The sequence below is a fragment of the Camellia sinensis genome, chromosome 4, assembly GCF_055761805.1.
Source record: "Camellia sinensis isolate YWXY chromosome 4, ASM5576180v1, whole genome shotgun sequence".
Taxonomy (NCBI): domain Eukaryota; kingdom Viridiplantae; phylum Streptophyta; class Magnoliopsida; order Ericales; family Theaceae; genus Camellia; species Camellia sinensis.
Window position 1 is genome coordinate 191623539 of NC_138964.1, and position 72089 is coordinate 191695627.

Consider the following 72089-nt stretch of genomic DNA (forward strand, 5'->3'; position numbering starts at 1 on the left):
CCTATGTCAATAGTGTCAGATCGGGACCCTCGTTTTGTGTCTAAGTTTTGGGGTGCATTACAGTAAGCTATGGGTACTCGGTTAAATTTTAGTTCAACTTATCACCCTCAGACAGATGGGCAATTGGAGAGGACTATTCAAACCCTTGAGGATATGTTGAGGGCATGTGCTTTGGAGTGGAGAGGTAATTGGGATGATTATTTGCCGCTCATGGAGTTTGCGTATAATAATAGTTATCGTTCTAGTTTGGGAGTAGCTCCTTATGAGGCTTTGTATGGGAGGAAGTGTAGGTCTCCTTTGTGTTGGTATGAGGTTGGTGAGAGGCAAATGTTGGGACCTAATTTGGTGGAGGATGCTACATTGAAAATTATCACCATCAGAGACAGATTATTGACTACTCAGAGTAGACAAAAAAGTTATGTTGATCGTGGTATGAGAGACTTAGAGTTTCATGTGGGGGATATGGTATTCTTGAAAGTATCACCATGGAAAGGAGTCATCAGGTTCGGAAAGAAAGGAAAGATGAATCCTAGATACATTGGTCCATTTGAGGTATTGGAGAAGGCTGGTGAGGTTGCGTACCGTGTTGCTTTACCCCCTAGGTTGGCAGGAGTGCATAGTGTGTTTCATGTGTCTATGATGAGGAAAAATGTGCACAGTCCGTCACATGGGTTAGATTTTGAGCTGCTTCAAATTAGAGAGGATTTTTGTATGAGGAGATGCCTGTTCAGATTTTGGATTCAAAAGAGAAAATGTTACGTATGAAGGCCATTAAATTGGTTAAGGTACTGTGACGTAATCATCTAGTTGAAGAGGCGACTTGGGAACGCGAGGATGAGATGCACGAGAAGTACCCACATCTATTCTCATGATTTACTCAGGTTAGTTTCGAGGACGAAACTTTTCTTTTAGAGGGGGATAATGTAAGAACCCGAATATAAAAATCAAGTAAATAATTAAATAATAATAATATTATAATCTCAAATATTTTGGTTGTGAATCCTAAAGTGCAAATTAAATGTTCGGAAGGTCTTTTAATTAATTTTAAATCTAAAATAAAATTATGGTGAAAGTCCTTAATTTAGAGGCAAGATTTATAAATATATATATAGAGAAGAGGGTGTGACTTGAACTGTAGACCACAAAATTAATAAATAAGGCGCTTACCATTTGAGTTGCATAGAACTTATACATATATTTTGTATATTTATCTATTTATTTGACCTACACATGCTATTGGTGTACCCAACCTCTAGTATAAAATAAAATAAACACAAACCCTAATTCTTATGATATTGTTTTCCCACAACTTTCTGAGTAGCCGTGAGAGGTAAAGAGAGGGAGAGAGACGTCTAGGTCATTGGGTGAAAAGTGTTGAAAATTGTTGAGTTTTGTGGTGGCTATTGGCAAGGTAAATCCCTTATTATTTTTATTCCTTCACTACCTTTTTCTTCTTGTGAGTTACTGTGTAGTTGATGGATCAAATCGGTGAAGTAGGTACATGTGTTGGGCATGGCTATGAAATATTTGGCTGATTGGGATAGTGTTTTATGTATAAAGAATGGTGTAATTCTTAGTCCAAAAATTCTGCACAGAATCACAAACTTTAAAAGTCAAGAAACCATATCAAACGGTGAATTTTAATCTGAAATTTTTAAAGTAGATTAATTACATATTGAATTGCATATCTGAATTTTTTCATAATTTTTGGGAGTCAAAATCCATATAAACTGATGTGTTCAAATCTGTCTAGAAAACTGGTTTTAAATAGTAAATTCAGGAGTGTTGTTCTCTTTGGGTATAAATACAAAAATTATCAAATCAGCATCATTAGAACCGGTTACAAGTCTAGTTTCTTATATTTTTGGCCTTGCATTGATTGCTCGTGTATACTAAGAGAATCATTAATTTCTTTAAAGTGTTGCAAAAAACAACCTGTTTGGATATATTAAATTGTAGATAATTATTTTGATAAGCAAATCAAGTGAAACCAATTGGGTTTGGAACTTAGGATATATTAGTTGATATCTGGAGGGTTTTAGAATTTTTTGAATAGCGTGGAGTGTGTTTTGTAATTTTAAAAGTTAGCGAATAGATTGGGAAAACTTGTTTAAAACTTTGTTTTATCTTAAAGTCACTTTTAGTTAAGTTTCAATCGGAACCTATGTCTTGGGTGATTTTAGACCTTGAAGAACATGAACTTAGGTAATATGTAAGAGTAACGGTGAGTTGGGTTGAGCCGTGTTAGTGCGCTTTAGTTTGGAGTTACTTAGTTCTTATTCTTTAGTATTTTTAAATTAGTAGTGACGTGTAATTTTCATATTGGTTCAGGGCACTAGTTGGACTTTCATACTTTATTCGAGGATTATATTATATCATTTTCGGGTGAGTAGTTTCATGCTACGTATTTTTATAAATGTTCCCCTACCCTGAACTGTTGGAAAATTAAATTGTTGTTTTAACACTAAACTGTTTTGATAAATTATTATATTATTAATGGAATCAAATTATTTCTGAAACATGTGTGAACTTGGCATACTATAAACTATTTGTTTTGGTCTCATGTTTATAATGATGAACTACCATGTTTTGCGAAACTGATGTGTATTGATTATTGGGACCATGTGTGTATTTAGTCTAGGGAAATTATTCCACTGTGTGTGGTGACTCTAGCCACTAGGGAACATATTCGGGTTAGGCTGTGATGACTCTAGTGCTCAACGATTGTAAGGAAAAGACCTTAAAAAAAAGCTAGGTGACCTTCAATCGGATCGTCTTTGAGAAAAGGCCCAGGTGCCACCCTGAGGATGACTCTTAGTTCGGTATTGAATCCAACGGGGCTTATAGCCTTGAGAATTGTGTGGCATATTATTTGGCTTTTTATTGGTACCCAGAAAATTATTGGTGTTCATGTTATAATCTGTTTTATGTGGAAAATGTCGTTTATCATGTTCTTGCGAAACATGAGTATTTTAAGTGTTGAACTGTGGAACCTTCTTTTTGAAACAAATTGTATTTACCAAACTGTATGTCAATCTAGTTTCTGTGATATATATCTTATTTTGGAATTGAGCCATATTTTCAAAACTGTATTTACTATCCATGTTGCTACTCACTGAGCTATCAGCTGACTTAGTTGTTTACCATTTCCAGGTGTTAGAAGGACTTAGAGTGGACTCATGGTGTAGCGAGGACTCAATTGCATGAACCTCTAGGGCATTTATTTAATTTGTTTCAGGTTTCTTTGTCGAGTTTTGTGCATACATTGTGGTTGGGTTTTATTTAGAATTATTTATTTTGTGGGTGGTTTGTGTCCCATTTAGTATATATATATTTTTAGGAAGTTGGTTATGTCTTGTTTTTCACTTGTGGTATGTCACTGGATTGAGTGTTGATTTATTTATTTCTGGGCTATCATCACATTTATTCTTTATGGTTTTGGGGTTCGTTTAGGATTATTTTGATATGTGGGCTGTTTATATCCCATAAGTTTGGATGGTATTGATTACGGTTGGTTTTGCCGTTTATACTTGTGGAATGTCACTGGATTGAGTTTGGTTATTTATTACTGGACTTTTGTATAGTTGCTCAATGTGATTATGGATTAGTGGTTAGGCTTACGTGTGCCTTGGGCTGAGTCCCTGTGGGCCACGGCCGGTCATACCCGGATTTGGGGTGTGACAACTATCATTTTTTGTAGCAGTCTTGGTTGCAGATTACGGATGACCATTCTTATATGGTCCTTTTCAGCTAGTTGGGTGGTCTTCATGGAGGCCTTGGCCCTCCACCGAGTGACAAAATCGGAGAAGCCCTCATTCAGCTCTTGACGAGTTACTTCGAGATCACGAGTTGTGACCTCGATTTGAGTGTTATAGGAATATTGAGCAATAAAGGCCTCAACCATCTCTTCCCAACTCCTCTTTACAGAGTCTTCCAGCTTAGCATACCAAACATCCGCAATACCCAACAGGGTTCGGCCGAAGAGGGATAACTTTTGCAGTCTAGACAGGCCCATCGACTGTAGAATATCAGAAAATAGCCGCAAGTGGACCATGGGATCACCCGAGCCATCAAAGCGGTCTATATGCGACATTTTAAACCTATCTGGCAATGTCACCGCTGCATCAGTATAGCCGTCCTCTATATCCGGGATCGAATTAACACCCTGAGCTCGTTTAAAAAGCTTCTCAAGGTTGCTTACTTTCAGCACAGTAGGGTCAACCTCAAACTCAAAGGGTGCCTCTGTTGGGTAAATCTGTGCTTTGGAAGTCTGGGGTGGAATCGGATCCACTAGGATGCCCGCATTTTCCTGGACATTAGCTATGGGAGCAGGAGCTCGGGTTACTGGAATGTTTGCCGAAGGTGGATGGGATGCAGAAGCTGTTGCCTATTGTGGCTATTGTTGCTGTAGCCTAACAATCAACTTAGCCTGCAAGGCTGCAATCTCCACTTGGCGGGCAACGTCGAACTACATATTCTTGATAGTCTGTTGAAGTTGGCGTAGCATTTTTTCCATGCTATTTAAGGGGTGCTGATCTATCAAAACTGGTATGTACTCTCTTTCCGAGGTGGAAGCAGAAAACTGGGCTTCACTGAAGAAAGATAACTGCCGAATCAGTGAGTTATGCCTGACTCTCCTCTATCTTGTAACCGAGGGTAGCAAAACAATTGTCCTCCTACAAGATCCCCAGATCGGTAAAGTCGCCTTACTCGAGTCCACTGTGCTTGAGGGGGTAACTACCTCGTCTAACACAATTGTGAAACACTACCTTGCAAAAAGGAAATAAAGCAAAAGAAACAAAAATCAAAAAACACACAGCACCTCGGCTTAGATAGAAACAACACACAATTGTAATCTTAACCTGGATGACCGTACTCAAACACTGATTTCTGCCTCAAAACTGATACCCTTAAACTGATACCCAGACTTGCAACTGATACATACATTCCTGCAGAGTTTCACTCTGAAAGCACGTATCAAGCAGGTTAGAGCCAAAACTCCCCTATGGTGGGGTAGAGTTACCCTGTCCTGATTTCATCAGGAGCTAGGGGTTCTGTCACGATCCGAACCCGCCCCTATGGGTTAAGGACATAACCGGCCAGTAATCCTGAAATTACCTACGGCCTCAAACCAAAACAGACATAACTCATCAGAGTAAAGGGGCCAAACGGAAGCAAAAATTTAAAACTTTGTCCATAGAGCCGTGCTTATATGCACATCAACCAAACTATACACATATGTTAATAACCCACGACAAATACAGTACCATAAAATCCTTTACAGACAGGATCGTCCAAACTGAGTCAACCCATCTCAAAACTATATATAGATATCCATAAAGTCCTAGCCAACAAGACAAAATATAAATACATAGCAAAATGGCAATGATGGGTCTCGTGCGTGAGACACAAGGCTGACTCTCCAAAACTCATGTTGTTCCTGCAGACTTCACTGGGGCTGGGTTTGGACTTCTCTTGGCTCACCTACAAACACATGAATGAGCGTGAGCAACAGCCCAGTGAATAATATCAAATACAAAAATTACATGACAATGTAGAACAACATGTTCCAAACGGCCGTGAGCAATATATATATATATATATATATATATATATATCTACACAAAATTTAGATCAAGTGACCGTAGTCCCAACATACTGGCCTTTGGCCCGTTCAGGTTTCCATTCCTGTCAAAACGGCCTTCGGCCCACTCATTATGTCAAAACGGCCTTCGGTCCATTCATTTTTGTCAAAATGGCCTTTGGCCCATTCATTTTTGTCAAAATGGCCATTGGCCCATACATTCGTGTCAAAATGGCCTTCGGCCCGCTCATTCATGTCAGAACGACCTTCGGTCCGTTCATTTATATCAAAACGGCCTTTGGCCCATTCATTTGTGTCAAAACGGCCTTCGGCCCGCTCATTCATGTCAGAACGACCTTCGGTCCATCCATATAGGTCAAAATGACCTTCGGTCCGTTCATTTATATCAAAACGGCCTTTGGCCCATTCATTTGTGTCAAAACGGCCTTCGGCCCACTCATTCATGTCAAAACGACCTTTGGTCCATTATCTCTATCAAAACGACCTCTGGTCCATTCGTTTATTCTTAGACTTTTGTCCACAGTCCCAATTAGCAAATTCATAAGGCTTATAAGGGAATAACAATTGGACATTCACAAGCTTTCAAATATTGATATTACTCACAGTGATCGGCTTATGGATTTGCCCTGGAGCTTGACCCTACACATTTCATGAACACAAAAGGGTCATTAACAGTTCAATCCGTTCCTTGCTTCACATGTTCCACATTAGGCTTTATTCATATCTCATTAATTCATTTACAATGCTTAACATATGCCTAAGAGTTCTTACAAGTGAAAGAGAACGGAAAACAGAACTCAGAATGCAAAAACAGAATCAAAGAAAACAGGGTCCCCGCTCGAGCGTCAACTTCCCCGCTTGAGCGGACCCTTAAGGCTTGCAAAAGTACTGGTTGTATGAAAAATGCGCTCGAGCGTGAAATGGGCGCTCGAGTGGAAGGCCTGTCCACAAAAGCTCCCCGCTCGAGCGTGGAATATCCCGCTCGAGCGGAAACCAACTCTGCAAAGAGTGCTGGGGGCACGATTTTACCGCTCGAGCGTCTATTCCTCCGCTCGAGCGGACATAAAAAATCTGGCTTTTCCAAATTGAGTTCTTGAGCTCCAATTCGAAATCTCAGCCTCAATACTTGCATGCAATGGCTCAAATCTCAAATATAATCACACTAACATGGTACCAATGCAAGATTATAACATTATGGAGTTCAATTTCTTGATTTATCCACAAGCATGTCCCAAAATATGTCAAACTCAACATCAACATAACAAACTCATGCATTCAAACTCATATCTTCTCAAATTGTACATGCATGTGATGAATTAGCCACATTCTCTACTTACATAACACAAAGGGTGATCAAGACATGAGTTTCTTTAACATTTCACATGGATTATACACATTTGTGCTCAAACATGCAATATCAAGGTGATTTCCTACATGCATGCACACATTAAGCTTCAATTCAACAAATACAACCCAATTTCATTTCAATCTTACTCTTGATCACCAAATTAGTTTGAGCCACAAAAATTACAAACTATAATCCAAGAATTACTCACCTAGGAGCTTGATTCTCACAATCTATGATTAAATCTTGAATTAGACTTCCAACCTCCAAGTTTCAAGACCACAATTGCACAATCCCTCTTTCTCCCTCTCTATAGTCGGCTCCCTCTCTCAAATTGAGTCCAAGAATCAGTCAAAATGAGCTAAAGGAGAGAAATGAGGTGTAGTGCTCAAATACATCAAGTCCCACTAAGTTAATATAACAATAATAATAATAAGGCAATTGGGCACTAATCCACCAATTTAATCTGACCCGAATCAATTTTTCAATTAAATCTCACCGCAGGCTCTAAAATTATGCCAACCACAATGGCGTAATCAATTTTGGGTTCTGTGGCCGACATGGCCCTCAATTTAATTTCCAAAACAGATTATTCAGACAGGTATTCCTACGGTGAACAGATAAGACTTCAAAATCATAAACATTCACATAATGGCACATAAAATCATGCTAAACACATAATCATACTCAAATTAAGGACCAGTTAGCATATTACGGGACAGGGGTATCACAGTCTTCCCCCCTTTAGGAAGTTTGGTCCTCCAAACTTAATTTACCTTCGTCCGGAAACAAATGTGGATAGCGTAGACGCATTTCCTCCTCTTTTTCCCACGTAACATCTGTCCCATAGTGTTTCTTCCATTCCACTTTCACCATTGGAATGGATTTGTTTCTCAATTCCTTCACTTGTCGGTCAACAATTCTTTCCGGCCATTCAGCATATTCCATATTTTCATCAATAGCAACCCGATGATAATCAATCACATGCAACGGGTCTCGGAGGTAACCCCTCAACATCGACACATGAAACACATTATGGATTTGCTCGAATCTCGGTGGTAAGGCCACTCTATAAGCAACTGGACCAAGCCTTTCCAAAATCTGAAACGGCCCAATGTAGCGGGGCGACAACTTGCCCTTTTTCCCAAATCTGACTTGGCCCTTCATCGGAGAAACACGGATGAACACATGGTCACCAACCTCATACTCAAGAGGTCTTCTTCGAACGTCTGCATAATTCTTTTGTCGGTCCTGAGCTGTTTTGAGCCTTTGGCGAATAGTCTTGATTTTCTTAGATGTATCTTGCACAATTTCTGGCCCAAGCAAAGCTCTATCCCCGACCTCTGTCCAACAGATAGGTGATCTACACCTCCTACCATACAAAGCCTCATATGGTGCCGTACCGATGCTGGAGTGGAAGCTGTTATTATAAGCAAATTCTGCGAGTGGCAAATAATCTTCCCAACTCCTCTGAAAATCCAAAGCACACATGCGAAGCATATCTTCCAAAGTTTGAATCGTTCGTGCTGATTGCCCGTCTGTCTGTGGGTGAAATGTAGTACTGAACCTTAGTTCTGTTCCCATAGCTTCCTGCAACCTCTTCCACAATCTAAACACAAATTTCGGATCTCTATCCGATACAATAGATACTGGAACTCCGTGTAAACGGACAATCTCATCAACATAAATGGTAGCCAATCTATAAGCGGTAAATGTAGTTTTGACAGGCAGAAAATGTGCAGACTTACTCAGTCTATCAACTACAACCCAAACAGAATCCATACCTCGAGAAGTCCGAGGTAGGCCAACAACGAAATCCATAGTCACATGTTCCCACTTCCATTCAGGAATAGGGAGAGGTTGAAGTAGGCCGCCTAGTTTCTGGTGTTCAGCCTTGACTTGCTGACACTGAAGGCACTTGGACACATATTCTGCAATCTCTTTCTTCATTTTAGGCCACCAATAGGTTTGTTTCAAATCCTGATACATTTTATTGTTACCCGGATGCATAGCAAATATGGACCTGTGGGCTTCATCTAAAACCCTCTTCTTTAGTTTTGGAATATTTGGAACACATATCCGGTTTCGAAATTTCAACATTTCATTCTCAATACTGAATTCTGCTTTCGGGCTTGCCTCGAATTCGTCAATCACTTTCTTGAGGTACTCATCCTCTTTCTATTTCCGTTGGATTTCATCAATGATCGCCGGCTCGGCTGTAATAGCGGCTATCAATCCGCCCCGTTCACACATTACCACTTCAATTTCAGACTTCTCAAAATCTTGCAAGATCTCTCTTTGTTCGGTGAGCAAACAGGCCATACTCCCCATTGATTTTCTGCTCAAGGCATCAGCAACTGTATTAGCTTTCCCGGGGTGGTACTGAATTTCTAGGTCGTAATCTTTTATTAGTTCCAGCCACCTTCTCTGACGCATATTTAACTCTTTCTGCATGAAGAAGTATTTCAGGCTCTTATAATCCGTGTAGACTTCACACTTTGCCCCATACAAATAATGCCGCCAGATTTTCAAAGCAAAAACGACTGCGGCCAATTCAAGGTCATGTGTTGGGTAGTTCTTCTCGTGTGGCCTCAACTGTCGGGAGGCGTAAGCGATAACCTTTCCGTTCTGCATTAACACACAACCCAAACCCTTATAAGATGCATCACTAAAGATTACGAAACTTTCCGTACCTGAAGGTAGTGTTAAAATTGGTGCAGTAGTCAATCTTGTCTTTAATTCATGAAAGGCTGATTCCCTTTCTTCGTTCCACTCAAAAGGTTGCCCCTTACGGGTCAGTTGGGTAAGGGGCACCGCTAATTTCGAAAAGTCCTTCACAAACCTCCTGTAGTACCCAGCCAAGCCCATGAAGCTGAGAACTTCTGTCACATTGGTCGGTGTAGGCCAATTCAAAATTGCCTCTATCTTCTGCGGGTCCACTGAAATTCCTTCCTTGTTGATCACGTGCCCTAAGAAAATAACCTTATCCAACCAAAAATCACATTTCTTTAATTTAGCAAATAGTTTTCTTTCCCGAAGTATTTGTAAAACAGTCCTCAAATGATGTTCATGTTCAAGTCTATCTTTAGAGTATATTAAAATATCATCGATGAAGACTACAACAAACTCATCAAGGTAGGTTTTAAAAATTCTATTCATTAAGTCCATAAATGCTGCCGGAGCATTAGTCACTCCAAACGGCATAACAATAAACTCAAAATGACCATACCTCGTTCTGAATGCGGTTTTCTCAACATCCTCTGCCTTAACTTTCAGCTGATGATACCCGGATCTCAAATCAATCTTAGAAAACACCTGTGATCCCTGCAACTGGTCAAATAAGTCGTCAATATGGGGTAAGGGATATTTGTTCTTTATCGTTACCTTATTCAATTCCCGATAGTCGATGCACAGGCGCAAGGTACCATCTTTCTTTTTCACAAACAGCACTGGTGCACCCCAAGGCGAAGTGCTAGGTCGGATAAACCCCTTATCAAGCAGGTCTTGCAACTGTTCTTTCAATTCCTTCATCTCGGCAGTAGCCATTCTATAGGGAGTTTTAGAAATAGGCTGAGTGCCTGGCACAGTTTCAATGGTAAACTCGATCTCCCTGTCTACCAATTCCCCTGGTAATTCATTTGGAAACACGTCCAGAAATTCTCTAACAATAGGAATATTATTCAATTCAACATTCTCATATTGTTCAGACAACACATAGCACAAATAACCCCGGCACCCTTTCCTAATCAGTTTACATGCTTTCATTGCGGATATCAAATAAGGTGGAGGCACTACCCCATTACCCACAAACACAATCTCTTTCTGTTCTGGTAGGTTAAATACAACCCTTTTTGTCACACAGTCTATGGTGGCACAGTACTTGGTCAACCAATCCATGCCCAAAATTACATCGAAATGTCTAAAGTTCAAGGGCAACAAATCTACATATAGGGTAGCATCCTCAATATGCATGTCACAAAACCGATATATATAATCACATAACACAGATTCCCCCGATGGAGCAGACACGCATAACAAATATGGCAATAGCTCTAGGGGTCTATTCAATCTAGATGCAAACGTATATGTCACAAATGAGTGCGTTCATCTAGAATCAATTAATACAAAGGCATCCTGATTACATATTGAAATAGTACCTGAGACAACGGCATTGGCATTCCGTGTATTGCCCGGAACAAGTGCAAAGATTCTCTCCTGTCTTACTGTATCCCCAGTAGTAATAGATTTGAAAGTGTTCCCCGGCTTTGGGATCGATGCGGTGGAACTAGCTGCTAGTTTCCCACTGTTCTGATTACACTCTCGGGCTATGTGCCCTTGCTTCCCACATTTAAAACAGGCTCCCGATGCACGGTAACAGACTCCACGGTGCCTTTTGCTACAAATATTGCACATGGGAGCTGTGTCTCGGGAAGAACTCGAAGTATTTGAGGAGCCCGTGTTTTGCTTTTTCAGAAATTTCTTATTCGAAAATAAGCCTTGTCTTTTGTTGCCTTTCCATTCTGTTACTGGCTTAGCTTGTCTGGCTATGTTAGCCTCTGATATGATGGCTCTGTCAAGCACCCCGATGTAGGTTTCCAATTTTAGGACATTCACCCTCTCTAGGATGTCATTGTGGAGTCCACCTTCAAAATGTCTTGCCTTGTTATAGTCCGTGTCAATTACATGTGGTGCAAACCTGGCCAATTCAATGAATTTGGCCTCATACTCAGCTACAGTCATGCTATCTTGCTTGAGTTCCATGAATTCTGCCACTTTCCTATCCCGGACACACTGCGGGAAGTACTTGTCATAGAATATTTCTAGAAACTTCACCCAGTCGACATCCCTATGATTTTCTCGCATCAACATCTACCACCTTCTTGCTTCGTCTTCTAGCATAAAAGTGGCTAGAAGCACTTTCTGAGTCTCTGAACAGGGAAACACTTCAAATAATTTCTCAATGCCGAGGACCCACGCTTCGGCTTTCAACGGATCTAATCCCCCGTGAAATTGTGGTGGTTTCATTTTCTTGAATTCCTTAGTGAGAGCTATAATCCGGTCATCATTCTGGTGATCTGGCACAGGTGGTGCCGGAGGTGGAGGTGGTGGTGTGGCTGCTGCCACTGTTGTTGCCACTCCTGTTGCTCTCTCAAAGCTTTTGCCATTTCTTGGATCAGTCTTTCCATTCTGTCCAGTCTGACAGTAGAAGATTCCTCTATCTCATCACCTCTGGTTCTCATCATCTGATTAAACTTGCATTATATTTTACACAAAAGATACACAAGTGTGCATATACTATGAAACACATATTCTCAGATAATTTGTAATGCAAGTAGTTCACAACTTACACATATAATTGTTCATATCAAAACATTTAAGCATATAATCAATGCTTCTAAATTCGTGTTTATGAATGCATCCTAGATCTTGTCTAGACGCTTATTGCTCTTTTGGACAAGTGTGTGGGTTATTAACTCGTGCTCTGATACCACTCTGTCACGACCCGAACCCGCCCCTATGGGTTAAGGACATAACCGGCCAGTAATCCTGAAATTACCTACGGCGGAAACCAACTCTGCAAAAAGTTTGGCTGAGTGTCAGATAGCTGAGGCAGATTGGTAGCAAAGCAGGTTTGAAGAACTCATGCTCTTTGATGAAAAAAGGCTAAAAGAAAGGGTTATCAACGAAGAATTGCCAGGGCTTTCAACAAGAAGGTTAAGTCCAGGAATTTAAAAGAGAGGGATCTAGTGCTCAAAGACAACCGAGTTCCCATCCACGACCCTAGGGGCAAGTTGAGACCCAATTAGACTGGTCCCCACATTATCAAGTCTATTTGGTCGGGTGGAGCTGTCGTTCTGATAGATCTAGATGGCCTTGAGTTCTCCCAGCCGATCAACATGGACAAGTTGAAAAAATACCATCCCTAAGTGGCTCGCTAGGCCGAAAATTTGAAAGGGCAACCTAGGCAAAAGTTAGAGCATGAAAAATTTGAAATAATAAAAACTGAGCTCGCAAGGTTAAAAACCTAGAAAGGGCGACCTTGGCAAAAGTTAGAGCGCAAAACGAGAGTGTTAATACACGAGTGAACCTGAACCAAACTATGTAAGGCTTGATTCCCATCTTCGAGATATGTAGGCAACTTCATTCTGAAGTCCAGCCATAAACACTTCCAAATCAACTTTGTCCAGGTGATCATGTTGGTCATCTTTGTCTATTCTACATTCAAGAGCTCGGTTGTGATCTCCAGTGCAGTGCTATTCAGACTAAGGGAAACTTTCCAGTTTGTGGGATCCGGGGTTGTGCATCTCAATGACAGATCTCAAGCGTGTCCAGTTTTGATCCATATCGAAAATGGTTTTGAAAAGTTTTAATAAAAGTTGATTTTGGTCAAATTAATCTTTTTACGACTTAGACCATTTTTGGACCAAATGGAAAATTTTCAGTACCCACAACCTTCAATTACATTGATTTCAATACAGAGTTCTCCTACTCTTGAATACAAATTGAAGTTGCTTTTTATTACATTCATAAAGAAAACTTAAAAGTACTGATAACGTAAATAAATTCGAGGCACAATCAGGTGTTCCTGCGCCCCCTCCCAGAGCTTGAGAAAACCTCTGATGCCAAAGTAGGCCCAACCTCTGCCTCTTTATCAAGCCAAGCTATGCACTCATCAGAGAGGGTGCAACTGAAAGTGGGAGCGGGGGCCAGAAGCTCTCTCGTCCTCCATGCTATGGCATACCGAGCTAGCTGTGCGCCTCGGACTAAAAATGCAGCAGGGTACTCTATCCCTCATTCCGAATAAGTTTTATCATGCCCAAATTGGCGTCAGATTCGAAATGGGAAGTAAAAGACACAGTGTGTCAAGCCGATCACCTGAATCCTGGGCTGGCGAGACATGTTGTAACTCATCACCGGCAGATTAAGCCAAGGGCAGCGCCAAGCAATATTGGCAGCAGACAAACTACACATCCATTCGCACCACCATCCCTTATCAGGGGCATCGACTAGACGTCGCCGGAAGAAATAGCCATGAGCTGAACATGCTGGGCATAAGTCCCAACCTTCAACTTATCCATCAACCATATCTGGGGAGGGATGAAAAATGAGAGATTAAAGAATAGAGAGGTGTACGTGGAGAGAAAAGTGAGAAAAGGGTTTTAAGAGAAAAATCGAGCCTGAGGGCCGAGTGATGTGAGAAATGTATGTGAGATAGGGTGGGAAACATTAACTGCGGCAGTAGTGGACTCCCCACGAATCTAGTCGTCTCTTGGCGATGGAAGGCATCCAAACCCATCAATGTCTCAGCTAGCGTCATAGCAATACAGCTCTTACCCTCTCTTAAACCTTGGGCAACCTCAATCAAATGGATGATAGACCCACCAAAGCCTGGGACAAGCAAGAAATGAGACAACATGCATAAGCAGAGGGCGTGTCACCGAAAGCCCTACCAGTGATGATCGACACAGTCACCGGCATTAGAAAATCGACGAATCAGGCCCGGGATGTCCAGTTTTCCATCGCGAATCAAAGACCGAGTGTCATGCAAAGTGAGCCCCCACATTCGTCCTAAGGCTTGGATGTGGCCAAAACGGAGTTGGGGCAAGATCTCTTCATCGCGCTGAGATTCCATCAAAGCTTGGAAGTTTTCGAAAGAGAGACACATCTCTTGTCCACCAAACCTAAAAACATGGGTTACCGGATTCCAACACCTTGCCGCGGCATGAAGGAACGGAAAACGCAGTAGGGTGAGGCTCAGTGTGAATAGTGCATTTATTCCGATGCCCCGAAAATCCAGCTTTTCCGAGCCATCCAAGTTAGCAATCCAATTTGTGAGATTTTTTACAAGAAATGCTTCCATTTGGGGCAAAAACAGAGTTGAAATGGAGAAACTACGAAGCTGGGGCTTTTGTAGAAGATAAGGTGTTGAGTGGAAGATAGGTGTCAACAATCTGGGCACTTTCTGCATTAATGGCTGACCGACCAATTTGATGGTCGATCGACCATCTTTTTAGCCGATCGGCTAGTTCTTGTTGCCGATGGCTCTTTATGGTGGCCGATGGTCTCCCACCTTGGCCGATGGCCTCTCCTTTTGTTCTCTAAGTTGTCCATGTGTTGGAGGTGTTGAGAACTTGTGACTTGTTCCACTTTGAATGCCTTTGGTGACGATTTTGCGAAGTCACGCCTGTGTTACTTTGATTTGTTTATCGAGTTGTTGCATTTGTTTATCGAGTTGTATTTTGCATTGTTTGTTAAGTTCTTGTCTTACTTATCGAGTTGTATTCACATTTGGTTAGCATGTCAAGTCTTTGTTTTGCTTATCGAGTTGTTTTGTTCTTTCGGTTGTCAGTTGGTTCACTACCTGACTTAGGTAATGCAATTCAAGTGCGCAATTTTCAAACAAAGTTCAATCTCATTTACATGCTGTGTGATGTAATGCGATGCAATGCGATGCTTAGAATACAAATGTAACACTTTTTCAATCAAAAGGTTGTTTTCATTCCATCATGTTTTCTTTTGCAAAGGGTACAAAGTTTTAAAGAAAATAAACCTACCTGAGGCAGTACAATGTGCAAAAACTACAGGCAAAAAAAGAAATAAAGCAAAAACAAAACATCTGAAATTGGCGTCAGTCGCCTCAAGAGCGGGAATCCCTCATCGTCCTCTTTCTCGATAAAGGCCCGGAGCTACCGTCGTTAGCTCCACTACCAGAGTTTGAACCCAAGCCATCTCCAGCCTCATCTCCATCCTGAGACGACTCTGACTGTGGACTCACTACTTCCTCATCAGACTCATTATCATCTGGGGCAAGCACCCGCGAACTACTCTCGGTATGAGCACGTCCAGCTCTGCTTCGGCTGCGTGCGAGAGTCCCTCGTCCCGCTCCCCCTGCTGCCTAGGGAGGCACTAAAGGTCCCACTGAGGCACCCGCTGTGGCTGGTATCTGGAATGGGGCTTGAAAAGAACAATTTGGCAAATGCATCAGTTATGCTGTGCAAAGCTGAGTATGGTATCAAATGCGGTATATGATTACAGTGTATGAATACTGTGAGCAGTATATGAACACCATGAGCGGGAAATGATTGCAGAGTATGAGGGCCGTGGCCAGTATATGAGATGTAGTGTATCGGTGCCGTGAGTGGTATGTGAGTGTGGTGTATCAAATGCAATATTAATAATGTGATGCATCAGATCAGTATGGAGTAGATTATAGAGGGTTTTGGGATGGAGCTTAAAAGTACTTACCGGAATACCGTAAATATTCAGCAGGTCCATGCTCCTCTGCAGCATCCCCATCACCGAAGCCGACAACTCCAGAGCCTGCCCAGTGTACTCTATGGAAGCCTGCAAAAGTGTTGAGGTAATTGGTAATCTGCGGGATATCAACTGAAATGAAATGAATGTACAAAATGTAAAGTATAGCATATACCGGGATCAAGCCTCGAACTCTGACAAGCTCATGATCAGTCAGGGGAGGAGCGATGGGAATCTGATAAATCTCTCCAGCCCGTCCTTGGCATGTCATGAAAGTGGGCAGGTCTGGCCACTCCGCCCTCTGTCCCCTCCGGGAACCCCTCCTACCATGGACTTGGGTCGCCCTCGATCCTCCCACTCCTCCTACTGGGGCTGCAAGTCTCTCTCTCTCACCTCGGTGAACACTGGCCAGAGGCGGCATAAGGTATGACTGGATGAAGACGGTGTAGTCCTCGTCGTCTCTGAAGAAGTCGACATCCCAACCGATCATGAAATCGGTCATCTCCTGCGAAGTGTACATCACTGTACGCCTCATGTGCGAAAGAGGCAACATCGGGACTATCTGCTTAGGCAAACCGAGGCTATGTCGCAAGAAGCGCTCTCCCAAGTACCATGCCCGACAGACCGGACCCTCAAGCAAAACCCAGAATCTAGCAGTCTCCCGAGCGCCCATATATTGGTCTCTAACTGCGTCAGGCAGCACTGCCTAGGGCTGCCAAGTGATCTGCAAATGATGGACATACGGGTTGTTATCTGCTATTGAAAGTGCAATATAAAGCAAAGCTCAAATGAACTGTAAGGTTTGAAATACCTCCGCTACAGCTACAGTGTCAAAATATCGGCGAAAGAATGAGAAAGACTCTCACGGCCTCCGCTCGCATCTCCTATCGAACCGATGTGAATATGGAACCATGGGGGGGATCTCCACCGCCGGCTCTAGAGCAAGCGTCGGGAAGTAGGCATATACCCACAACTACAGAATGCGAAAGGGCAATGATGAGTATGTTTATCATTAAAGCAGTATACAGATGAAGCAGAAATCAGAGAATGATGTGCAGTGTCTTGTGTACAACCAGTGTAAAGTAGATTGCGTGTTATGTAGTGTGTGTGGTGTACAAATAATGTAAAGTAGGACTGTAAACCAGAAGGGAAAGATGTACCTCCCAGGTTCTCCAGTAGCCTCCTAACAGGTGCCCGCTCTGCACAAGATGAGGAACTCATATATCCATATAGTGTGGCCAACCCTGCGTCGCCCCAGTCATAGCGCCGAATGCGAGTCACGTCCACCAGTGCGCTCAAGAGGTAGAGGCCAACGGTGTTTGCCTGGTCGGCGAATAAAGTGGTGCCAAGCAAGAACATGAGGAACCCCTAGGCGTAGTGCTCGACCTCCTCGCGGGTCGTCAACATCTGTCCCCTGAACTGGTCGGCGAACCATGAATATCTCACGAACCCTGGTCGGGAGAGAGGTGGGCGAATGCCGAGCAAAAAGATCTAGGCAGCATCCCACTCGCCCATATCAGTGTAAAAAGGGATCAGATCACCCCCTACTCCGATGCCAATGAGCATGGAGAAGTCGAAGGGAGTCATCGTCATCTCTCCTATTGTAGAAAGGTGGAAGGAATCGGTGGTGTCCCACCACCTCTCCACTAAGGCGCCTAGAAGAGGCCGACTCGCAGTGAGGTGCGAGAGTGCCATGCAGAATATGCCAAAACCGGCCCCATCGACGATGTGGCGAACAGTGTCGAGTAGCTCCATATACTAATCTCGTGCAATCGTGTTCCCATAACCTCGAAAGGCGTGAGAATCTCCCTGTGTTCAAGACAAACAGATGCGGAGCAGTGTCAGGAATACAGTGTATGCATGTGTTCAGAATTGATATAAGTACAATGTGTACATATGCTCGAGTTGATAGAAGTATCATGTATGAATGTGCTCAAAATGAACTAGGCATGCAATATAGTTTGGGTTAATCAGATGAAGAGTAATATTGGCTATCCAAGACATATGACCTACAATGCAGAAGGTAAAGAGGAAGGATATACCTCAGCGGCGCCATAGGACAAGTGTGACTCCGGCTCGCGTAACAGGAGGTCCTTCGAAGCACCTCGTGCAAAGCTCCTGAACTGGTGAATACTATCATGAGGCAATACGTGTATGTCAGCGTGATAAGATGCTGGGTCGAAAGCCCGAATGCCGAGCGGCAAAGGCTCGAACTCGGGATCCATCTCCATCCCTGGAGGAACCCCATCCTGTGGAATATCATCCGCCATCTCGAGAAGAGTGAGAAAATGGTCGAAGGTATGGAAAATGGGCAAGAATACCAAAAGTCAACTCCGAGGAGTGAAAAATAGAAGAAAATGTCAAGGCTCGGAAGAGGGCACGAAAACCAAGGGTAACTCGGGGGAAACAAACCCCAAGTGGTGGAAATCAAGAAAGAGGCGCCAAAGGCACTTTCAATCGGTTCAAAGTGTGTAAAACAACGAGGGTTTCGTGAATCAAATGTTTTTAGGACGTTGGAAAATGCATTTGAAGCACGAATCTAAGGGGGAAAGTGATCTCGAGCAAGAGAAGAAAGGTTTTCGGCCTTGGAGAAGTGAAAGAATAGGGTTTGGAACCCTATACTTAAAGACCCGAGGCAAATGGACAAAATTGCCCCGAATCTGCCACTTTTGGCCGATCGGCCAAATTATTGGCCGGCCGGCCACATTGTTGGCCAATTAGCTTGTTTGATGGCCAATGGCTCCCTATTGTGGCCGATAAACCTCCATTGCCCTTGTTTGGGGTTGTTCTATTGATTTGTGCCCTCATATCTCAAGAAAGTGCAAGAAAATGTACCTTTTGAAGCTCAAGCGGTCTCTGTGGTGACCTCAAACTGTGTTTTTCCGTGTGCGACACTCGATATACACAAAATGTATCTTTTTTTGTATCCTTTTGCATATTGCTAGATTCGAAAATTATCTTTGAATGCGTGGCTTTACAGTGTTCTTATCATGTTCATGGGGTTTGCATTTGTTATATGCCTTTCTCATTTTTGCATCGGACATGCATCCTCGCGTTTGCACAACATGCATGTTGTCTCAAATAGGTATTCGTGTTTACATTGCATAGAGTATATACATTGCATAGAACACGTTTTAGCCTTGCTTGCATAGAATGTGCACTTCTCACCTGGGCATGAAATGCGCGTCTTAATGTTGCATGGAGCATACATTTCTCGCACTTGCATTGTTATGCACCTATTCACTCGCGTTGTCACGCACGTTCCAATTGCATTGTTATGCACCACTTCACTTGCGTTGTCACGCACGTTCCAGTTGCATTGTTTTGCACACTTCAATTGCATTGTTATGCACCACTTCTCTTGCGTTGTCACGCACATTCCACCTGCATTGTTTTGCACACTTCAGCTGCATTGTTATGCACTCTTCACTTGCGTTGTCACGCACATTCCAGTTGCATTGTTATGCACTTTTTTCACTTGCATTGTTATGCACGTTTCACTTGCATTGTTATGCACACTTTACTTGCGTTGTCATGCACGTTCTACTTACATTGTTATGCACACTTCATTTGCATGGTTATGCATGTCTTACTTGCGTTGTCACACACATTTCAGTTGCATTGTTATGCACGTCTTACTTGCATTGTCACGCACATTTCAGTTGCATTGTTATGCACACTCTACTTGCATTGTCATGCATTCGTTCTACTTGCATTGTTATGCACCTTTTCACTTGCCTTGTTATGCATACTTCACTTGCATTGTTATGCATGTTCCATTTGTATTGTTATGCACCCTTTCGCTTGCATTGTTATGCACGTCTCCCATGCATTGTTATGCATCTTTCCATTTGCATTGTATATACACGCGTTTATCTTGTATTGAAATTGTATCATGATATAGCGTTGATCATGTGTTTCTACTATAGTGCACTTGTTGAGTTTCTTTCTTGTGCAGGCATGATATTGTATGTACGGTTCATTTGAAGTTGGTGAAACCAGATGATATTATATGTACGGTTCATTCAAGAGAAGTTCCAGTTTAGTTTGACTGCTACCCTTCTCCTCTCGCGTTTGACACGCGTTTCGATGCCTTTCTACTTTTGCATTTGATACGTTAGGAGGTGTTTCGTTTGAGACTTTGGGTGTTCCTAATAGTCGCTTTTAATCTTTCCTGCGTGAGCCGTAGTTAAGATCACATAATTTTTTTACATCCTTTCTGCATGAAATGTAGTTGGGTCTGTAATTCCCACGCGTGGCGTGTTTACTTGTTTTGCTTGTATACGAGTTTGCTGTCGCATTTCTTTGCATAACATCCGCTTAAACTGTTGTATTTGTTTTGCATAAATGCTTCATTATAGCCCTCTTTGCATAATCATAAGTTATGTCCTGCATCGTGCATATCATTTGCATTTTGCCCTAGCCCACGGGCGCATCTCTGCATTGTCATTTCGTATGTTTGTCTAAGTCTTCGGCCTTGTCAAAAATGGGCCGTCTCTGGGCTTTGACATTCACTCCTGTCATCTTATAACTTTCGAGTTCTATCAAAGAGGGGGAACTGCAGACACCCCATTTTTTACCGTCCTCAAGACTTGGATATCATCGTTTGAACACTAGATGATCATCCATGCTCGTGTTCGTTTTGAGTTCCTGAAGGTCTCGGTTGTGCGCCTTGCCTTGGAGTCTCTCAATTTGTCTGTTTTGTACTTGGTTGTGAACCAAAGCTGGTGGCTTTGTTTCTGAGGGAAATGGGGGGTGGCCTACTGGCCAGCCCTACAACCCATCGGCCAGGCCCTGTGCCCATCGGCCATGCCCTCCTTTTATCGGCCATCAGTGTTGGCCGATCGGCATCACTGATGGCCGGTCAGCACCTTTAATGGCCGGTCAGCCATTTTTTTGGCCGAGACCCCTTTTTCTGCTTTTGCAGATATTTTTCTTCCAGCTGGTGCCAGCTGTTGATCACTTTGTGTATCCTTCATACACATGTATAGATGGATTCATACAAGCTTTAGCTTGTCAAGGAAGCTTTAGCTTGTGTTTTTCTATATAAGGGGAGGCCCTCCCCCATCTCCAAGGTTTTGAAAAATTACAGAGGACTATACATATGTCTTTATCTCTATATTGCTCCCTCTTTCTCTCTATTTGCACTTGTTTGTGCTCAAAAGTGCCTTTTCTTCACACTTTTGCACACAAACACCTAGTGAAACACCTTCACTATTGAGCTGAGGTACTTGGAGGTTGCGTTTGAGTGGTTTTGGGATGGTTTTTGCCTCTGAAGTTGCTATTCTAAAGTTGTTCTTCAAGGGTGAGTCTTTAGCCCCTTCAAAGCTTTGTCTTCATTGTTTATTTGGCCCTATTTGCATGATGTTTTAGGCCAAGCTTTCAACTGAAAAAAAGTTCTGTATTTAAGTACTTAAAATGTTTGTTTGAGGCTTTGTTTGAGTTAGGAGTGGTTTACCCCCTTTGGTGGCTTGTTTGGCTTTATTTTGTGCCATCTCTTTAGGCCTTTGAGGCCATCTCCTTTTGGCCTTCCTACCACTGAATTCCAAGGGAATTTCAGTGGTGGAAATGTGGTTTCGAGGTCTCAAATGTGTTAGGTTTTATTTCTTGGCAATCCCATTTGACAAAACTCCTTTGAGTTGTAATTTTATTCTCCTTTTTATTTCAGTGAGGCTATGAGTTGTTAGATGCGAATCCAACCCGAATCAAGCCTTTCAGAGAAGTTTGTGATGATAAAGCTTTAAAGATTGCCACTTCGCTGATTATGACATTCCAAGTTGCCTGTCTGCTCGAGCGGACATTCCCCCGCTCGAGCGGAGAATCCCTGGTTCCAGAAGTTTTGGTCGCCTGTAAAAGTACTGAGCTGTGTGGTTTCGTGCTCGAGCGGGTTCTCTAGCGCTCGAACGGACCTCTGTTATATCACACGCATATTTTGCTGAAGCCACTCGAACGGGCTGTTGGGCGCTCGAGCGGAGATCGCGGGACAGATTCTATAAATTCGCGTGTTGGGTCAGATTTTAGTATTGCTACTCCAGATCATCTTTTTGGGTTCTAGGGTTTATATCTGGGGATACTTTGTGAGTTTTCTTTGATGTTTTATTGAGTATTCAACTCATGGTTTAAAGAGAGTATATCAAAGGTTTTGTTTGCTATACAAAAGAGAGAGTTGTTCTTCGGTGGATTCTGAAGAATTCGAGCTTGAAGCTTTGGTGGATTCTGGGGTGGCTCATTGTAAAGATAATTCCGAGGTAAAGACGGGTTGGAAGAGGCACATAGAGGTTGGTTTAATTAGGCGTGGATTCGCTAGGTAATTGAGAGTATACTTGTGTAATTCCTTTAAATCTTCTTAGTGGATTGTTTTGTAGCTGTTGCCCGTGGTTTTTTTAATCACAGTTGGAGGTGTCCAATTGTGGTTTTTTCACGTTAAAATCGTTGTGTTGATTTGTTTTGATTGTTTGATTGGGATTGTTATATACTGCTTAAAATTGTTACATAATCACAAATCAATATCTAGGGGATTTCTAAATTTTTCAAAATGGGTGGGGGTTGTCCCCCCTCCTCTACTCTTGTGTGCTTGTGTTGATGGCTCATCAAAGTAGCATGTCCTTCTAGCATGTTTTGGCTCCATCTCAACATGCCTTAGGCCTTTATTTTAACATGATATAGCTCTGTTTTGGCTTGGTTTGATTACCTCTTGCATGCTTCATACACTAGTAGTATAATCCTCCCTATAGCTTTAACATGCATCATGCTTTAGACCATCATTCTAGCATATTTTTGGCTCCACTCCAGCAAGCTTTTATTCATGTTTTTCCATGTTTAAGCTCTGTTTCATGTGCTTTGGGTCATGCATGCCTTGCTTTGTATAGCCATAGTGCATTTTTGCCCACTAGCCTTATGTTTTGAGTCCACTAACATGCATTACTTGGGCTATTTGTATGATTTAGCATCATTTGATATATGATTTCAGTGCATGAAATGTGGTTATACTCTCCTATGCTTCACTCTTTCAATGCTTTTGGAAGGTCATGCTTTATGCCTTAAACATGAGCCAATGTGTATGCCATCTTGCCTAAGCTTTTGGGCTACCATTTCAATGTGTTTTGGGCCTTATTTTTCCATGATACAACTCTGTTTTTGATTGGTTAGAGCATCCCTCATTTTCTTCTTGCACATGTAGTGTAACCATGCTCATTGGCCTTGCATGCTTGGTGTTTTGGCTGACCATGCTAGCTTGTTTTGGCTTCATTCCATGCATGTTTTGGCATTGTTTTGACCTGGATTGGGACTGTTTTGAGTCGCCTTGGCCCTTTGGGGCTTGCTTGATAGGGCTATGGCACAAGTGCCTTTACTAGCCTTAAGCTTTGTGACTCCTAGCATGCTTTATTTGTGATATGTGCATGATTTGGCCTCATTTCTTACATGATTTCAGAGCATATTTCATAGCTACACTCTCACATTTGTCACTTCTTAATTGTGTTTGAGAGTTGACCCTTATGCCTAGTTCATGGGCCAATGCATGATCATACATTTTCTTGCTTTTTAATGCTAGCATTTCAGAGCATCTCAGCCACTGTTTTGGCATGCATGAGGTCAATTTGGGGCTGGTTTTGTCCATTGGGCATTGCATTACATAGCTCTTGTGTTGTGTCCTTCAATGCTTAAGGACTCTAACTTGCCATGCTCATGTTGTTGCATTGCATGTTGTTTGCATGTTGTTACATTGCATTATGTTTGTATGTTGTTGCATTACATTATTGTTTGCATGTGTGTTGCATTGCATTGTGTTTGGATCGAATGTTGATCCAAACACGAGAAACGAGGGGCATTTTATACTTGAAGTGATGAAACGCACCTCATTTCTTGGTCACCGACACCTTTGATCATACATGATAAGGTGGAGGTTCATCAAGTCTTTATGTGTTATTTTTGTGCATTCATTGACATTGAATTGTGCAAACTTGGCTTCTTTGGCCATCAGGTATTGAGATGCGTGATTGATGGCCCGAGAGTCGAGTACCGCACTCCCTTGAGCTTGAGAAACGATAGGGAGGATGGTTGTGCACACATACCTGGAAAATACACTGCCATGCCTCTATTTGTGCTCTGTTGTAGCAAAAGGAGAAATTGCAGGAAACAGTGGCCGACTAGCCATCAAAGCTGCCGACCGGCCACCAAGTCTGCCGATCGGCTATCAAAATTGGCCAATAGCAATAAACTCGCCAATGGCCATTCCTCTTGGTCAACTATCCCTCAGCATGTTCTTAAGGTGGATCAGAAGTATCTTGGAGGTTGGCACAATTTTCAAAAGTCCAAAAGAGTGCAAACAGAGGCATCACGAGGCACAGTAGTGGATTTCCGAGCGAAGCCAACCGAGCATGCATACACCCCTCGCCCCAAGGCTCCTTTTAACTGCTTTGCTTAGCTAGTTAACTATTTGGTTCTGTACTTAAGTAGTTAATGCATTTAGCTATTCATTTGCGTTTGTAATTAGTTAACTTGTTAGTTAATTGGTTTCGGTTTGTAATTAATTAGCTTAGAGTAGCTAGTTAGTTGATTCATTCGATGGAGGGAAAATGTTGTAATAAGTATATGTGTGTGTGATGCATGTCTTCTAACCCCATTTCTTTCTCCCTTTTACTTATCAGTTTTCAATGGTTAGTTTAGGACATGTTTCAATTAGCATACTTATGCTTTGCATGCGTGCATCATTCATTCGTATTGCATGCTCCCGGCTCAGCGCATCATTTAAATTGCATTGTATTTCAATACCTATTTGAGTACGTGTATCAAGTGTTGAAAATCATATGCCATCTTAGATAGCTGAGCCTACTTAGTTGCATTTTTGCATGTATTGCATTAGGCATCTTGTATAATTAGGATCATGCATTGATTTCTAATTGGTTTCTGCTTTAGCTCGGAGTACACTGTAAGTGTTTATGTTTTAGCATCTTTGCATGTGTGTAAGTGACTGCCATGATAGCATGCTTGCCATGAGGCTATGTGCTTAAGTGATTAACTATTTGAATGCTTGTGGGTGGAGGTTTGATTGCCTAAATTCGAACAATTCATCGAAATGTGAGTTTTAAGCCTACTTGAGAGTGGGAAATCATGTTTTCTAAGCCCACTTGAGGGTGGCAAATCCGCGACTTAGCCTACTTGCGAGTAGCAACTCCAAACCATTTTAAAAAACAAACATGAGATGTTTTGTTCCAATTCTTGCGATTGAGTCTATACTTGTATGTTGTGCGCATCACATAGTAAGTTAGCCAATAAACCGGAATAAGAACGCATGTGTTTTCAAAAACAACATATCATGTTAGTAGAGGCCGATCTTTGATCGGGCGAGCGGGGGTGCTCATTTCAGGACCTTCCCCTCTCGTACCCAAGTTCCCGAGCCGAGGCAACTTTGGTGATGACGGACACGTGGCCTTTGGCACGAGTCAGGATTTCCTAAATTTTCCAAAACAAAACATTTAGGTGGCGACTCTGTAATCTGGCAAAGCAATCCATGTTTGGCACTTCTTGATTAAAATCGATTTTCCAAAACGATTTGCCGAATTTGGACTCTTTGGTGATTTATCAGTCTTACATTGCACTTTGTGAGATTTGATTCAGAACCGTGACAGGAGTTAGAACTGTAGTAGCTAAGAACAACAATTTGCGCCCTCGCGCGCAGAGCGGAGTTCGGGACAATCTACAATAAGAGGTGATGGTAGTGGTGGTGGTGGTGGTAATGGCGAAGGATATTAGTGATGAAGTTATGGTAGTGATAGAGGAGATGGAGTAGCGGTGGCAGATGAGAGGTAATGGTAGTAGTAGTGGTGGTGGTGGTGGTGGTAGTGGAGTGGTGGCGATGGTGGTAGTAATGGTAGTTATAGAGGTGGAATGACAACAGTGGTAGCAGTGGTGGTAGTGGAATGACATTTGCAGTAGTGGTGAAGGTGGTAGAAGAGATGGGTAGTGAGAGAGATAGAGATGAGTGAGAGACAGATAGAGAAGAGAAATAGAGAGACAGAGACAGAGTGATGAGTGAGTGAGAGAGAGAGACAAAGTCGTAAAAGTATATTTTCTTGTAGTGGATCGATAAATCGAGAGGGAGCTTGGTAAATAGAGAAGAGGAGAGAGAGAAAGTGAGCAAGGCGAACACAGTGGAGGAGAGAGACAAACAGACAGACAGACAAACAGGTAGACAGAGATAGAATAGTGATGAATGAGAGAGAAAGAGATAGAGAGAGAGGGGGACAAAAAAGAGAGAAACAAAAGATGAGCGAGAGATAGACAAAGAGAAAGGGAAAGAGAGCAAAAAGAGATAAACAAGAAAAAGACATAGAAAAAGAAAGAGACAGAGAGAGATAAGCGAGAGAGATAGAGAGAAGAGAGATGAGCGAAACAGACAGAGAGAGAAGAGAAACAGAGAGAGAAGAGAGATGAGAGAGATAGAGAGAAGAGAGATGAGCAAGAGACACAAAGAGAAAGAGAGAGAGACAGACAAGCAGAGAAGAGTGATGAGTGAGAGAAAGAAAGAGAAGAGAGATAGAGAGAAAGAAAGATAAAAAAATGGGTAAAAAGAGAAATGTTATATCAAAAGATAAGACGACGTCGTTTTTTTTTTATTTTTTTTTTGTGACAGAAAAATATCGTTGGATTTATTTAAACCATTTTGTGACTATATATATATGAAGCCGTCTTAAAGCCACAATATTTTATTTTTTATTTTTTTTGCAATGGTCCTATTACAGTCGCAAAAAACTTACTCTTTTTTTTTTGCGATTGTAGCTAGTGCCGTCGCAAAAACTCTATTTTTTTGCGACAGCAATCTCTGCCGTCGCAAATACTCTCATTTTTTTTGCGACAACAATTTCTACCTTCGCAAATACGTACTCGCCTTTTTTCGCGACAGCATTTTCTACCGTCACAAATACTCTCCTTTTTCGCGTCGGCAAGTGTGCCGTCTCAAATGCTTCCGTCTTTTAAGTCCACTTTTCTTGTAGTGATGGAAAGTAAATATATATAAAAAATATTTTTTTGTCGCATTCCTGTTGAGTCCGTATCGTAATTTTTTCAAAATCACTATGTTCTATATCCATACCAGAGTCACGTTTTAGCTTGCAAATATTAGGAAACATATAAATATCATTAGATTAAAGACATAACTACAATTTCATCCAGTCAACATATGGCTCGTAATGTCCTCAAAACATGGAAATGCAAAGTACCAGAGACTAGTAGCTGTTAATCCTTCGAAATATGCCAGATGTCCACCGTGCTTTGTTGTAGCCAGGACAATATTTTTATTTGCTCTATGAAGGAAGAAAAATATTAGCTCAGGTAAACATTGGCAGAGAAAATAGGATTGTCAAAAAGGAAGTATTTGTTCAGTGACATAAGAGAAGCATCACCACCTGCACTCATTCCAAGGAATGGCCTCCTTGGTACAAACTGGGTCATCCAAAGCACTAATACAGAGTAGCGGCACTGACACATGTCCCACAAAACTAGAGCTGCTGCAACGTCTGTAGTATGTACCTACAGTCCTGATGAAACAAAATGTTATTGTCAATAACTACAAGAGAAAAGGTATTGAGATAGATAGAGAGAGAGGGATCAAATATAATGACCTCAAACTTTCCAACAAGGCATGTGGCATAATTGTCAAAATCTCGAATAGAACGTGACTATGCAAGCACAAGAAATAACCATAAGAAGGACATTAGTTGAAAGGAAGCATGATGAAAGAGTATTTATAGTTTTAATGCAGAAGGCAGATGTGAGAGATTTTGTTTTTCTTTTTAATCTTTTTTCTCTCACAACATTATGTGAACTACTAAAATAATATCAAACCATGAAAAGCCAACATAATGGCAGAAGAAATGTATCTTAAAATGTGAAATGATAGTGAACATAGCATGAGGCAACGAAACAAAACATGAGGAGGGGCTTCATCGAAGTGAGGGGAATGCTAAGGATATTTTTTTTTGAAACAAAAAGCATAGAAAAAACTTCAATATGATTTATTTCTAGAGAGGAACAAAACCTTTTTAATGCCATCCCAATCAGCTAGGCGAGTATACTGAGGTCGATGTCTGCAATAGACATTTATATACTGTTACGATAAGCCAAGAAACAGCATACATAAAAATTCAGTTAATAATTCATAACACATACAAGTGAAAAGCAGAAATATAGTCTGTTTTAGTTCCAAAGAGTTAAGTGAACATAACCAGAATTCAAGTTCAAAGCCTCAACTAAGAATGTAATGAAGGCATAAAATCGTGCGTAACCTTGAAGACCAATGGTAAGAGCTCTGTCATGTAACTTCTGTACAAGCCTGCGAGATATGAACCTGTCACCGATCTGGGAGGGAGAGGAAAGACGATATAAATTCTATTTATGTAACAAGTGATAAGAACTAATACCAAAAGCATGATTATAATTATTTTAAAGTTGTTCATATAGAAGGAATATCTCTTCAATGTTAAGTAAACTAAGCTACCCGTAAATATTTTGAGTAAACTAGTAACGAAATTCTAGTTTTGTTGTCCCACTCTTTGAAATAACACACAAAATTTTACGAAGCATAATGCAAAAAATTTAGTTCGAGTAGCATGGGAAATTTAAAGCAATTATGACATAGAAATCAAGAGAGCAGACGAAAATGTATAACATATAAAATATATACACATCATGCATCGATCAGTACATGATATATCAGAGAAATCATTCTTGTTAAAAGTCGAGTGATATTAGTGAGAGTGGCAGCCTTCTTGACTAGGTTTCACGAAAAGTTTTAATTGTGGAAAAAGAAGATAATGAACAAATGACTATTGACATTCATTCATGTTTTAAATCATGTCTACCCCAATTTATCGACGGAGTTGTGCAACAAAAATATAAACATTCATATATATATATATAGCTCCAATACTCGCATCCTTTTTGGAAATGCCAGTTGCACCTGCATCCCACTCCACATCAACAGTGACCACAACCACAATTCAAACTTTACCCAAACCCAAAATGGATGATTAAGTCCATGTAATATAAGAGACAGCTTTTCATGGTTTCTTTCTTATAATTGTACTATTAATACACTACAGAACAAGCCCAAACCATTGCCAGTGTAAATGTTCAAACATCCAATATAATATTCATGTTCGTTCAAGACACTAACCAGAAGGTCCCAGGGGGAGCAGATAGCAGCAGCCCCAGCGATGAGAACATTCTCCCCATCCTCTCCAAGGTATTTTACCTGGAAGAAATAATTAAACAAAGCAAATATCAAGTTGTTTGACATTTACATTCAAATATAATTAAGAATTGGTACACTAATTACAATATAGAAAAACAACAGTATCTAGATAACAGAATCTATAATGACATGCTGCAAAATATGTTCAAAAGCACTGTAAGAAACATATTATTATACATAAAAGCCGCAAAGCAAGTGTTATTCATCGAAAGGAGGCATGGCTAGTAAAATTGCTTTACACCATCAATAGTAAGTTTCCCCTTCCATACTAAAGTAAGAATTTCTATATTATACGTAGGAAAAATCCATTAAGCATATTTTCTTTAACTGAAATTGTCACTAGGAATTCATTCTGATCAAGGAATCCAATTCCTTTTTATTCCTGGATTGCTTGGTAGCTTGTCTCAACCAGTTAAAACACCTAAATAGAAGCTTATGTGATGATAGGTGTAACCTGTTGATCAACCTAGACTTATCATAGTACACCTACACTTGATTGAAAAAGATCCCCTCGAGTGTAATACAGTGATTGAATTGAACTAGCAAATTAAGAACCTATTCAAGTCCAAACACTAACAGCTTATATAGGGGAAGGCTTTGTGGCTGCTCAAAGTATGGGACAAAAGTTGAGGCAAAATTGACTTTGGTTGAAGCCATGAATTCCTTACATGACAAAGTTTGGAATTCAATAAATGGGCAAAAGCTAGGACAACGAGCATTAGATGTAATATATTGACTGTCTTAGTCTTGTTTTTGGCTCACAAGGGATAAACAAGGATCCGACTTATTCTTCTCCATAACATAAAGATGGTTACAGGGTCATTTTTGTGTTGCAATTCTGTGACGACCATGAGCAATTACAGATATAGTAGCTTGGCATATCTCTAGTGCCAAGCTATTGTTTGACTACAAATTTCAAAATAAGCATGCAAAATCTTTTGGCCTGTACACGTATGTCTAGGTTGATAAGATACTGTATCTTGATATTTTCCACTATGTTTGGCCATGGTATTCCTGTAGATTATAAAAAATAAAAACTAATGAAATATTTTAAGAGAATAAATTGAAACATTCAAAGTCAAACTCAAATATATGAGGTATGAAACAGATCCAGCAATCACAACATATATACCAGAATGTTAGCACCGATACTAGTCCCAACAGCAAATAGGGGAGCCTTGGCATATTCATGACGGAGATAATGAACAACTTCCCTTGTATCCTCAGTCCAACCAGCATTGTAAAAGCAATCGGACTGCACAGATTGTGAGCCAGTTGTACACTAATATTCAGCAAAAGCTAATAACATTCAATTTTAAGAAAGTAACTTGCAGACTAATAAACAAACAAGCCAGAAACAAACCTAGTAAGTACCACGTAGCTGGAGATATATTAGACATACCCATCATATTATGTTTTTCATGAGACTCATTTCTACCAAAGCGTATGTAATGTTTTTAGTTGTTTTATATCAAGCTGTTTTAGCACGAACTGTTAGGGACAGTATAAACCATATCATTTTAAATCCACTAAACAAATTAAAGAGACAAAAGACTCTGCATGTTCATATATTCCAAAATCTCTGTTTCAATAGTCAACCACATATACAATACCTTGTCTTTACATACAAACAATGAATGTGAGGGAAAGGAACGATCACTTAACAAAGAAATCCATGCACGCACACATACACACACAGAATAAATAACAACAAAATAGGGTGAAGTTAGAAAAAAGGAAAACTGGGACACCAGGGCTAATCATTTCTTCTAATTTCACCTCAAGTAAAATTAGTTTCCCATCTCATCACAGTACTAAAAGAAAAAACCCATTGATATGAACTTAAAAAGTACTGCAAAAATATCTTTGCAAAATTTACTTTTCTGCAGGAGCAAGATGAGTGAAGAATGACTCTCCAGCATGTTAAAGAAAACGCAACTACAATATTTGATTATCTCAAACTGGAAAATGTACGAAAAAACCTTCAACTGCCAAAAGACTTACAGTGACAGAAACGCCACCCAATCCTCTGTGGTTGCTAACTGTTAGTGTATAACCACGTTCCATCCACGTTTCGCCGTATTGAACACAATATGCTTTATGTATTTGCAAACATGACAAAAGGTCAACAAAGTTGGATTCTGACTGGTTCTAATTAAGTGAGGCAATTTTATCGATCTAACATGTAATCAACAAGTAGAGTAATTTAAACTTCTCTTCCTTTTTACCCAATTTATTGAGTTCCAAATCCCTCTTGAATTATCGATTTGAATTCTGAGTCTCAACTATGACTGTAGATCAACTTTTTCACATCTTACCAAAGCATTATCAAGTAAAGTGTTTCATAATATCCTAATCAGGGTAGGCACGTGTAGTGTGATATCTTCACACCAGCTTGAGGGGGGATATTCATTCTTTTATTTCTATATTTTGTGTGTACATGTACAGAGCATATTTTCATAATATTGATGAAATAAGTATAAATAAGAGATTCAAGGAAGAGAACACTAAGTCTCTCACTAATATTCTAGTGCCTTTTTTTTCTCGTCTTTCTTATGCTTCAGCTACTTCTTATTCTCATTATTGCTCATACACAAAAAACCAACCCATAATAAAGACCAAGTTAACAAAACCACAGCCATAAGAAAATAACATACTGAAATTTAAATTCCCCAAAACACCATAGCAACATCAGGAGACTTCAAGACATGTATAGAAATAGGTTAATGGTTATAGAACTACTTACGGGGGAAGTAGAATCACTTGTTAAACCAGGTATCACTACCATAATGGGGGTTGTGTCATCTTTAGAAATAGAACTATTCCTGTATATAGCATCGCCTGAAACTATGTAATAAATGGGTACATAAGTCAGAGAACATTAAGGTTGACTACATTTGTTAGTCAATAGTCATACATCACTATCATATTGAAAAATATTGTTAATCAACATGCTCATGCAGGCAGCTAATCAATTACATATGCATATACAGCCAGGCACATTGGAATATAAGCTTCTCACGCAACAAGCACACTAAGGTTATATTTTTGCATTACCATTGGAACTCATTAGCCAACCCAAAGCAATTGTTCCATCATCTGATATATGAAATATCTGTCTGGGAGAACAAACACAAGTACTTGTTAGATGACAAGCCTAGATTATATTTCAAAGACTAAAGGTGATATTTATACTTTCAAAAATGACTTAGACCCCCAGCTGGGGGTGCTGGGGGTCATCCGTGATTGGGCCAAAAAAAACTGTTTTTTTTTTTTTTTTTTTTTTTTTTTTCCAGCCAACCCCAGGCCGACATGTGGCACTGGAGGTCGCTGGGGGTCGTCCGTACTGGGGGTCAGAAGCATTGTTGTTATACTTTTTAACACTAAGTTGTTCTAAAGATTTGAAAACCGAAAAATAAAAATTAAACACAATTGCACAGAACATCCATGTTGATGCCAGATACAAGTAGCCCACTAAATTTACAAGAATATCATCATTTTACAACTAAAATGAGAAAGTAGAAGGTATGTAAACAAGAAAGTTGGTAAATGAATATTGATTATAAAATAAAACAAATTAAACATGAGAGAAATGTAATTCACAATGTTATCACACACCAGATAATGACCTTGCAATATTGACCATCTATGAAGCATGGATACAGGACATGGTGATTTCAAAAAAATGGGGACATGAACATGTCAAAATTTTTAATTTATATATATATATATATATATTTGCTATGTAGATTAATATTATGTTACCAAATAATCAAAATTAATAAAAAATAATATAAATTCAATTTATTTATATATATATATATACAAACCATTATATTTAAACAAATTAATAGATTATCCATATTTGTACTCCAGACGCACTCCTCCACTTAAGCCACCCTGCCTTAATTCTGTGGACCACATCCGCTCCAATCTCCCTAGTCGTTGTGATGATTGATCCTAAATAACGAAAATGTTCACTCTTAGGTAACTCTTGCATCCTTTGTGCACCTTTCTTAGAGTCTTGAATTGTTGAGGTTGTAACTTGACAAGCACTAAATCCCCAACTTGAAACTCCATTGCGCGCCTCTTTTTGTCAGCCCATTTTTTCATCTTCTTTGATGCTTTGTCCAAGTATGTGCGTGCTACGTCAGCTTGTTCTTGCCAACCTTTAGCAAATTTGAATGCTGCTGGACTCCTTTCCATATAGCTTGACATGACTGTGTGGGGTGTTAATGGTTGTTATCCAGTAGCCAACTCGAATGGGCTATGGTTGGTAGACTCACTTCGCTTCAAGTTATAAGAGAATTGGGCTACATCCAACAACTTGGCCCAATCTCGTTGATTGGCACTCACGAAGTGTCTCAAGTAAAGCTCTAGCAAAGCATTCACCCGTTCTGTTTGGCCATCCGTTTGTGGGTGAAAACTAGTGGAGAAGTGTAGATCGGACCCCAACATCTTGAACAACTCGGTCCAAAATCGCCTTGTGAAGTGAGGGTCTCGATCACTGATGATGGATCTTGGCACACCCCAATACTTCACCACGTGTTTTAGGAACAATCGAGCTGCTTCTTCTGTAGTGCAATCCGTGGGGGTTGCTATAAACATAGCATACTTTAAAACCTGTCAACCACCACTATGATAGAGTCGCACCCCTCTGACTTAGGCAATGCTGAAATGAAGTCCATAGAGACACTCTCCCAAGGCTTTTCAGCTATAGGCAGCGGTTCTAACAATCCTATGGGTGCTTGTTGCTCCAATTTGTCTTGCTGGCATACGAGACAAGTCTTCACATATGCTTCTACATCATCTCGCATTCTTGGCCAATAGTAGGTTGATTCTAGCAACGCCCTAGTACGCCTTTGTCCGGGGTGGCCTACCCACTTGGTATCATGGCATTCCTTCATTAGATTCTTCCGTAGATTTCCCCACCTTAGAACGTAAAGTCGTTTCCCTTTTGTTTAGAGTAGGCCATCCTCCATCCAGAAGTGTTTAGTTTTTCCGTTGTTGGCTAATACAATGATGCCTTTTGGCGAGTGGGTCATGTTGCAGCCCTTCTTTGATGAGTTCAACCAACTCTCCTTGGGGTTTGCTACCCCAAGCAGCCAACTTTGCCTTGCGACTTAATGCATCAGCCATGAGGTTTGCCTTTCCTAGCTTATACTCCAGGACATAGTCAAATTTTGCCAAGAAGTCTTGCCATCTAGCTGAAAGTTTGCGGAAAAATAATTTGCTTTGAAAAACACTTTTTCAAAGAAACGCCACCTGATTACACAATCTAAAATACCTTTTCTAAGTGAGTTGTTGATAATACCTCACCAAGCGATCCATGTGTCTCACCTCCAAAGTGCTTCACCTTGCACCCTCTTTAGTTTATTTTTGTGTATATATTTTCTACAGACCTTAAAAATTCTGATGGCCAATTTTTGTATCAAATACATCTGATATATATACACAACACATGATAGAGTTTGCATGTAGGTGGGATCCTTAGAGATCTCTCTCTTTTAGTTGTGGGGATAAAATAAAAGATGTATCTTTTATCTTAAATATACAGGATACAACTTATCCATTTTTTTCATTAATTATCTTTTAAACAGATAATATAGAACTTCCACTAATTGCAATAATGTCCATCAACACATTACAATTAAACCTCTAAAAGTAGAGAATTACAAGTGAGGCCCTTTCTTATAATTAATCACAAATTTCCTTCCACCAAACTATATTCCACATGAGCTATTAGGTATGGACAAATTTATCACTATCAAAAGCCCTAACTCATGTAACCGAATTCTAAATTTTTCCTTCTTCTAATTGGACCCTAAAAGCATTTTCCAAAAATAGTATTTTTACAATTATATATGTATAAAATATTTTTACGAAAAAGTAACCGGCCGGTTTTCTTTTGGTCCAATGTTAATAGGAAAAATTGCTTGAATATACTTTCTCACTTTGAGAATGGTGGATTCCATGTTAAGCACCTATATAAATTAATTACCACTCACATAACCCAACATGTCCGTGTATAGCCTTTGATTTGGCGTCACTGATTGACAATGTCAAAGTTAAATGAATAGTTAATTAATTTATACAAGCCTCTCAGGTCAAAGGAAAATAAGTGTATTGTAATAGAACTACCTTTTAAACTGACAGTGATCATTCCATAGGTGTTCTTAAAACCGATCATGTTCAGTGCATGTACTTATTGCATAACATCCACCTATGTGCCTAAGGTCACTACCTCAGTGATGGAGTTAATCATTCTATCATATAGCAGCAAAACAGGTGTAGGCCATAGTAGTGTGACGCCCAATCAACACCAATAGCCTAGAACATTAATTGGGTCTACAAGGCACCGAAAAATCATAACTCCTAGCTTTTGGTTCATTAACCATTAGCATGTTTTTCTACAATGTTACCCAAGGGACCTTATGTTCACATCATATGTAACATTAAATATAACATTACCCATAATAACATACAAAATGCAAAATATAAAATGCCAAGCAATTTATATAATCAATTAATAAAGTCAACAAATTGGTTTTTGAGGGCACAAATGCTAACATTCTCCCACTTGCACTCAAAACCAATTACACATGTATTTAATACCATTCTCTTTTAAATAATTTCGAAAATTATCTAAAAGGTATTCTCCCCACGATCTGATCGAAGAGCTTTGATACTTTTTCCAAGTTGCTACGAAAATCCTTGAACTTTTCAAAGGATTCAGACTTATGTTTCATTAGGTACAAATAATCATACCTAGAACAATCATCGATGAATGTAATGAAATGGTAAAAACCACCTCTTGCCATGTGATTTATTGGACCACAAACATCTGTGTGTATTAATTCCAAAACTTCTGTGGCTCTAATTCCTTTTCCTAGAAATGGAATTTTAGACATTTTTCCTTGCAAGCAGGGCTCACAAATTGGATAAGGCTCAATTTTCAAAAAAATCTAAAGGCCCATCCTTGACCAATCTATTTAGACGTTCTAAATTGATATGGCCGAGTTTCAAGTGTCATATGTAAGTTTGATTAACATCCCTTTTTCTTTTAAGGGGTAACATACCGGTGGATGTATCATTCTCAACACAATTAATGGAATTATCAATAGAACTAATAAAGTAAAGACCTTCTATTAAAATGCCAGAAACCACAAATTTATTATTGTGCTTAATAACAACTTTTGAAGAAAAGGAAAAACAATATCCCAACGAAAATAACTTTGAAACAGAAATTAAATTTCTACGGATGTCTGGCATAAATAGACAATCTTCTAAAACTAGAGTTCTATTAAATGATAATTCCAAACAAAAAAAAAATCCTATGGAAACTACAGCGACTGTTGCACTTGTTCCTAACTTTATTAGCATCTCCCCTTCATTAAGCCTTCTGGTCTCCTTGAACCCTTGCAACATATTGCAAATATGTGAGGTCGCACCAGAGTCTACACACCAAGCTTTAGGAGGACCAATCAATAAATTGGTTTCAATAACTAACAGATTCAACATACCTTCTGAAGGTTTGTCCCTTTTCAATGTTGCCAAATAATAACGGCAGTTTCTCTTCCAATGGCCAAGCTTTCCACAATGGAAACAATTTCCTTTGCTTTTCTTCTTATCTATGCCCTTTTTAAAAACACCTAGTGTTTTTTTTTTTTTTTTTTTTTTGTTTTTTTTAGAGAATTTGGAGTTCATTGGTTTCTTATTAAAATTGTTTTTGCCCTTAGGCTTGAATTTTCTAGGACTTTCCTTCTCACCCATCATTATAGTGGGTTGGCTCTTTTTAATAAGATCTCCTGCTGCTTGCAACATATTGAGCAGCTCTGATGGTGCAACAATCATCTTATTCATATTGTAATTCACAATAAACTGATTATAAGAATCTGGTTAAGATGAAAGTATCGCATCAATTTTAGTTTCACCATCAATATCTGCACCCAAAGTTTCCAGTATGTTAATGAAAGATATCATTTTTAGAACATGTTCCCGTACTGGAGTACCTTCCACCATTTTAGTGGACATCAAACCTTTCATGGCTGTTTGGCGTGCACTTCTGCTTTGTTCTCCAAACATTTCTTTCAAGTTAACCATCATGTCTTATGCAGTAGGAACACCCGCATGCTGCTTTTGTAACACATTGGTCATTGAGGCCAATACGTAGCATTTTGCAACATCATCTACCTCATGCCACTTCCTAACAGCCTCACGTTGTTCATCAGTGGCATCCGCCTCAGGAAGCGCAGGTGGATCAGTGGTTAGGACATGGTTCAATTTTTCAGCAGTGAGGACAATTGTTAAATTTCTCTTCCAGTCCACATAGTTTGATCCAGTCAAATGATTATCATCAAGAATTTTGGACAAAGGATTAAAGTTGTTCATTTTTAATTGCATATGTTAAAAATTAACACATGTGTCAGAAGAATATAAGTATTGCATTGTATATAAATCCATAGGATGCGGGATTTTGAATCTACTATGGTAATGCTCACTAGAATTTTTATTCAAACAATTTATAACCCCACAAATATAACATTTATAATTAAAACATTCATAGTGAGCATTGGGAAACCAATCCTGCATGTACAAAAATTTATTTTGAAATAAGTGAACATACCTTGAATGGGTGGGTAGCTACTACCCATCATAATATCATCTCATGTTACCATTTTTTATTTTTCTTTTAGAAAAATTAAATTTATTTATGACTCCCAATTTTTCTTTTGGCCTCCAAATCAACTCATATGACACCTTTTGGTTATCATATAGTATTTGTCTAAGTGCAAACCATTGTTTAGATACATAGCATGAACATGTAAGATTATGCCTTCATTTTAGCCAACACTCCCACTAGTCACACTTATACTCTTTACAAAATAAATAAAACAAACTAATTAATTAAAACCCAACTGACCCTTTTGGTATCATTTGAATCTCAATTAATCAGAATTTTTATTTACCAACAATGGAGGGCCATAGGCATTATTTTCTTAAAATAATCCTATTTAACACTTAATAATTAAAATGGGGTACCAATAACATTTATAACTAATTTATCCCCATAAATTAGCAAATTAATTTTCATGTTATCATAAGTAACATGAAACCCACAAAATATATATATAATCATGAATATGGTTATAAGCCATCAACAGTAAAATAATTTTTGGGAGAAAAAACTACAAAGATTTTTATCAACTGAACAACCTCCCACTAACTATGGCATGTCTAAAGCATGATAAAACATTAATTCCACATGATAACATCTTAATGTAATTCATAAAATAAAACATGTTAGAATATTTAATCATGGAATTAAAATTCATCAATATAAATAAATCATGTTATTTAAAATAACAATATACCACAAGTTCTAATCATTTAAAAGATCTTAACATGTTGTATACAATATTTACATAATGCCATAGCATATTTCTATAATTTTTGTAATTTTCTGAAATTTTCTAGAATTTAATAATTACACAGAAAATCAGAAATAAATATTACAGAATCTGAAACATACAAAAATTATACCAGTAAATAAAATTACATAGCATTAGTCTACTGTAAAATTTTAAGTCCAGAATCCAAGTCATGCTCCACCAAGAGCAATTTAACATAAAAAATTGAATTATTCATTAATGAAAACAATATTTTATTTTTCATAAAATTCTGAAACTTTATAATCTTGTAGAAAAAATAATTATGAGTCCAATGGTATAAGTCATGTTTCAAACAGAATTACAACGAATAATATAGAAGCAATTAACTTAGTTTTAAATAAAAAAAACCAAACAAACAGGGCTTTAATAAGTCCATGCCTGTACCAGCGCGTGGTAGAAACGGATGACATCGTTACACATGTCAGTGAGGTCAGCAGCCCTCTCCTTATTATTATTATTATTTTTCTTGAAGCTGTAATCGTGGATATGGACCATGCATCAACAGTAAGCAAAAATAGATAATAAAAATAAAATAATGATACCATGTGAATGCCTTTTAGGCCAATCCCTAATAAACACAAAAACTGAGGTGCACCGTTATCACCGATTAAACAGTACGGTTTTTTTTTTTATACAGTTTCGGTCCCTTTTCTTTTGTGATTAATAAAAGAAAATATAGATTATATATTCACAAATGATATAATCAACTATTACGCAAGACAATATTGAATATCCAAATATGGAAAACAAAATATAGATTTATGCAATCAAAGTGGCCGGCTCTGATACCAATAAAAGTTTGCGGAAAAATAATTTGTTTTGAAAAACACTTTTTCAAAGAAACACCACCTGATTACACAATCTAAAATACCTTTTCTAAGTGAGTTGTTGATAATACCTCACCAAGCGATCCAAGTGTCTCACCTCCAAAGTGATTCACCTTGCACCCTCTTTAGTTTATTTTTGTGTATATATTTTCTACAGACCTTAAAAATTCTGATGGCCAATTTTTGTATCAAATACATCTGATATATATACACAACACATGATAGAGTTTGCATGTAGGTGGGATCCTTAGAGATCTCTATCTTTTAGTTGTGGGGATAAAATAAAAGATGTATCTTTTATCTTAAATATACAGGATACAACTTATCCATTTTTTTCATTAATTATCTTTTAAACAGATAATATAGAACTTCCACTAATTGCAATAATGCCCATCAACACATTACAATTAAACCTCTAAAAGTAGAGAATTACAAGTGAGGCCCTTTCTTACAATTAATCACAAATTTTCTTCCACCAAACTATATTCCACATGAGCTATTAGGTATGGACAAATTTATCACTATCAAAAGCCCTAACTCATGTAACCGAATTCTAAATTTTTCCTTCTTCTAATTGGGCCCTAAAAGCATTTTCCAAAAATAGTATTTTTACAATTATATATGTATAAAATATTTTTACGAAAAAGTAACCGGCCGGTTTTCTTTTGGTCCAATGTTAATAGAAAAAATTGCTTGAATATACTTTCTCACTTTGAGAATGGTGGATTCCATGTTAAGCACCTATATAAATTAATTACCACTCACATAACCCAACATGTCCGTGCATAGCCTTTGATTTGGCGTCACCAATTGACAATGTCAAAGTTAAATGAATAGTTAATTAATTTATACAAGCCTCTCAGGTCAAAGGAAAATAAGTGTATTGTAATAGAACTACCTTTTAAACTGACAGTGATCATTTCATAGGTGTTCTTAAAACCGATCCTGTTCAGTGCATGTACTTATTGCATAACACCCACCTATTTGCCTAAGGTCACTACCTCAATGTTGGAGTTAATCATTCTATCATATAGCAGCAAAACAGGTGTAGGCCATAGTAGTGTGACGCCCAATCAACACCAATAGCCTAGAACATTAATTGGGTCTACAAGGCACCGAAAAATCATAACTCCCAGCTTTTGGTTCATTAACCATTAGCATGTTTTTCTACAATGTTACCCAAGGGACCTTATGTTCACATCATATGTAACATTAAATATAACATTACCCATAATAACATACAAAATGAAAAATATAAAATGCCAAGCAATTTATATAATCAATTAATAAAGTCAACAAATTGGTTTTTGAGGGCACAAATGCTAACACTAGCTTGTTTAGGGCTTAACTTCTTTTGGGACTGAAAGTAACTGGTGGCAACATTGTCTATCTTGACCACGAATTTGGATCCCAGCAAGTAGTGTCGCCACGTGCACAAGCAATGAATTATTGCCGACATCTCTTTCTCTTGCACTATGTACCTCCATTTGATGTCATAAAGATTGCGACTTTCATAAGCAATAGGATGCTCATCTTATATAAGTACTCCTCCAATAGCAAAGTCTGAGGCATCCCTATGCACTCCATATGGCTTGGTGTGATCGGGTAGTCCCAAGAATGGTTCCTCCATCACTACCTTCTTTAAGTCCTCGAAGGCATCTTGGCACATCTTCGACCATTACCATGCCTTGTCCTTCTTTAGAAGAATGGTGAGTGGTGCTGCCCTCACCAAGTAACCTTTATGAAACTCCGATAGTAATTAACAAAGCCAAGGAAAGACTTTAGCTATGTCATTTTGGTAGGAGCTTCCCATTCTTGTATTGCCCGTACCTTGCCTTCGTCCATCATAAACATCCCTTCCTTGATCTTGTGTCCCAAAAACATCACCTCGTTCGTTGCAAAGGAGCATTTTTCCTTCTTCACATAGAGCTCATTTTCTTTCAACACTTTAAACTCCGTTCGTAGGTGATCTACATGGTCCTTTAAGGTGTTACTATAAACCAAGATGTCATCCAAGTAGACCACTACGAAACGGTCCAAGTAAGAATGGAAGACTTTGTTCATTAATGTATGTGGGTGATAGAGATTAGAGGCAATCAATCGTTGACCTCTGGGAAGATGGTAGGCACTTCAATGACTTAAGATCACCAGAAGTGAAAGAGGAGAAGACCAAGGCAAGCTTAGAAAGGAAAGAGGTGTCAGTGAGAGACCTTGAACACTTAATGTATGTTATGTGATTCTTGTTGCTCTTGCTTTGTGTTTGTGGCTGCACTTATGATGCCGTTATATAGACTCTAGGAATATTGGAGCCCAAGCAACCTCAAGATAGATGGCAAGTTCTCCTCAACTCGACAGAAGGGTGATATTAGCCCTACTAGCTATGTCTTATGATTCAGGTCCTCGGGGAGGTTGCATCATAGGAATTGCAGGGGTAAGTATGGTATTTTGAGAGGCGTATCATATGTGTATCAGATGTAAGTGTAAGGTCAACGTCTCTTTCTCTAAGCCAAGTCAAAGGGGGAGCCATCACTACAGGGAGATAGCTACATGACCTTGACGATCCCAAGGTCTTAGCTTCCAATCCACAAACCTCCAATGATCCCAAGCGGGAGTGCCTAGGTCCTGCTCTTGACCTAGGCAGCCAAGAGGGTGAATGCATGGGTGAGCCAAGGGCTCATCTAGTAGCTAAGTAAACATAGGTGAGCCAAGAGTCCGGCTATGTTGCTATGAAGTTGGGGTGAGTGGGTACAAAATACATTTCTTGAGTTATGAAAGGCCATGAAGAGCTCTAAGTGAGCCAGCTCCATGTGGCCTTATTTTATTCTTGGTTGCATGCATGCCTCTGCTAAGGCTAGGCATACAATCTTGACTCATCGTGGTGCTTCAGGGGTCTGCCACGTAGATGCGTGATGGTGATGACATACTCATCGTGGTGCCTCAAGGGTCTACCACGTGGATGTGTAGTGGTGCTAACGTGACGCCTATAGGGCTCAACATGTGCCAAGTATAGTATAGATACCCACATTAATGCCCCCTATACAAATATTCTCATGAGAGTGTCTGTACATGTATGACAAAGATGTCGAAAATATAACTCATGCAGTTAAAAAAAAATGTTTGATTTCTTTTGAATTAAAGGGAGAGATACATTTTAATTTCATCCGGCACGAACTGGCTGGACGAAAATATGGGCTTATTGGGCGATAACTTATTCCACGGGATCTCTATTACATCACATGAGATTTCAGCTTCATTCCATAGGCACCAAATTCCACCCGTCACTCTTTCCATGTCGCTGGGAGGTGGGTTCATGGTCTTGGTGTTGGAGTAACCGATGATTTACTTATAAATTGGGCTTCACTTTCTTTATTTTTTGTGTTTGCAATGATGACAAGATCGAAGCATCCATAAAAGTGTAGGTGCATGTAGTGCTGGAGGAAGTTAGGGTGAGTGACGCCTTGAGTGTTGAAAAAGACGATGTTGAGCGGAGTGTTGTGTGGAGTGTTTGACTGAGCGTTGCGGGAAGCACTCTCTTCTCCAATGTCGAGATCTGCAAAGTTCTCTATGTCAAGTCCCAAATCTTCATTTGGGTTTTCCAATGGTGTTGACATGATGGAGATATGGTCATCTAGATCTCTCTCTGTCGGTCTTTGTGAGAGGATGTTGATTCAGATCCTCTCAAAATGTGGGATTAATACCTGATTTGCCTGGAAAGTGAATCCCTGGAGAGTGAGGTTGCCTTCTTGGTTTAGCAAAAACCAAGTGTGGGAAGGTGGTATTGTGTAGAGCTCTGGAATGGTTAGTGCCTTGTACCATCCTTTTATTTTACCCCAGAAATCTCCCGGCACCTCTACAACTATAGAAGCAGATATTAGGTGTTGGATCCAAGGGGATTCAAATAGCAGATCTTGGAATTTCCATGGAGGCATAGGGATCCTTCGAAAGAACTCACACACTAGGCGGCGGTGGTGAGTGGGAGTGTAACTTGAAGCTCTATGTTTTGAACCTCTCTGGTTTGAATATGAATTGGAACACTGTGATAACACCGTTTGGCGGCCAGTGTTAGCAATTGGATATGAATTTACTTGCGTTTTTTGTGTTATGTCTGTATTTGCTCTCTTATAAAGAGGAGGTTGCAATGGGAAAGAGGGGGTGAATTTACTAACTTTTGCAACTTTATGTTGGGAATAGGCGATCCATGGAGAGTACAATTTATCAATTGAAGTTATAGGTTTAGAGCAGACCTACTGATTTGGGGCTGTTCATAGTAGTTTGTGATAGGTTGTGTAGCAATTAGCAAAAGTGACTTGTGGAAAAGTTTAAGGTTTTTGCAGTCTATATTTTAACGTTTCTACCAAGCAAAGAGAGTTTTTGATTGGTTTAAGGATTGTTCCTTGGGAAGGTACAACCTTAAGATGTGTGCATATACACTACTATTGCAGAGAACCCAACCTGTATTCCATATGAATTCATAAAAGTTTTGTGTATATTCTGGGTAGAGTTTGAAATTGTTTTTTTTTTTTTTTTTGAGTCTGGGTCAGGGAGGGGCTTTATATTGTCTCTGTCTCCCCCTTTTAACCATTGTGCAAATTTTTATTTTTATTTTTATTTTTTATTTATTTATTTATTTATTTATTTATTTTAATCTAGATCAGAGAGGGGCTCTGTATTATCCGGTTGCCGCCCACGTCTTCTACGTTTACCTAAGGTGTAAAAGGATATTTTATTGACATGGTTATCCGTAACGGGGTTTCCTATACCATTAGGAAAACTGTTTGGCAAATCTCGGTTTTTATGTTTTTCTCTTTAGCTTGAGTTCTAGGTTCCTTCATAGTCTCTCATTCCAAGTTGAGTTCTGGGTTTCTTCATAATCTCTTATTTATCAGTATGGTTCTGGGTTGTTACGGAGAGAAAGGAAAGAAAAAGGAGTACCGACAGTCGTAAGAGAAGGGAGAAAGGTTGAGCTAGGGTTTGTTGTTAACGATTGGGTTTGTGAATCAAAAAAGCGGATCAAAGTCACGAAGGGAGAAGAGATACAAGCTGTTAGAGAGAGGAAGGAGGGAAGAAAGGTGCCGGCTAGTTGTGGTGGTCGTCGTCTGTGAGTCGCAAGGGTTTTGTGAAGTGCGACAGAGGGGGGCTGACCTTTTCATCCCTTTGATTCACCGAAGCTAGGATTTCAAAGGGTTGTTGCTGTCGTCGGTTCTTGAGGAAAGGGGAAAAATCTCAGTGATTGACAGGCAATAGAGAAGGTGAGAAGCGAGGAGGGTGAGTTGGGAAGTTGCGAGCCGTAGTTGCGAGCTGCGCGAGGAGGACTTGGTGGGTTGGAAGCTAAACCACGATCTGGGTGTCACCTATTTGGAGTCGTCTGCCGTTGATCTAGAAATTATCTTGTGAGGTATGCTTCCAATCACAAATCCTTTGATTATAGCGATCCCGGTATTCCCTGTTGTTATTGAACTGTAATCCGGACTTGGTTCCGTAGGTTTGTTGTTGTCTTATCCTCTTTTCTATCCCTTACTCTTTGTCTTAGAGTTTTGGGTTGTGTTGGACTTGTTGGGAAAAAGTTGGTTATGTTTTAGAACTTAGAATCTTTGCCCAGTTTTTGGCCTCTCTGCTCGAGCGGGGGTTTCGGCGCTCGAGCGGGAAAATCACCTTCCTAGTATTTCCTCTGTAGTGTTGGACGCTCGAGCGTGAGGCTTGACGCACGAGCGGGAGTTTATGTGTGACGCTCGAGCGGGGCGTTGGACGCTCGAGCGGGGACCTGTTCTGCAAAAGTTCTGGGAGCGTGCATCCGCCGCTCGAGCGGGTAATTGGACGCTCGAGCGGGGATCTGTGAGTGACGCTCGAGCGGGGAGTTCGACGCTCGAGCGGGTCGATCTGTATAACACACCGAGATTCAGCTTTTTGAATCACTTTTTGATTTCCTTTTTCTCTCTTACTTTTTCGAAAAGCCATTGGAGAGCACCTCACTCTAAAACCTAACTTCTCTCTTAGGATTGATCTAGCTAGAGTGTTTTCCTCACCTTGGGCCTTTGTAAGAAGTGTGTTGATCGTCGAGGGCTTCGTTGTGATCCAAGAAATTTGGGATTTGGAGCACTTTGATTTCGGGTCATCTTCTCTATTTGAGTTCTTCATTTGAGGTAGGGATTCTCCTTGTTCTTTTTCAATACTCCGTCTATAGATAGACATGTGGTAATTTTTGTATTGCATGAAAATTGTATCACGTTGGATTTGTTTGAAAATCATGAAATAAACCTAGGGTTGGTTGTGTAGAGAATGGGTTGGCTTCATTGATTGTTGTCTTGGCTAAAATAAATATAAATTAGCATATTGTAGTTAAATGAGGAAAAGCCCTAAATTATATTTTGGTTGAGTAAATTATAATGGGGGTTTGTTGACCATTGTGTGTAAATCTCTTTTGTCAAATGAGTGTGGTAAGGGTGTTAATACCTAAAGGATTAACCATGGCTTGGGAATTGATTTCATGGAAACAAGATTAGTGGAGTTGGTTTTCTGATAACAAAAAGGAAATGGAATCATTTTTTTGTGAAAATGAGGGAAGTGTTTTCGAAATAAGGTTGAGAATTGGATTGTGGTATCTTGAGTGTTGAACACACATGTAGAGGTTGTATCTTTAACTATCATGTTAATATTGTTGTTGGGTTCGTGATTCATGATATTTGAGTCTTTTAATAGATGTACTAACTATATGCATCTAGAGGTTTTGTCCTTGGTCATCGGTGGAGGATGACACGGTTGTGTAGAATTGTCGGGTATGCATTGTGCCATTGATTAATTGAACATCGTATGTGATGAAGTGCTAGATACATTATATATATGTATATTTGCTCGGAAGGAGATAGTCATGTGTTCATATATTTTAACACATTGCTGGTGTCTTGATAGTTTTTGTATATGCATTATACATGTTGGTTATGCCTTGATGTGCTGTGATTGTTGGTGTTATACCCCGCGCTTATAATCAAAGGTACCGTTACCTTCCAGCTAGCGCCTGGAGAACTGACTGCGCTAATAATCGAAGGTACCATACCCCTCCAGCTAGCGCCTGGTAAACTGGCTTGTTGTTAATGTTGTTGAGTGGGGTGTATTGTTGGCTTACTACGCACATAGCTAGTAGAGTGAAATGGGATTGTTGTTGTTTCGTTGTAACTGAAAATATCATGGATTTGATTGGTTACAGTTCGGAGGACCGAGTGGCTCCATTGGTTGATTGTATACATGTTGGTGGGTCGTAAATTTATATTTTTTACAAAGATATGCATGTATAGTTATGATAGAAATGGAAACGAACCAAAATGTCATTTTTGTCTTTTGGAAAGTGTGGAGAAGAACGAATGTTTTATAGATAAACATGTTTGAAAAGGTACATCTGAGTATGTATAGGAAATGGAAGAGGGTATCGGGCTTAGTGAGATTATTTCCTAAGTATTTGTTAATGTTATGAAAGATTGGGAATGGGGATAAATGAAAGGAAAAAGGAAAGACAAACCACTTGTAGCGTTGAATGAAACGGTTGTTTTCGAGAAAAGTTCATACATATATATTTTGTATAAACTGTCACATTACTATTCTAGTACGAGAATGAGTGTTCATGATCATAGCTATCTGTAAGTTGTTATTGTTGAGGATCATGTTGAGTTCCCTACTGGACTATATGTTCATCCCACGTTGTTGAATCTTTTTCAGGTATTAAGCAGGTTGAGCTGCAAGATTTGGATCTACTTATTTACTGGCCACGGGGCCTCAGTTATGTTGGCGGAATGCCATTGTTGTAAAAGGGTTACACCCTTCTTCTTGTATCTTAAGTGATGTAAGCCCAAGGGCAATTTATTAAGTATGTTCATGTAATATTTACTTTGCATACGAATGAGAGTATTGTTAATCACTTCTACGGATTGAATGTATGAGTTCATTTTCCGTATGTTATCCTTGAAATTGAATTAAGTTAATGAATTTGGTAATGACTTCGAGTAATAAAAAGTGGGGCGTGACAACTTGGTATCAAAGCTAGCCGGGTTTGAATACTTTGGGCTCATGGGAAGTGGTTTTTACCACAGTGGGTTTACTACGTATTGTGAGGACGTTGCATATAGATACCATGAAAGTTAGGACTTATGTGTTGCATTTATGTGAGCATGGGATTCAGCCTCCTGGATAATATTCATAGCCGGTGAACTTACTTTGAGGTCCTTTTGGAAACACGCCTGATCAACGTGGTTTCTGATGGGAATTCCTTGAGAGTTCCGGGATGAGTGGCTATCCTTGTGGACTTGATTCGATTATGTGTTTATCTGTCTAAATGATTGTATGCAATAGAGATGTAAATTTTGAGACTAGGTGTGTCTTGTAAATTGACGGTAGTGGAATGTGCCTCGGAGAAGGCTATTGTGTTTTACGCTAAGTGTGTTTTGCCTTCGTGTTTAATAGGATGTCTACAAGAGGGAGTAGAGGTCGGATGAGTAGTAGGAGCGCCGGGAGAGGCACAGCAGTTCCTGTAGTACCTGCTGTTGCAGCATCGGCTGTCGGCGAGGATGTCGCACGTGAGATTGTGAGAGCAGTACAGGACGCCCTAGCTCGCACTGAAGGCGGCAGTGGGCATGCTCTCAAACTTACAAAGGAGTTCTTTCGCTCCAGTCCACCAGAGTTTGTGGGGGAGGCTAAACCGTTGGAGGCAGAGAGCTGGCTAGAGCAGATTACCAAGACTCTTGATATGCTCAGAGTCGAAGATGAGGAGTTGAGGGTTTCTTTGGCGACTTTTCAGTTGAAGAGTGATGCGAGCTATTGGTAGAAGTATGCTAAGAATAATGTTGGTAGCACGTGGGTTGCTTTTACCGAGGCCTTTTTGGCCAAGTATTTCCCTCCTTCTGCTCGGGAAAGGTTGAGGGATCAATTTTTGGAGTTGCGTCAGGATGATACTCCTGTGGCACAGTTCGAGATGCGGTTTGCTAGCTTGTCGAGGTTTGCTCCGGAGTTGGTGGCAACAGAGGAGTGTCGTTGTTTTGAGTTTGAAAGGCGGTTGTGTTTCGATATTCGGGAGAAGGTAGCTGGATCCTTTTGGAAGGATTATTATTATTTAGTCGAGGCAGCGGCCCATGTGGAGGCCATGATTGCGAGTGATGATGGGATTAAGGAGGAGACCATTGCGGTAAGTCCTTCGGTTCCTGAATACTCTAGGCTCAGTAAGGGGTGGAGGCGGAAACATGCTCAGTCAGGGGCTGGTTCCTTTTCTTCGCCAGGGGTTTCGGACACTTCGGTTGGAAGGTCCGGGGGGGTGCAGGTTTTAGACCAGTCTCAGAGTAGGGGGTCTGGTGGTTGTTTCGTTTGTGGCCAGCAGGGCCATGGTAGACGTTTTTGTCCTTTGCGTGTAAGTTCTTCGGGTGTTTCAAAACCCAGTCAGACTCAGTTGTACCCGTCCAGTCAAGGACGCTATCGGTACCAGAAACGGTCAGGCCAGGCTTCGGGAGCCTTGCGAGGGGCGACTTATTAGGTAGCCCTATAGTATTACCCTGGAGGGGGACTTTTGTGTTGTTGGCCGGTGGTGTATCATATAAATCATCTTGTTGTTGACCGGTGTACTGTTGGATGCTGAGGCACCATGTTTTTGTATTGTATGTATGTGTACTTTGTTGTTTGTTTAATCCTCAGGTATTGGGGAGTATGTATGGGTTTTAAGCTCTCTTTTATATTGAGAAGTTGTTAGTGGGATCAATGATCCTAATGTTGTTGCTTGCTTGGTACTGTATGATGAGTTAGTTGTGTGACGGCCTGTGTGCCTTATTCACTTTAATGATTATTTGTTGAGAACGGGAATCCGTGGGAGAATGTGTTAGATGTGGTGGTTTTGAGAGTTGCGGGATGTTGGCAAGGTTATGTGTGAATGTTGGGTATGGTTGTGAGTGGAGGCTGGCAGCATTCTTAAGAGGAAGAACAGTTGTGTTCTAGAGTAACGAGAATAGCATTGGTGAAATTGTCCTTCGTGATTGGGTTGTTGTAATTAAGGTTTACCAAGTCGGTTTTCGGTCAAGGAGATGAGCAGACTTGCTACGTGGCCATGAGGGACGGGGAAATAGTAATTCCCTTAGACACAGTGTTGGTGTGGTTTGATTTTAGGAGATCCAGTGAGATTCCAAAATTTGGGGGTTTGTGTGGGGAACTCCGCGTGTGGGGTTAGTGGCACATCAGTGTGTGGATTACTAAGTGTGGAGTTTATTAAGTTGTTTAGTCAGCTTGTTGGTATCGGGTTTTGGGTCAACATCGGTCACCTCGAAGTTAGTAGACTTTGTATGTTGGTTAAGGAAAACTGAAACTAATCGAACTTGTTATGCCATTGAATCTGACGGTTGATAGAATACATTAACTTTATGTATTGATTGATTGTGTATAGAACCTTTGTGTTTATATGCATTATGTGTAGAGGAGGAGATAGGGGATGTACTCCGCGGTTTAGGGGAAGATGGGGGATGTACCTCTAAACCGGATAGGATTGGGAGGAGATGGAGGATGAACTCCGTAGATACAGCTCATATGCTTGTCTAGAGAAGTGAAGATGCAGCTCATATGCTTATCTTTGAAAGTGTGATATAGTTTTTATACTTATCTGTTGATAGTGTTGTTGTTATTTCTATTAACTATCATTATAGAAATGTTATGTTCTGTGTTGGTTGTGGTATCACCGTGTGCGTGATGGTTGTTGATAGTGTTATTTTGGAAAGAAATGGAAAACAAAACTTTTCCTAGTATTTGGGCCACCTAAGGGTGTTGTTGAGAAATTGATTTAATTCAAGGGTTTTGAGGAATTTCAAATGAATGATTTTTGGCAAATAAATGGTGAATGACTGTGTATTAGATAACACCGTGTTGGTGAAAAATGTATACAAAGTTTTTGAGTTTCGCATGGAAAATGCAAAGTTTATTTCAAAATGTCAGCATTGAAAATTTGACTATCTTTGAGAAATGTCTCTTGAGCAAGAAAATGTTTTCTTATTATTTACTCAAAAGGTTTGCTTTGGTCGTGTTGCTGCATAGTGACTTAGCTTGAAGCGCTGGTCAGATGTGAGTAAACTGTTTCAGAAGGGTTGATTTTGTTGTGGCTTTTATGCCTACAGTGTTGTCATTTGGAACGTGTTCCCTCGGTTAGTCTCTTCCTTGGTAAGAGTGGATTAAAGGTTTGCAGTGAGAGTAGTTTCTTTCCTAGTACACGGGTGTTGGTGTTGTGTGATCAGTTGGCCTAGTGTTTTGGCGTATCCTTAATTTCGAGGACGAAATTCTTTAAGGGGGGGAGGTTATAGCGATCCCGGTATTCCCTTTTGTTATTGAACTGTAATCCGGACTTGGTTCCGTAGGTTTGTTGTTGTCTTATCCTCTTTTCTATCCCTTACTCTTTGTCTTAGAGTTTTGGGTTGTGTTGGACTTGTTGGGAATAAGTTGGTTATGTTTTAGAACTTAGAATCTTTGCCCAGTTTTTGGCCTCTCCGCTCGAGCGGGGGTTTCGGCGCTCGAGCGGGAAAATCACCTTCCCAGTATTTCCTCTGTAGTGTTGGACGCTCGAGTGTGAGGCTTGACGCTCGAGCGGGAGTTTGTGTGTGACGCTCGAGCGGGGCGTTGGACGCTCGAGCGGGGACCTGTTCTGCAAAAGTTCTAGGAGCGTGCATCCGCCGCTCGAGCGGGTAATTGAACGCTCGAGCGGGGATCTGTGAGTGACGCTCGAGCGGGGAGTTCGACGCTCGAGCGGGTCGATCTGTATAACACACCGAGATTCAGCTTTTTGAATCACTTTTTGATTTCCTTTTTCTCTCTTACTTTTTCGAAAAGCCATTGGAGAGCACCTCACTCTAAAACCTAACTTCTCTCTTAGGATTGATCTAGCTAGAGTGTTTTCCTCACCTTGGGCCTTTGTAAGAAGTGTGTTGATCGTCGAGGGCTTCGTTGTGATCCAAGAAATTTGGGATTTGGAGCACTTTGATTTCGGGTCATCTTCTCTATTTGAGTTCTTCATTTGAGGTAGGGATTCTCCTTGTTCTTTTTCAATACTCCGTCTACAGATAGACATGTGGTAATTTTTGTATTGCATGAAAATTGTATCACGTTGGATTTGTTTGAAAATCATGAAATAAACCTAGGGTTGGTTGTGTAGAGAATGGGTTGGCTTCATTGATTATTGTTTTGGCTAAAATAAATATAAATTAGCATATTGTAGTTAAATGAGGAAAAGCCCTAAATTATATTTTGGTTGAGTAAATTATAATGGGGGTTTGTTGACCATTGTGTGTAAATCTCTTTTGTCAAATGAGTGTGGTAAGGGTGTTAATACCTAAAGGATTAACCATGGCTTGGGAATTGATTTCATGGAAACAAGATTAGTGGAGTTGGTTATGTGATAACAAAAAGGAAATGGAATCATTTTTTTGTGAAAATGAGGGAAGTGTTTTCGAAATAAGTTTGAGAATTGGATTGTGGTATCTTGAGTGTTGAACACACATGTAAAAGTTGTATCTTTAACTATCATGTTAATATTGTTGTTGGGTTCGTGATTCATGATATTTGAGTCTTTTAATAGATGTACTAACTATATGCATCTAGAGGTTTTGTCCTTGGTCATCGGTGGAGGATGACACGGTTGTGTAGAATTGTCGGGTATGCATTGTGCCATTGATTAATTGAACATCGTATGTGATGAAGTGCTAGATACATTATATATATGTATATTTGCTCGGAAGGAGATAGTCATGTGTTCATATATTTTAACACATTGCTGGTGTCTTGATAGTTTTTGTATATGCATTATACATGTTGGTTATGCCTTGATGTGCTGTGATTGTTGGTGTTATACCCCGCGCTTATAATCAAAGGTACCGTTACCTTCCAGCTAGCGCCTGGAGAACTGACTGCGCTAATAATCGAAGGTACCATACCCCTCCAGCTAGCGCCTGGTAAACTGGCTTGTTGTTAATGTTGTTGAGTGGGGTGTATTGTTGGCTTACTACGCACATAGCTAGTAGAGTGAAATGGGATTGTTGTTGTTTCGTTGTAACTGAAAATATCATGGATTTGATTGGTTACAGTTCGGAGGACCGAGTGGCTCCATTGGTTGATTGTATACATGTTGGTGGGTCGTAAATTTATATTTTTTACAAAGATATGCATGTATAGTTATGATAGAAATGGAAACGAACCAAAATGTCATTTTTGTCTTTTGGAAAGTGTGGAGAAGAACGAATGTTTTATAGATAAACATGTTTGAAAAGGTACATCTGAGTATGTATAGGAAATGGAAGAGGGTATCGGGCTTAGTGAGATTATTTCCTAAGTATTTGTTAATGTTATGAAAGATTGGGAATGGGGATAAATGAAAGGAAAAAGGAAAGACAAACCACTTGTAGCGTTGAATGAAACGGTTGTTTTCGAGAAAAGTTCATACATATATATTTTGTATAAACTGTCACATTACTATTCTAGTACGAGAATGAGTGTTCATGATCATAGCTATCTGTAAGTTGTTATTGTTGAGGATCATGTTGAGTTCCCTACTGGACTATATGTTCATCCCACGTTGTTGAATCTTTTTCAGGTATTAAGCAGGTTGAGCTGCAAGATTTGGATCTACTTATTTACTGGCCATGGGGTCTCAGTTATGTTGGCGGAATGCCATTGTTGTAAAAGGGTTACACCCTTCTTCTTGTATCTTAAGTGATGTAAGCCCAAGGGCAATTTATTAAGTATGTTCATGTAATATTTACTTTGCATACGAATGAGAGTATTGTTAATCACTTCTACGGATTGAATGTATGAGTTCATTTTCTGTATGTTATCCTTGAAATTGAATTAAGTTAATGAATTTGGTAATGACTTTGAGTAATAAAAAGTGGGGCGTGACATTGATTGATTAGTTATTTATGTGTTTATATTTATGTATTTATTTAGTGTGTATATATATATATATATTTTGTTGTGATGAAAAAAAGAAAAGAAAAGGGGCAGACTGTTGTAGAGTCGGGGAAAAAAAAGTATGCAGTATTTCAGAGAATTGGAGAGTTCTACAACAAAATATATATATATATATATATATATATATATATTGTTTTGGTAAAGAGCAAAAGGTCGGAGAATAATAATAAAATATTAGAATAAAAAATTAAGTTATGAAAATGGAGATCTACACTTAGAACATTTTGAGAGGGTTGAGAGTCACGAGAGGAGAGTTCAGATCTAGAGAAATATGAAAATTGAGACTTTAGAATGATATTAAAATAAAGAGAGCTATGAAAAATGGAGAACTCTATAAATAAAAATACTAAAATATTAGAGAGCTATGTGAGTGGAGAGTAAGAATAATAATGAGACTTGAGTTCGGATCTAGAGAAATGTGAAAACTAAGACTTCAGAATAATAATAAAACAAAGAGAGCTATGAAAAATGGAGGACTCTTAGAATAAAAATACTAAAATATTACAGAGCCACGAGAGTGGAGAGTAAGAATAATAATGAAACTTGGAGAGCTATTGAAAAGCTCTAAGAATAATAATAAAATATTAGAGAGCCAGGAGTTAGAGATCTCAAATATGGAGCAAAGAAATTGATGTGTTCATCATAAAATTGAAATATTGAAGAGGTGTAAGAATTAGAGAACTCTAAAAATAATATTAAAATATTAGAGAGTTAAGAAATTGGTGAGCTATCACATGGAGAGCTATGAATATGGAGAGAGATCTAAAAATAATAATAGCATATTAGTGAGCTAAGAAATTGGTGAGCTATGAAATTGGAGAGAGCTCTAAAAACAATAATAAAATATTAGTGAGCTAAAAAATTGGTGAGCTATCATATGTGGCTCTAGCTTCGACATTTAGCAAAATTCACGAGAAAATTGAAATATTGGAGAGGTGTAAAAATTAGAGAGCTCTAAAAATAATTATAAAATATTAGAGATTTAAGAAATTGGTAAAAATAGTAAAAAAATATTAGTGAGCCAAGAAATTGGTGAGCTATCATACGTGAGCTCTAGCTTCAACACTTAGTAAAATTCAGGAGAGAGTTTGGAGCTAGCTCTAAGAACTATGAGAGGAGAGCTTTAAAAATAATATTAAAATATTAGAGAGCAAAGAAATTGGTGAGCTATCACATGGAGAGCTATGAAATTGGAGAGAGCTCTAAAATAATAATAAAATATTAGTGAGCTATCACATGGAGAGCTATGAAATTGGAGAGAGCTCTAAAAATAATAAAAAAATATTAGTGAGCTAGGAAATTGGTGAGCTATCATATGGAGAGCTATGAAATTGAAAGAGCTCTAAACATAATATAAAATATTAGAGATCCAAGAAATTGGGGAGCTCTAATAATAATATTAAAATATTATTGAGTTAAGAAATTTGTGAGCTATCATATGTGGCTCCAGCTTCGACATTTCGCAAAATTCATGAGAAAATTGAAATATTGGAGAGGTGTAAAAATTAGAGAGCTCGAAAAATAATAAAAAAATATTAGAGATCTAAAAAATTGGTGAGCTATCACGTGGAGAGCTACGAAATTGGATAGAGCACTAAAAATAATAAAAAAATATTGGTGAGTTAAGAAATTGCTGAGCTGTCATCCGCGAGTTCTAGCTTCAACACTTAGTAAAATTCATGAGAGAGTTGGGAGCTAGCTCTAAGAACTATGAGAGGAGAGCTCTAAAAATAATATTAAAATATTAGAGAGCTAAGAAATTGGTGAGCTAACGCATGGAGAGCCATGAAATTGGAGAGAGCTTTAAAAATAATAATAAAATATTAGTGAGCTAAGAAATTGGTGAGCTACCGTCTAGAGAGTTACGAAATTGGAGAGAGCTCTAAAAAAAATAATAAAATATTAGAGTTCTACGAAATTGGTTATCTATCACATGGAGAGTTATGAAATTGGAGAGAGCTCTAAAAATAATAATAAAATATTAGAGATCTGAGAAATTGGTGAGCTATCACATGGAGAGCTATAAAATTGGAGAGAGATCTAAAAATAATAATGACGTATCAGTGAGCTAAAAAAATGGTGAGCTATCATATGAAGAGCTATGAAATTGGAGAGAGCTCTGAAAATAATAATAAAATATTCGTGAGCTATGAAATTGGTGAACTATCATATGTGGCTCTAGCTTCGACATTTAGCAAAGTTCATCATAAAATTGAAATATTGGAGAGATGTAAAAATTAGAGAGCTCTAAAAATAATAATAAAATATTAGAGATCTAAGAAATTTGTAAGCTATCACATGGAGAGCTATGAAATTGGAGAGAGGTCTAAAAATAATAATAAAATATTAGTGAACTAAGAAATTGGTGAGCTATCATACGTGAGCTCTATCTTCAACACTTAGTAAAATTCATCAGTGAGTTGGGAGCTAGCTCTAAGAACCATGAGCTGAGAGCTCCAAAAATAATATTAAAATATTAGAGAGCTAAGAAATTGGTGAGCTAACGCATGGAGAGCCATGAAATTGGAGAGAGCTCTAAAAATAATAATAAAATATTACTGAGCTACGAAATTGGTGACCTACCATATGGAGAGTTATGAAATTGGAGAGAGCTCTAAAAAAATAATAAAATATTAGAGTTCTACGAAATTGGTTATCTATCACATGGAGAGCTATGAAATTGAAGAGAGCTCTAAAAATAATAATAAAATATTAGTGATCTGAGAAATTGGTGAGCTATCACATGGAGAGCTATAAAATTGGAGAGAGATCTAAAAATAATAATAACGTATCAGTGAGCTAAGAAAATGGTGAGCTATCATATGGAGAGCTATGAAATTGGAGAGAGCTCTGAAAATAATAATAAAATATTCGTGAGCTATGAAATTGGTGAGCTATCATATGTGGCTCTAGCTTCGACATTTAGCAAAGTTCATCATAAAATTGAAATATTGGAGAGGTGTAAAAATTAGAGAGCTCTAAAAATAATAAAAAAATATTAGAGATCTAAGAAATTTGTAAGCTATCACATGGAGAGTTATGAAATTGGGGAGAGCTCTAAAAATAATAATAAAATATTAGTGAACTAAGAAATTGGTGAGCTATCATACGTGAGCTCTATCTTCAACACTTAGTAAAATTCATGAGTGAGTTGGGAGCTAGCTCTAAGAACCATTAGCCGAGAGCTCCAAAAATAATATTAAAATTTTAGAGAGCTAAGAAATTGGTGAGCTAACGCATGGAGAGCCATGAAATCAGAGAGAGCTCTAATAATAATAATAAAATATTAATGAGTTAAGAAATTGGTGAGCTACCATATGGAGAGTTATGAAATTGGAGAGAGCTCTAAAAAAAAAAAATATTAGAGTTCTACGAAATTGGTTATCTATCGCATGGAGAGTTATGAAATTGGAGAGAGCTCTAAAAATAATAAAAAAATATTAGAGATCTGAGAAATTGGTGAGCTATCACATGGAGAGCTATAAAATTGGAGAGAGATCTAAAAATAACAATAACGTATCAGTGAGCTAAGAAAATGGTGAGCCATATGGAGAGCTATGAAATTGGAGAAAGCTCTGAAAATAATAATAAAATATTCGTGAACTATGAAATTGGTGAGCTATCATATGTGGCTCTAGCTTCGACATTTAGCAAAGTTCATCATAAAATTGAAATATTGGAGAGGTGTAAAAATTAGAGAGCTCTAAAAATAATAATAAAATATTAGAGATCTAAGAAATTTGTAAACTATCACATGGAGAGCTATGAAATTGGAGAGAGCTCTAAAAATAATAATAAAATATTAGTGAACTAAGAAATTGGTGAGCTATCATACGTGAGCTCTATCTTCAACACTTAGTAATATTCATGAGTGAGTTGGGAGCTAACTCTAAGAACCATGAGTCGAGAGCTCTAAAAATAATATTAAAATATTAGAGAGCTAAGAAATTAGTGAGCTAACACATGGAGAACCCTGAAATTGGGGAGAGATCTAAAATTAATAATAAAATATTAGTGAGCTATGAAATTGGTGAGCTACCATATGGAGAGTTATGAAATTGGAGAGAGGTCTAAAAAAAATAATAAAATATTAGAGTTCTACGAAATTGGTTATCTATCACATGGAGAGCTATGAAATTGGAGAGAGCTCTAAAAATAATAATAAAATATTAGAGATCTGAGAAATTGGTGAGCTATCACATTGAGAGCTATAAAATTGGAGAGTGATCTAAAAATAATAATAACGTATCAGTGAGCTAAGAAAATGGTGAGCTATCATATGGAGAGCTATGAAATTGGAGAGAGATCTGAAAATAATAATAAAATATTCGTGAGCTATGAAATTGGTGAGCTATCATATGTGGCTCTAGCTTCGACATTTAGCAAAGTTCATCATAAAATTGAAATATTGGAGAGGTGTAAAAATTAGAGAGCTCTAAAAATAATAAAAAAATATTAGAGATCTAAGAAATTTGTAAGCTATCACATGGAGAGTTATGAAATTGGGGAGAGCTCTCAAAATAATAATAAAATATTAGTGAACTATGAAATTGGTGAGCTATCATACGTGTGCACTATCTTCAACACTTAGTAAAATTCATGAGTGAGTTGGGAGCTAGCTCTAAGAACCACGAGCCGAGAGCTCCAAAATAATATTAAAATATTAGAGAGCTAAGAAATTGGTGAGCTAACGCATGGAGAGCCATGAAATCGGAGAGAGCTCTAAAAATAATATTAAAATATTAGTGAGCTAAGAAATTGGTGAGCTACCATATGGAGAGTTATGAAATTGGAGAGAGCTCTAAAAAAATAATAAAATATTAGAGTTCTACGAAATTGGTTATCTATCACATGGAGAGCTATGAAATTGGAGAGAGCTCCAAAAATAATAATAAAATATTAGAAATCGGAGAAATTGGTGAGCTATCACGTGGAGTGCTATAAAACTGGAGAGAGATCTAAAATAATAATAACGTATCAGTGAGCTAAGAAAATGGTGAGCTATCATATGGAGAGCTATGAAATTGGAGAGAGCTCTGAAAATAATAATAAAATATTCGTGAACTATGAAATTGGTGAGCTATCATATGTGGCTCTAGCTTCGACATTTAGCAAAGTTCATCATAAAATTGAAATATTGGAGAGGTGTAAAAATTAGAGAGCTCTAAAAATAATAATAAAATATTAGAGATCTAAGAAATTTGTAAGCTATCACATGGAGAGTTATGAAATTGGGGAGAGCTCTCAAAATAATAATAAAATATTAGTGAACTATGAAATTGGTGAGCTATCATACGTGTGCTCTATCTTCAACACTTAGTAAAATTCATGAGTGAGTTGGGAGCTAGCTCTAAGAACCACGAGCCGAGAGCTCCAAAAATAATATTAAAATATTAGAGAGCTAAGAAATTGGTGAGCTAACGCATGGAGAGCCATGAAATCGGAGAGAGCTCTAAAAATAATAATAAAATATTAGTGAGCTAAGAAATTGGTGAGCTACCATATGGAGAGTTATGAAATTGGAGCGAGCTCTAAAAAAAAAAAAAATATTAGAGTTCTACGAAATTGGTTATCTATCACATGGAGAGCTATGAAATTGGACAGAGCTCCAAAAATAATAATAAAATATTGGAGATCTGAGAAATTGTTGAGCTATCACATGGAGAGCTATAAAATTGGAGAGAGATCTAAAAATAATAATAACGTATCAGTGAGCTAAGAAAATGGTGAGCTATCATATGGGGAGCTATGAAATTGGAGAGAGCTCTGAAAATAATAATAAAATATTCGTGAGCTATGAAATTGGTGAGCTATCATATGTGGCTCTAGCTTCGACATTTAGCAGTGTTCATCATAAAATTGAAATATTGGAGAGGTGTAAAAATTAGAGAGCTCTAAAAGTAATAATAAAATATTAGAGATCTTAGAAATTTGTAAGCTATCACATGAAGAGCTATGAAATTGGAGAGAGCTCTGAAAATAATAAGAAAATATTAGTGAACTAAGAAATTGGTGAGCTATCATACGTGTGCTCTATCTTCAACACTTAGTAAAATTCATGTGTGAGTTGGGAGCTAGCTCTAAGAACTATAAGCCGAGAGCTCCAGAAATAATATTAAAATATTAGAGAGCTAAGAAATTGGTGAGCTAACGCATGCCATGAAATTGGAGAGAGCTCGAAAACTAATAATAAAATATTAGTGAGCTAAGAAATTGGTGAGCTACCATATGAAGAGTTATGAAATTGGAGAGAGCTCTAAAAAAAAAAAAAATATTAGAGTTCTACGAAATTGGTTGTCTATCACATGGAGAGCTATGAAATTGGAGAGAGCTAAAAAATTGGCGATCTAACGCATGGAGAGCCATGAAATTGGAGAGAGCTCTAAAAATAATAATAAAATATTAGTGAGCTAAGAAATTGGTGAGCTACCATATGGAGAGTTATGAAATTGGAGAGAGCTCTAAAATAAATAATAAAATATTAGAGTTGTACGAAATTGGTTGTCTATCACATGGAGAGCTATGAAATTGGAGAGAGGTCTAAAAATAATAATAAAATATTAGTGAACTAAGAAATTGGTGAGCTATCATACGTGAGATCTATCTTCAACACTTAGTAAAATTCATGAGTGAGTTGGGAGCTAGCTCTAAGAACCATGAGCTGAGAGCTCCAAAAATAATATTAAAATATTAGAGAGCTAAGAAATTGGTGAGCTAACGCATGGAGAGCCATGAAATTGGAGAGAGCTCTAAAAATAATAATAAAATATTACTGAGCTACGAAATTGGTGACCTACCATATGGAGAGTTATGAAATTGGAGAGAGCTCTAAAAAAATAATAAAATATTAGAGTTCTACGAAATTGGTTATCTATCACATGGAGAGCTATGAAATTGAAGAGAGCTCTAAAAATAATAATAAAATATTAGTGATCTGAGAAATTGGTGAGCTATCACATGGAGAGCTATAAAATTGGAGAGAGATCTAAAAATAATAATAGCGTATCAGTGAGCTAAGAAAATGGTGAGCTATCATATGGAGAGCTATGAAATTGGAGAGAGCTCTGAAAATAATATTAAAATATTCGTGAGCTATGAAATTGGTGAGCTACCATATGTGGCTCTAGCTTCGACATTTAGCAAAGTTCATCATAAAATTGAAATATTGGAGAGGTGTAAAAATTAGAGAGCTCTAAAAGTAATAATAAAATATTAAAGTTCTAAGAAATTTGTAAGCTATCACATGAAGAGCTATGAAATTGGAGAGAGCTCTAAAAATAATAATAAAATATTAGTGAACTAAGAAATTGGTGAGCTATCATACGTGTGCTCTATCTTCAACACTTAGCAAAATTCATGTGTGAGTCGGGAGCTAGCTCTAAGAACCATGAGCCGAGATCTCCAAAAATAATATTAAAATATTAGAGAGCTAAAAAATTGGCGATCTAACGCATGGAGAGCCATGAAATTGGAGAGAGCTCTAAAAATAATAATAAAATATTAGTGAGCTAAGAAATTGGTGAGCTACTATATCGAGAGTTATGAAATTGGAGAGAGCTCTAAAAAAAATAATAAAATATTAGAGTTCTACGAAATTGATTGTCTATCAAATGGAGAGCTATGAAATTGGAGAGAGCTCTAAAAATAATAATAAAATATTAGAGATCTGAGAAATTGGTGAGCTATCACATGGAGAGCTATAAAATTGGAGAGAGATCTAAAAATACTAATAACGTATCAGTGAGCTAAGAAAAGGGTGAGCTATCATATGGAGAGCTATGAAATTGGAGAGAGCTCTGAAAATAATAATAAAATATTCGTGAGCTATGAAATTGGTGAGCTATCATATGTGGCTCTAGCTTCGACATTTAGCAGTGTTCGTCATAAAATTGAAATATTGGAGAGGTGTAAAAATTAGAGAGCTCTAAAAATAATAATAAAATATTAGAGATCTAAGAAATTTGTAAGCAATCACATGGAGAGTTATGAAATTGGAGAGAGCTCTAAAAATAATAATAAAATATTAGTGAACTAAGAAATTGGTGAGCTATCCTACGTGAGCTCTGTCTTCAACACTTAGTAAAATTCATGAGTGAGTTGGGAGCTAGCTCTAAGAACCATGAGCCGAGAGCTCCAAAAATAATATTAAAATATTAGAGAGCTAAGAAATTGGTGAGCTAACGCATGGAGAGCCATGAAATCAGAGAGAGCTCTAAAAATAATAATAAAATATTAGTGAGCTAAGAAATTGGTGAGCTACCATATGGAGTGTTAAAAAATTGGAGAGACCTCTAAAAAAATAATAAAATATTTGAGTTCTACGAAATTGGTTATCTATCACATGGAGAGCTATGAAATTGGAGAGAGCTCTAAAAATAATAATAAAATATAATAGACCTGAGAAATTGGTGAGCTATCACATGGAGAGCTATAATATTGGAGAGAGATCTAAAAATAACAATAACGTATCAGTGAGCTGAGAAAATGGTGAGCTATCATATGGAGAGCTATGAAATTGGAGAAAGCTCTGAAAATAATAATAAAATATTCGTGAACTATGAAATTGGTGAGCTATCATATGTGGCTCTAGCTTCGACATTTAGCAAAGTTCATCATAAAATTGAAATATTGGAGAGGTGTAAAAATTAGAGAGCTCTAAAAATAATACTAAAATATTATAGATCTAAGAAATTTGTAAGCTATCACATGGAGAGCTATGAAATTGGAGAGAGCTCTAAAAATAATAATAAAATATTAGTGAACTAAGAAATTGGTGAGCTATCATACGTGAGCTCTATCTTCAACACTTAGTAAAATTCATGAGTGAGTTGGGAGCTAACTCTAAGAACCATGAGTCGAGAGCTCCAAAAATAATATTAAAATATTAGAGAGCTAAGAAATTGGCGAGCTAACGCATGGAGAGCCATGAAATTGGAGACATATCTAAAATTAATAATAAAATATTAGTGAGCTAAGAAATTGGTGAGCTACCATATGGAGAGTTATGAAATTGGAGAGAGCTCTAAAAAAAATAATAAAATATTAGAGTTCTACGAAATTGGTTATCTATCACATGGATAGCTATGAAATTGGAGAGAGCTCTAAAAATAATACTAAAATTTTAGAGATCTGAGAAATTGGTGAGCTATCACATGGAGAGCTATAAAATTGGAGAGAGATCTAAATATAATAATAACGTATCAGTGAGCTAAGAAAATGGTGAACTATCATATGGAGAGCTATGAAATTGGACAGAGCTCTGAAAATAATAATAAAATATTCGTGAACTACGAAATTGGTGAGCTATCATATGTGGCTCTAGTTTCGACATTTAGCAAAGTTCGTCATAAAATTGAAATATTGGAGAGGTGTAAAAATTAGAGAGCTCTAAAAATAATAATAAAATATTAGAGATCTAAGAAATTTGTAAGCTATCACATGGAGAGCTATGAAATTGGAGAGAGCTCTAAAAATAATAATAAAATATTAGTGAACTAAGAAATTGGTGAGCTATCATACGTGAGCTCTATCTTCAACACTTAGTAAAATTCATGAGTGAGTTGGGAGCTAGCTCTAAGAACCATGAACCGAGAGCTCCAAAAATAATATTAAAATATTCGAGTGCTAAGAAATTGGTGAGCTAACGCATGGAGAGCCATGAAATTGGAGAGAGCTCTAAAAATAATAATAAAATATTAGTGAGCTAAGAAATTGGTGAGCTACCATATGGTGAGTTATGAAATTGGAGAGAGCTCTAAAAAAAATAATAAAATATTAGAGTTCTACGAAATTGGTTATCTATCACATGGAGAGCTATGAAATTAGAGAGAGCTCCAAAAATAATAATAAAATATTATAGATCTGAGAAACTGGTGAGCTATCACATGGAGAGCTATAAAATTGGAGAGAGATCTAAAATAATAATAACGTATCAGTGAGCTAAGAAAATGGTGAGCTATCATATGGAGAACTATGAAATTGGAGAGAGCTCTGAAAATAATAATAAAATATTCGTGAGCTATGAAATTGGTTAGCTATCATATGTGGCTCTAGCTTCGACATTTAGCAAAGTTCATCATAAAATTGAAATATTGGAGAGGTGTAAAAATTAGAGAGCTCTAAAAATAATAAAAAAATATTAGAGATCTAAGAAATTTGTAAGCTATCACATGGAGAGTTATGAAATTGGGGAGAACTCTCAAAATAATAATAAAATATTAGTGAACTATGAAATTGGTGAGATATCATACGTGTGCTCAATCTTCAACACTTAGTAAAATTCATGAGTGAGTTGGGAGCTAGCTCTAAGAACCATGAGCCGAGAGCTCCAAAAATAATATTAAAATATTAGAGAGCTAAGAAATTGGTGAGCTAACGCATGGAGAGTCATGAAATCGGAGAGAGCTCTAAAAATAAAAATAAAATATTAGTGAGCTAAGAAATTGGTGAGCTAACATATGGAGAGTTATGAAATTGGAGCGAGCTCTAAAAAAAATAATAAAATATTAGAGTTCTACTAAATTGGTTATCTATCACATGGAGAGCTATGAAATTGGAGAGAGCTCAAAAAATAATAATAAAATATTAGAGATCTGAGAAATTGTTGAGCTATCACATGGAGAGCTATAAAATTGGAGAGAGATCTAAAAATAATAATAACTTATCAGTGAGCTAAGAAAATGGTGAGCTATCATGTGGGGAGCTATGAAATTGGAGAGAGCTCTGAAAATAATAATAAAATATTCGTGGGCTATGAAATTGGTGTGCTATCATATGTGGCTCTAGCTTCGACATTTAGCAAAGATCATCATAAAATTGAAATATTGGAGAGGTGTAAAAATTAGAGAGCTCTAAAAGTAATAATAAAATATTAAAGATCTAAGAAATTTGTAAGCTATCACATGGAGAGCTATGAAATTGGAGAGAGCTCTAAAAATAATAATAAAATATTAGTGAATTAAGAAATTGGTGAGCTATCATACGTGTGCTCTATCTTTAACACTTAGTAAAATTCATGTGTGAGTTGGGAGCTAGCTCTAAGAACCATGAGCCGAGAGCTCCAAAAATAATATTAAAATATTAGAGAGCTAAAAAATTAGCGATCTAACGCATGGAGAGCCATGAAATTGGAGAGAGCTCTAAAAATAATAATAAAATATTAGTGAGCTAAGAAATTGGTGAGCTACCATATGGAGAGTTATGAAATTGGAGAGAGCTCTAAAAAAAATAGTAAAATATTAGAGTTCTACGAAATTGGTTATCTATCACATGGAGAGCTATGAAATTAGAGAGAGCTCCAAAAATAATAATAAAATATTATAGATCTGAGAAACTGGTGAGCTATCACATGGAGAGCTATAAAATTGGAGAGAGATCTAAATATAATAATAACGTATCAGTGAGCTAAGAAAATGGTGAACTATCATATGGAGAGCTATGAAATTGGACAGAGCTCTGAAAATAATAATAAAATATTCGTGAACTACGAAATTGGTGAGCTATCATATGTGGCTCTAGTTTCGACATTTAGCAAAGTTCGTCATAAAATTGAAATATTGGAGAGGTGTAAAAATTAGAGAGCTCTAAAAATAATAATAAAATATTAGAGATCTAAGAAATTTGTAAGCTATCACATGGAGAGCTATGAAATTGGAGAGAGCTCTAAAAATAATAATAAAATATTAGTGAACTAAGAAATTGGTGAGCTATCATACGTGAGCTCTATCTTCAACACTTAGTAAAATTCATGAGTGAGTTGGGAGCTAGCTCTAAGAACCATGAACCGAGAGCTCCAAAAATAATATTAAAATATTTGAGTGCTAAGAAATTGGTGAGCTAACGCATGGAGAGCCATGAAATTGGAGAGAGCTCTAAAAATAATAATAAAATATTAGTGAGCTAAGAAATTGGTGAGCTACCATATGGTGAGTTATGAAATTGGAGAGAGCTCTAAAAAAAATAATAAAATATTAGAGTTCTACGAAATTGGTTATCTATCACATGGAGAGCTATGAAATTAGAGAGGGCTCCAAAAATAATAATAAAATATTATAGATCTGAGAAACTGGTGAGCTATCACATGGAGAGCTATAAAATTGGAGAGAGATCTAAAATAATAATAACGTATCAGTGAGCTAAGAAAATGGTGAGCTATCATATGGAGAGCTATGAAATTGGAGAGAGCTCTGAAAATAATAATAAAATATTCGTGAGCTATGAAATTGGTTAGCTATCATATGTGGCTCTAGCTTCGACATTTAGCAAAGTTCATCATAAAATTGAAATATTGGAGAGGTGTAAAAATTAGAGAGCTCTAAAAATAATAAAAAAATATTAGAGATCTAAGAAATTTGTAAGCTATCACATGGAGAGTTATGAAATTGGGGAGAACTCTCAAAATAATAATAAAATATTAGTGAACTATGAAATTGGTGAGATATCATACGTGTGCTCAATCTTCAACACTTAGTAAAATTCATGAGTGAGTTGGGAGCTAGCTCTAAGAACCATGAGCCGAGAGCTCCAAAAATAATATTAAAATATTAGAGAGCTAAGAAATTGGTGAGCTAACGCATGGAGAGTCATGAAATCGGAGAGAGCTCTAAAAATAATAATAAAATATTAGTGAGCTAAGAAATTGGTGAGCTAACATATGGAGAGTTATGAAATTGGAGCGAGCTCTAAAAAAAATAATAAAATATTAGAGTTCTACTAAATTGGTTATCTATCACATGGAGAGCTATGAAATTGGAGAGAGCTCAAAAAATAATGATAAAATATTAGAGATCTGAGAAATTGTTGAGCTATCACATGGAGAGCTATAAAATTGGAGAGAGATCTAAAAATAATAATAACTTATCAGTGAGCTAAGAAAATGGTGAGCTATCATGTGGGGAGCTATGAAATTGGAGAGAGCTCTGAAAATAATAATAAAATATTCGTGGGCTATGAAATTGGTGTGCTATCATATGTGGCTCTAGCTTCGACATTTAGCAAAGATCATCATAAAATTGAAATATTGGAGAGGTGTAAAAATTAGAGAGCTCTAAAAGTAATAATAAAATATTAAAGATCTAAGAAATTTGTAAGCTATCACATGGAGAGCTATGAAATTGGAGAGAGCTCTAAAAATAATAATAAAATATTAGTGAACTAAGAAATTGGTGAGCTATCATACGTGTGCTCTATCTTTAACACTTAGTAAAATTCATGTGTGAGTTGGGAGCTAGCTCTAAGAACCATGAGCCGAGAGCTCCAAAAATAATATTAAAATATTAGAGAGCTAAAAAATTAGCGATCTAACGCATGGAGAGCCATGAAATTGGAGAGAGCTCTAAAAATAATAATAAAATATTAGTGAGCTAAGAAATTGGTGAGCTACCATATGGAGAGTTATGAAATTGGAGAGAGCTCTAAAAAAAATAGTAAAATATTAGAGTTCTACGAAATTGGTTATCTATCACATGGACTGCTACGAAATTGGAGAGAGCTTTAAAAATAATAATAAAATATTAGAGATCTGAGAAATTGGTGAGCTATCACATGGAGAGCTAGAAAATTGGAGAGAGATCTAAAAATAATAATAACGTATCAGTGAGCTAAGAAAATGGTGAGCTATCAGATGGAGAGCTATGAAATTGGACAGAGCTCTGAAAATAATAATAAAATATTCGTGAACTATGAAAGTGGTGAGCTATCATATGTGGCTCTAGCTTCGACACTTAGCAAAGTTCATCATAAAATTGAAATATTGGAGTGGTGTAAAAATTAGAGAGCTCTAAAAATAATAATAAAATATTAGAGATCTAAGAAATTTGTAAGCTAGCACATGGAGAGCTATGAAATTGGAGAGAGCTCTAAAAATAATAATAAAATATTAGTGAACTAAGAAATTGGTGAGCAATCATACGTGAGCACTATCTTCAACACTTAGTAAAATTCATGAGTGAGTTGGGAGCTAGCTCTAAGAACCATGAGTCGAGAGTTCCAAAAATAATATTAAAATATTAGAGAGCTAAGAAATTGGTGAGCTAATGCATGGAGAGCCATGAAATTGGAGAGAGATCTAAAAACAAAAATAAAATATTAGTGAGCTAAGAAATTGGGAGCTACCATATGGAGAGTTATGAAGTTGGGGAAAGCTCTAAAAAAATAATAAAATATTAGAGTTCTATGAAATTGGTTATCTATGACATGGAGAGCTATGAAATTGGAGAGACCTCTAAAAATAATAATAAAATATTAGGGATCTGAGAAATTGGTGAGTTATCATATGGAGAGCTATAAAATTGGAGAGAGATCTAAAAATAAGAAAAACGTATCAGTGAGCTAAGAAAATGGTGAGCTATCATATGGAGAGCTATGAAATTGGAGAGAGCTTTGAAAATAATAATAAAATATTCGTGAGCTATGAAATTGGTGAGCTATCATATGTGGCTCTAGCTTCGACATGTGGAGTTTATTATGTTGGTTTTCGGTCAAGGAGATGAGCAGACTTGCTACGTGGCCATGAGGGACGGGGAAATAGTAATTCCCTTAGACACAGTGTTGGTGTGGTTTGATTTTAGGAGATCCAGTGAGATTCCAAAATTTGGGGGTTTGTGTGGGGAACTCCGCGTGTGGGGTTAGTGGCACATCAGTGTGTGGATTACTAAGTGTGGAGTTTATTAAGTTGTTTAGTCAGCTTGTTGGTATCGGGTTTTGGGTCAACATCGGTCACCTCGAAGTTAGTAGACTTTGTATGTTGGTTAAGGAAAACTGAAACTAATCGAACTTGTTATGCCATTGAATCTGACGGTTGATAGAATACATTAACTTTATGTATTGATTGATTGTGTATAGAACCTTTGTGTTTATATGCATTATGTGTAGAGGAGGAGATAGGGGATGTACTCCGCGGTTTAGGGGAAGATGGGGGATGTACCTCTAAACCGGATAGGATTGGGAGGAGATGGAGGATGAACTCCGTAGATACAGCTCATATGCTTGTCTAGAGAAGTGAAGATGCAGCTCATATGCTTATCTTTGAAAGTGTGATATAGTTTTTATACTTATCTGTTGATAGTGTTGTTGTTATTTCTATTAACTATCATTATAGAAATGTTATGTTCTGTGTTGGTTGTGGTATCACCGTGTGCGTGATGGTTGTTGATAGTGTTATTTTGGAAAGAAATGGAAAACAAAACTTTTCCTAGTATTTGGGCCACCTAAGGGTGTTGTTGAGAAATTGATTTAATTCAAGGGTTTTGAGGAATTTCAAATGAATGATTTTTGGCAAATAAATGGTGAATGACTGTGTATTAGATAACACCGTGTTGGTGAAAAATGTATACAAAGTTTTTGAGTTTCGCATGGAAAATGCAAAGTTTATTTCAAAATGTCAGCATTGAAAATTTGACTATCTTTGAGAAATGTCTCTTGAGCAAGAAAATGTTTTCTTATTATTTACTCAAAAGGTTTGCTTTGGTCGTGTTGCTGCATAGTGACTTAGCTTGAAGCGCTGGTCAGATGTGAGTAAACTGTTTCAGAAGGGTTGATTTTGTTGTGGCTTTTATGCCTACAGTGTTGTCATTTGGAACGTGTTCCCTCGGTTAGTCTCTTCCTTGGTAAGAGTGGATTAAAGGTTTGCAGTGAGAGTAGTTTCTTTCCTAGTACACGGGTGTTGGTGTTGTGTGATCAGTTGGCCTAGTGTTTTGGCGTATCCTTAATTTCGAGGACGAAATTCTTTAAGGGGGGGAGGTTATAGCGATCCCGGTATTCCCTTTTGTTATTGAACTGTAATCCGGACTTGGTTCCGTAGGTTTGTTGTTGTCTTATCCTCTTTTCTATCCCTTACTCTTTGTCTTAGAGTTTTGGGTTGTGTTGGACTTGTTGGGAATAAGTTGGTTATGTTTTAGAACTTAGAATCTTTGCCCAGTTTTTGGCCTCTCCACTCGAGCGGGGGTTTCGGCGCTCGAGCGGGAAAATCACCTTCCCAGTATTTCCTCTGTAGTGTTGGACGCTCGAGTGTGAGGCTTGACGCTCGAGCGGGAGTTTGTGTGTGACGCTCGAGCGGGGCGTTGGACGCTCGAGCGGGGACCTGTTCTGCAAAAGTTCTAGGAGCGTGCATCCGCCGCTCGAGCGGGTAATTGAACACTCGAGCGGGGATCTGTGAGTGACGCTCGAGCGGGGAGTTCGACGCTCGAGCGGGTCGATCTGTATAACACACCGAGATTCAGCTTTTTGAATCACTTTTTGATTTCCTTTTTCTCTCTTACTTTTTCGAAAAGCCATTGGAGAGCACCTCACTCTAAAACCTAACTTCTCTCTTAGGATTGATCTAGCTAGAGTGTTTTCCTCACATTGGGCCTTTGTAAGAAGTGTGTTGATCGTCGAGGGCTTCGTTGTGATCCAAGAAATTTGGGATTTGGAGCACTTTGATTTCGGGTCATCTTCTCTATTTGAGTTCTTCATTTGAGGTAGGGATTCTCCTTGTTCTTTTTCAATACTCCGTCTACAGATAGACATGTGGTAATTTTTGTATTGCATGAAAATTGTATCACGTTGGATTTGTTTGAAAATCATGAAATAAACCTAGGGTTGGTTGTGTAGAGAATGGGTTGGCTTCATTGATTATTGTCTTGGCTAAAATAAATATAAATTAGCATATTGTAGTTAAATGAGGAAAAGCCCTAAATTATATTTTGGTTGAGTAAATTATAATGGGGGTTTGTTGACCATTGTGTGTAAATCTCTTTTGTCAAATGAGTGTGGTAAGGGTGTTAATACCTAAAGGATTAACCATGGCTTGGGAATTGATTTCATGGAAACAAGATTAGTGGAGTTGGTTATGTGATAACAAAAAGGAAATGGAATCATTTTTTTGTGAAAATGAGGGAAGTGTTTTCGAAATAAGTTTGAGAATTGGATTGTGGTATCTTGAGTGTTGAACACACATGTAAAAGTTGTATCTTTAACTATCATGTTAATATTGTTGTTGGGTTCGTGATTCATGATATTTGAGTCTTTTAATAGATGTACTAACTATATGCATCTAGAGGTTTTGTCCTTGGTCATCGGTGGAGGATGACACGGTTGTGTAGAATTGTCGGGTATGCATTGTGCCATTGATTAATTGAACATCGTATGTGATGAAGTGCTAGATACATTATATATATGTATATTTGCTCGGAAGGAGATAGTCATGTGTTCATATATTTTAACACATTGCTGGTGTCTTGATAGTTTTTGTATATGCATTATACATGTTGGTTATGCCTTGATGTGCTGTGATTGTTGGTGTTATACCCCGCGCTTATAATCAAAGGTACCGTTACCTTCCAGCTAGCGCCTGGAGAACTGACTGCGCTAATAATCGAAGGTACCATACCCCTCCAGCTAGCGCCTGGTAAACTGGCTTGTTGTTAATGTTGTTGAGTGGGGTGTATTGTTGGCTTACTACGCACATAGCTAGTAGAGTGAAATGGGATTGTTGTTGTTTCGTTGTAACTGAAAATATCATGGATTTGATTGGTTACAGTTCGGAGGACCGAGTGGCTCCATTGGTTGATTGTATACATGTTGGTGGGTCGTAAATTTATATTTTTTACAAAGATATGCATGTATAGTTATGATAGAAATGGAAACGAACCAAAATGTCATTTTTGTCTTTTGGAAAGTGTGGAGAAGAACGAATGTTTTATAGATAAACATGTTTGAAAAGGTACATCTGAGTATGTATAGGAAATGGAAGAGGGTATCGGGCTTAGTGAGATTATTTCCTAAGTATTTGTTAATGTTATGAAAGATTGGGAATGGGGATAAATGAAAGGAAAAAGGAAAGACAAACCACTTGTAGCGTTGAATGAAACGGTTGTTTTCGAGAAAAGTTCATACATATATATTTTGTATAAACTGTCACATTACTATTCTAGTACGAGAATGAGTGTTCATGATCATAGCTATCTGTAAGTTGTTATTGTTGAGGATCATGTTGAGTTCCCTACTGGACTATATGTTCATCCCACGTTGTTGAATCTTTTTCAGGTATTAAGCAGGTTGAGCTGCAAGATTTGGATCTACTTATTTACTGGCCATGGGGTCTCAGTTATGTTGGCGGAATGCCATTGTTGTAAAAGGGTTACACCCTTCTTCTTGTATCTTAAGTGATGTAAGCCCAAGGGCAATTTATTAAGTATGTTCATGTAATATTTACTTTGCATACGAATGAGAGTATTGTTAATCACTTCTACGGATTGAATGTATGAGTTCATTTTCTGTATGTTATCCTTGAAATTGAATTAAGTTAATGAATTTGGTAATGACTTTGAGTAATAAAAAGTGGGGCGTGACATTGATTGATTAGTTATTTATGTGTTTATATTTATGTATTTATTTAGTGTGTATATAT

The 72089-nt window shown here is 38.1% G+C and overlaps 1 pseudogene; it reads right to left on the reverse strand.

Annotated features, from left to right (window-relative positions):
- Nucleotides 1-27294: 27294 nt before the first annotated feature.
- Nucleotides 27295-33675, reverse strand: LOC114274634 (embryogenesis-associated protein EMB8-like; annotated as a pseudogene).
- Between the last annotated feature and the right edge of the window lie 38414 nt (nucleotides 33676-72089).